The sequence below is a fragment of the Hevea brasiliensis genome, chromosome 3 (assembly GCF_030052815.1).
Source record: "Hevea brasiliensis isolate MT/VB/25A 57/8 chromosome 3, ASM3005281v1, whole genome shotgun sequence".
Taxonomy (NCBI): Eukaryota; Viridiplantae; Streptophyta; class Magnoliopsida; order Malpighiales; family Euphorbiaceae; genus Hevea; species Hevea brasiliensis.
In genome coordinates this window covers 97,689,120-97,761,208 of record NC_079495.1, presented here as the reverse complement: position 1 = coordinate 97,761,208, position 72,089 = coordinate 97,689,120, and the positions used below count along the sequence as shown (strand labels likewise).

The following is a 72,089-nucleotide window of genomic DNA, read 5'->3' as shown; positions in this document are numbered from 1 at the left end:
TTATGTGTTTGCATCTGTTCTAGCCTTGCTTTCATTTCTTTCATCTCTTCATCATGCTTAGTTTGGTTAGCAAGAATCTATTGTAACAAAGCTTCTATGGTAGAACCTTGCTCTTGCTGTTTTTGTGGAGGATTCATGTTTCTCTACTGAAAATTAGGCAATGGTTGCCTATTTTGCTAATATGGAATTCCTTATTGCTGTTGTGGTTGAAAATTCTGATTTGGAACTTGGTTTTGCTGATTTCCCCATGAAAAGTCAGGATGATTCCTCCAAGCTAGATTATATGTTTGAGAGTAAGGATTCCCCATCTGTTTGTTCCCATAAGTACCAACATATGCAGCTTGCTCTCCATAGTCTACTTCACAGCTAGTAGTTCCTTCTGCATAAGCAACTTGTTGTGAACTTCCAGATGATGATGATGAACTAACCAACATACTTAAATCTTCCATCTTCTTTACCAAAACATTTGTAAGTGCATCAAACTTTGCATTAATCATGTTGAATAGATCAAGGTCATACATTCCAGCAACTTGCCTCTTTTGAGTTGGAGATGGTCCTCTTGGACTACTCTAAAGATGAGTATTCTTTGCAATTTTCTCCAACAACTCAAAAGCTTCATCTTCTTGCTTCATAATAAATTCTCCTCTTATTTGAGCATCAATAATCCCTCTAATTGCAGGAGTAACATTGGTGTAAAAATTTTGATTTATCATCTATTTTGGAATGGCATGATGTGGGCATTGTTTCTCTAACTCTTTCCATCTCATCCATGATTCATAGAGAGTTTCATCTTCTCTTGGTCTGAAAGCTGTCATTTGATTCCTCAATTCTTGAGTTTTTCCAGGTGGAAAATATTGTGCAAGAAATGCATCAGTAAGTTGCTCCCAATTTATAATAGAATTGTGAGGTAGAGAATCAAGCCAATCTAATGCTCTATCCTTCAAAGAGAATGGGAATAGCTTCAATCTTGCTGTATCATTAGATACTTCAAGTTATTTTTGCATATCACAAATCGTAGCAAACTTCTTAAGATGTGTGTGTGGATTTTCTGAAGGATGTCCTCCAAATTGGGAATTTTGAATCATTTAAAGAATCCCAAAATCCATCTCATAGCTATTTACATCTATCCTTAGTCTTGCAATCCTCTCTCCCAAGTCATCAAAATGAGGGAATGCATGATCCATCATACTTCCCCTAGGCACATTAGTATTTACAACTTCTCCACCATGGGCTGCATTTTCATTATTCTGATTGTTTCCACAATTGCCACCACCAATTCTAATTCTCTCATCAACCATTTCTGTTTCAATTTTAGCTGCTCTCAAGGCTTCTTTCCTTTTTCTGATTTCTTTCTTGTTGGCTCTACAAAACTTCTCAATTTCAGGATTAAACAATAAGGATGTGTCACTTGTGCTTCTAGCTCTTCTCATAAAAGATTAAGAGTACCTAAAAAGAATAAACAAACACAAAATGAAAAGATAAAAAAAAAAAAACTATAAACAACTAAAATAATCAAGAATTCAATATTAAACAAACAACTGCCCGGCAACAGCGCCAAAAACTTGATGTGGCCCAACTGCAAGCGCATGAGTCGTACAAGTAATATAGTAAAGATATCGTTTCCACGAAGAGTTGTGTTAATGATTTCATTTTTTATATAAAAATTGACTGATTCAAGCAAAATTTGAAGTTCAAGTGATAGATTGGTAGAATTTGAGGTGAAAAAGTCTATATATGTAAAATTAACAATCTAATTACTAATATAAATATTCAACTAAATTTACAGTAAATTAAAATAAGCAAATTGAAATATAGCAAGAATTAAAGTGACAAGCAATTAAATTCAATTAGAAATTAATAATGATAAAAGGGCGATTCCGAAGTTTGGGAATTCATATTCAAGCTATTTTGGGATTTTTAAATTGGTTATCCAATCTTATGGAAATTATGGGTTTTAAGGAGATTAATTCTTAAATCCTTTTAATACTCTTTCGAGTGAGACAAAAAAGTGCCTTAATTAACCTAATTCTACTTTCGTGAAGTAAAAATTAATCAAGGACCATTAGGTTCCTTAATTAATCTGTAAATCCTCTTAATCCTTAGTCTATTTCTAGATCAAAGTTAATTAAGTTCAATTTCTTGATTATCTATCTTAGGGTTTTCTCCTTTTGGTGCTTCAACCATGGATTAAGAACAATACTTAATGGGATCCTACACTAAGTATGTCATTAAGCACACAAGAAATGAATAAAACCTCATTAAAACCACAAAATATGGATTACCAAATCAAAATCCACAAAATATCTCAAAATTTACATCTCAACTTCAGAATCTATGAAAAACTACTCACTATCCATAATAATTACAAGAAATTCTAAGTAAATATGGAAATAAAACTTAAAACTATGTTAAGAACTAAGAAACCCAATACAAGAAAGGTAGAAAATAGTGAAGAAAAGAGGAAGAATCCAAATCTGATGAAAAGGAAAGTGACGCCCCTCTTGCTCTGTTTATTTTTTTTACGTTTCCTCTGCTTTTCCTCTTTTTTTTCCTTCCTTTTCTTCTTTTTTCTCCTCCTTTTTCTCAAAATGAGATAAGGATATATTTATATTCTTCTGACAAGTAGCCCTAAAATGGTGTGTTTGAGATGAAGTTCATGTGAGAGAATCTTTCTGCTAGCTCATTATGAAGAGTTGCACAAGTTGTGCAAGCTTCTTATGCAGGTTCTATGTAAAATCAGTGGTCCCAAGTGCTTCCCGTGATGTTGCATAAGTGATGCAGGTTGGTTGTGCAGGTTTTTCAAGCTTTGGACTCCTTTGTGAAGCTGTATAAGTGGACTACATAAGTTATGTAGGTTCTTATGCAGATTTTGACAGGTTTGGGAGCTCTTTCCGTGAAGCTGTGTAAGTGAGGAGTGGAACTGCATAAGTTATACAGCAAGTCATGTAGGATTCCGTGAAGCTGCATAAGTAAGGAGTGAATCTGCATAAGTAATGCAATAACTTATGCAAGTTTCAGCCAAAGTAATTGTCTCCTCTGTGAAGCTGCATAAGCAGGGCATGAACCTGCATAAGTCATGCAGATTTTGACAGGTTTAAGAATTTACTTCTTCTCCCTGTGTAGAACTGCACAACTTATGCAGTAGGTTATGCACATTAACTATTTTACCTATAATCTTCAACTTGTGCAGTGGAATCACTTCTCACTGGCATAATTTCTTTTTAGTCCCTCAAAAACACTATTTTACCTATAAAATAAAGCAAAAATATAAATTAACCCAAAAATTAAAAATTGTGAAAAACTATTTAAATAACTAATAAAATTAGCTAAAAGTTACTGACAAATAAATAAAATGATCATGAAATTTAACCTAAATGACTATGCAAAATGCATGTATCATTTAAAGCAAGCTTTAAAGAGTTGCAATATACGTTTTGATGAAGCCATTAAATCTTTTGATTTTATAAAAAATGATGATGAACCATGTGTGTAGAAGAAGGTTAGTGGGAGCGTAACCACTTTTCCAGTCTTGTATATGGATGACATATTATTAATAGGAAATAATATAGGTATGCTAATAACTGTAAAAATCTGGTTACCTAGTACTTTCTTTATGAAAGACTTATGAGAAGTAACCTATATTCTGAGAATTCGCATCTATAAAAATAGATTGAAAAGAATGATAGGCCCATCCCAAAGTCTATACTTGGAAAAGGTATTTAAAATGTACAACATACTTGATTCCAATAAAGGATTTTTGCCTGTAACGCACGATATCAATCTTTCCAAAGAAATGCCTTCAAAGACACATGAGGAAAGAGAATAGATGGCAAAAATTCCATATGCTTTAGCAATTGGAAGTCTAATGTATACTATGTTATGTATAAGGCCAGATATCACTTATATTGTTAGTTTAACTAGCAAATTTTAATCCAATCTAGGTTTAAAACACTGGACTGCAATTAAGAGTATCTTTAAGTACTAGAGTAGAACTAAGGATTTAATCTTGATTTATGGAGGAGGTGATTTACAACTTAATGAATTTACAGACTCTGATTTCCAATAAAATGTGGATGATAGAATTCTGTCTCAAGTTTTGTGTTTACTTGTAGTGGAGGTGCAGTTAGCTGAAAAAGTTTCAAGCAGACAACGACGGTAAATTCCACTATAGAGGTCGAGTATATTGTCGCATCTGATATTGCAAAAGAAACGATTTGGATAAAGAAGTTTACCACATAACATGGAGTGGTTCCTTCGATTGTGTCACCAATTCCTCTCTACTGTGACAACAATGGTGCTATTGCTAAAGCAAAGGAACTTAGGTCTCACTAGAAATCCAAACAAATAGAAAGGTGCTATCATATTATCAGAGAGATAGTTGGAAAAGGTGATGTAGCCATGCATAAAATAGTTTTAGTTAAGAATCTAGTTGATCCACTTACTAAAGCCACGGCATAAAACTAGTTAGATCAACATCTTGAGAAGATGGGTCTTAGATTTTGTAATAATTGGCTCTAGTGCAAGTGGAAGATTATTAGTAGCATGCCCTAAAGTATATCAAATAATTAATATCTTATAAACATTAATTCCTCTTTAATGGCAAATATCTTTTCATTTAATTTAAATTATTTAAATTTAATTAAAAATATCTTTTAACAACTTGTTAGATGTTCCATTCTTAAAATGTTAAGAATATGAGTCGTGAAACAATCTAGTACAAGTGTTATAAATTTTAGTTTACGGTCAAGGATACATCATTGGGTAAGATTTATCCATGCAAACTGTTACCTCTGTTTGTTTATATGGATTAATATGAGATATTAATAAGATGGAATGGTAAGTCTCATGTAATATGACAAACATAGTGGGCACTTATAAGATAAATAGGCTAAACCAATAACATTAAGATTATGTGTACATGGAGTTTACTCTTATCAATATATTATCATCTAGATCACAATAGTGTATATAATTTCTTGACCTGAGATGACACGGTTATCTTGTATATAGGTAGTTTGAGTTTGATACCACTTACATACTTGTACTGAATATGAGTGTAAGAGCGTATGTTGGCTCCGACTAGTTATATATGGAGGTAGGTGTTAAGTCAAGAAGGAATTCATTGCCCTAAGTAAATAGGGATAAAATCCTATGTCTATCTCAATTGTTCTTGATAAATAAAGTTCTTAATTATGACAGATAGACTTATTCAGATAGGTATTTCTGATTGTAAAGTCTTATTAATTGAGAATTGGAATTAATATGAGGATATATGATTCTAAGTAATTAGGGTTTGACATAAACCATAACCCTAGCTAGAATTGAGATTTTATAATAGAGAGATTTTAGTACATGGTATATATGATCAAGGTTTATGAATAAATAAATTAATTCATCATTAGCTAGGTAGTTATGATACACTGTGCTAGGTATCAATTATGATTTATGAGAACTAAGAGTGATAAGGGAATTTCACTATAAGTATGGAACAGTTCCAATAATATTAAAGAGTTAATATTATTCTTATTGCCAATTAGTGATGAACCTAGAAAGTCACACACAATAAGAATAATTTGATTACAGTATAATTAATTTGATTAATTAATTAAATGGTTTAATTAATTGATTAAATTAATATTTTTAGTTTGTCTCTAACATAACTTGAAACTAAATTTATCAATAGAAGTATTCAAGTTTATGTTTAAAGTGTTTAAATATAAACTTGATTAATTAATTATAAGGTAAGAGACTTTAATTTGATTAATTAATTAAGGTTTTAATTTTCTAAATTAACTTAACTTGACAAGTGGTCAAATTAAAATGAGAAAACACATCTATTTAAAGAAATTAAATGTGGACACTTGTAAAGGTGATAATAATTAGCAGTCAACTATTAATTAATCTTATGGGAATTAAATATCTCTAAGTGTTAGAAATAAGAAGATAACTTCAATAAAGGTGTTAATCTTCTTCTTCTTCTCCACTTTTCTCTCAAGCCAAGTTCTCTACCCATCTTCATCTTCTTTGTGATTAATTCAAGAGAAATTTAAAGTTGTTATTTTTAAATTAATGATAGATAAATTGTTTCTCTATACTTCCATTAACTTAAAATCAAGAAAAACCCTAAATTTCATCTTTGTGTAAACTTAGTCAAGGCAAGGAGAGGAAGCACAAAGAAGTTTCGATTGAGTCTTGGTACTTTGATCATCTTGTTAGTGTGGACGGAATAGAGGATCAACCTTTGGCGATGTAAGCACCCTCAATAAGGTGTTGAATGTGATTCTGCAACTGAACGAGTAAACTCCTTAATTTTCTCTTAATGATTTTAAGTTTTGAAGTTTCTAATGACAAATAAGTTTTTTTAGCAATTGAGTTACAGGTATTATAACTAAAATATGTATTTTTACAATAAAATAAAATATTTACATGTTACATAGCACATTAGGGTTTAAAAATTTTAAATTGCTAATTTTATATCCTTAGTGTTAATTTTCTTTCAATTGTTACATGTAATTATATTACTATGTCATGATAAAATTTATCTAGTAGGTGCATGATTCTGTTGTAGCGACACTCAAAACAGAAAAAGTGCCTTGTGTATATTATGAGAATTTTAGCATTTTCCCTTAAAAATACAAAATAGCTTTTCATCTGAAAAAACAAAGCACTATTTTTTGGTCACGCACGAGCATCTGAATAGGAAGTCAATTGTTCACGAATCTATGTCAATGAAATATATTATTTTTTTATTAAAAATAATTTATTTTCATATATTTATATATTTAAATATTATAATTTTAGTAAATATATATATATTATTAAAATTTTATTTAAAATCTATATTTCTAACTTATAATTTATTTTTTAATAAATAATTTATATAATATAATGATAAATTAAAATAAAAAATAAAAAGAAATTTTTTTGCGAGAAACCCGCCCTGATCTTGATCTCTTATGGTGCAAGGCAAGACAGGGGAGCAATCCCCATCCCTGATCTGCCTTGGGCTATTTTTAGAAAAGTGAGTTAGATTGTTAGCACATAATTGCTTGAAAGTTGCAACTGAACTATCAATATTACAAAATTTATGAGAATAAAGGATCATACTATAGGACGACTTAAAATTTATTGTCTTAAAAACATTTATCTTAAATAATAGAAGACGATTATTTATTTTAAGGGAACAATAAAAAAAAGTACCCTTTAAAAATTTTATCCCCAATACTATAAATCTTATATTCAAAGGGAATATGTGTATTTGTTGTCCTTAAGTTAATTATAAGGGATATTTTTTATTATCTCCTTATTAAATATATTATTAAATATATTAAGGGACAAAAATATATTTTCTTTATTTCTACATAACTAAGAAATATGGACCAAGTTGATACTTTAAAAGGATGTATAATATTTAATAAATGAGTAAATAAAATTATTATGATACCCAATGTTATAATGTTAACTAATTAATTTTTTTAACTTGCGAAAGTTATTTGCACTTGTTATATATATTTGTGATTTATTTTTTTTATATATAATTTTTATATTAATTTTTTTTTATAATATAGCATTACTATAATGTATTGATTTTCAATTGAGGGTTAAATTTAGTCATTTATTATTGTAATACTAAAATAGCATGACTGCATAATTATCTTAGTCAATTAAAATATTATAAATATATACAAGAATACAAATATTTTGATTTTATAAATTAAAAGTTATTATTTAATAAAATTTATTGTAAAAACTATTTAATTTTTTTATAAAAGTTATTACAATCCGTTTTAGAGTATAGATTGTAAAGTAAAAAAAGTATTTTATTGCTTAACTTTATCATAATGTAATAAGAATTTAAAAACAATTAATTTTTTACTTTTATTTTATATAAAATGTATTAATTTAGATAATTAAATTTAGTCATTCATTATTATTGTACAAATAATCATGTCATTTTTTGTTTACCACTTCTCTCTCTCTCTCTCTCTCTCTCTCTCTCTCTCTCTCTCTCTCTATATATATATATATATATATTTTGCTGAAAATTGCACTTGTATCTTATTACTTTTAATATCTATTCATATAATTTTTATCAAAATTTTTAAAAATTGTAACTTTTGTTAAAATATTATTGTAGTTAAATTAACTATTTTATTTTTTCATGTGCAACATAAGTGATTTATATATAATTTATAATTCAATATAATTATAATGTTAACATTTTTGAAAAAAATTAGTTAGTAAATAAATAAAAATTAATATTATAAAAGCATAATTTTTAATTATTTTAATTCTACACATGTATATATATGTAAAAAAGTAGGAAAAAAAATTCTATAAACACTTTGTGGATAATGCTATAAATACTTTCTTTTTTAAATACTTATTGCATGTAAATTTATTAATCTAAAGATAATAATAATGTATTTGGTTTTGATTATGCCCTAATTAATTTTAAAATTTTATTTTTTTGTTAATTTTTGATACAAATAAATTAATAAATATAGTAATAACTTAGGATATGTTATCTTATGAATAATTTAATATGTACAATTTTAGAAAGTTAAAATAGATTTTAGAAAAAGACTAATACTTTGTTTGTTTTGTGCTAAATAGATGGAAAAGAAAATAAAAATTAATATTTCTCTAATTGGACAACAATTAAAGATATGAAAAAAGGGAAAGTAATGGAAATCAAAATTTTCAATTTCTCTCCAAAATTTTCAAAAATTTCTCTTTATTTTGTAGTGAAAAGGAGAAAAACAAAAAATAAAAAATTTAAAAAAATGAAATTATAACTATATCTTTACACTATACAAATAATAAAAAATTATATAATGAGAATTTAATAATAAAAATAACTTTTATAAATTTATTTTTTGCATTTACTTTCTCATATAAAATAATCAAAACTTTCTCTTTTTTTTACCAAAGAAAGGCCAATTATATATGCAACTCTTTTATATTGTTATCAAATTTATAAATTTGTGATTTTTTTTAGTAATGTCCATTCCTATGAAAAGAGGGATGAGAGCCGAATTAGATTTTTCAAACTGCTAAATTAAAAAGAGTGTTTAGGGAAACAGTTTATTATAATTGAAAAATTAAATTGAATTGATTTAATTAAATTTTAATTTAATAATTTAATTTGATTAATATTTTTTAAAAATTTTGATTTTTTATCCAATCTATTATTAGGCTCATATTTCATTCACAAATTTTAACTCTAATTTATTTTCAGCCTATAGTGGACAAGACTTTTAGTCATTATTGAATGACTATTATAGATCAGCAATATTAGCTATTCTAATAGCTGTTGGTTATTTTACTAATTGTTATTTATTAGTGATTAGCTATTCACAAAATTGTTAAGATCGACAATATTAATTATTCTAATAGCTATTAACTATTTTACTAATTGTTAGCTGTTAGTGATTAACTATTCATAAATCTGTTAAAGTAAAAATGTTCGGTAAAAATAGCTATTGGATTAGCTGTTAAATGTAAAAATAGTGATAAAATGTTATTAACTCTAGTCAAAATACTCCCTCAATAGGAGTAGCTTTTCATGAACTATTCTCTTAATATTTAAACACTAGTATAAATACTATGTCACTAAACAATATAAACAAGATAAGTAGGGTTTTGACTCTGATCAAAACACTAAACGCTACCTTAAAAGCTTTTATCAGGACCTAAATATAAGAGTTGTTTATAATTTTATAATAATTTTAAAAAGTTAAAAAATCTAATAAACTATTAAAAAATTAATAAAATAATACTCCTATGTTTTACAAAAATATATTAATAATATTTTTACATATTATGTTTTTATAAATATTTAGTTAAAAATTAAACTTTCATTGTTATGTATATTTATAGTTGTTTTCATTTTTCAGAATATTTAAAAAAAGTGTTTTTTTTTATCTCTTTACAAAATTTATAAACAAGTATACATGAAAATTTAATAAATAAAATAATAATTATAAAACTCTGAGAAATTCTTTATAAACTGACTTAATATAAATAATATAGAGTGTCAATAATTGTTTTAAAAATCTCTACAATAAAAAAGGATATTATAATTGATATTTTAAAAATAATATTAAACTTGCAAAAAAAATTGAAATATTAATATTATCAAAAAAAATTAATAGAAAATAAAAATGAAAGCTCATTTCAATAAAAATGGATCTTTTGTCATCGGTCTCTCAAGGGTGTTGCATGAAGAGGGTTTATTCTTCAACGCCATCGGTACTCACTTGGGTGGGTCATGAGACAAGCAAATACGGTGGCTGATCATTAGCCAAAATTGGTTAGGAAATTTTGATTGAATTTCTGAAAAAGTACGAAAATTTAATTAGTTTGGTTAGTATTTTATTTCAGTTTCTTATAGAGTCAAAGAAGTCACTGCCTTCTTCACTTTTTGATAAGTAACGTTCTTACCTCATGAGTAGGGATGGAGGAAAGGAGTCTAGTGGGGCCATGGCCCTCTCAACTCCTCTAAAAATTTCTTATATATTTATGTATATTATATAAAAGTTTTATTTCATTTTAATTATTTGCCCTTCACCAATTTTTATTGTTCCATTATAATAAAAATAATGTAAAATATTTAAATTCTTTTTTATTTTTATCATACATTTAATAGATTTTTATAATATTAGTTAGTATCCATAAATTTTTGTTGTTATATTATGATATTTTTTTAAATATATAACATTGATTCCTTTAAAATATATAAATAATAAGTATAATTAATTATTTTAAATTAATTTTATATTTAACATCATCTCAGTGCCGGAATTTAAATTTTTTTTAGTGAAATTATTTATCTAATTTGTCAATTTTAAGTATATGTAAATAATTGTGTGTGTGTGTATATATATTAATTTTTTAATAATTAAAATTTGAAATAATTACAAATAAAAATTAATTTCAAAAAATAAATTTTAATAATAAAGACATTTTATAATATTTTAATACACTAAAATATTAAAATGATATTGTAAATTAAGAAAATTTTTCTTTTTATCTATGCTACCTTATAGAATTTTTAAACATAAAATATTTTTATGTACATCTCAATTTTTTTTTTTTATAATTGGATCTGATTGAAATTTGAACTTGAGATTTAATAATCTTGGAGATCACTCCAGTATCACTAAGTTTGTAACACTCTTAATTTTTAAATAATTATTTTATATGTAAATATAAATATTTTAGTCAACCCCTAGTATTGTGGGCTTCGCGTAGGCACTTTCATTTTCGTGGCAATTCGACCGTCGTCCGAATCTGCAATTTTGAGCCGAGCAGATAAGCTGCCGGAATCATTTCGAAACTGGGTCAAAGTTATAGGCTACCTCACAATTTCAGACACCTCGGATGCGTTCCAAGCGTTAGAATTGGCATAGGTAAATCCGAACTCCGAGTTTCTTTAATTTTATAGTGCTGAGTTTAGAATAAAATTTCATAAAATATTCGTGAATAGCTAGAAAATTATAATTCCTTTTGCATTAGCTCTATAATATTGTTAAGGACCATGGAACAAAATTTAGAATTTTTAAAGTTAGCTAGAATGACTTTTGCAAAATATCCGTTTTAAGCCTTATAATTGAATTGTTAGATTGTATGAGATTTGCCTGAGTTAGAGGGGCCATATGTTATTGATGAGTTGTGATTGCGGGAAATTTAGAAATTAGAAGTGTTATTTGAACCTTTTTGCAGGAGGGGTAGGTCCTAGGTATAGGGAAAACTCTGCTGAATTTTCGGCAAAATCTTAGGGTTGTCTTTTGATTCTCTACAGCTTTGTTTCAAGTTGTTTATTAATAAATTTTGATATATTGTTTAGGTGAGCGGGGACAGCCTTATTCGTACGCCCAGCAACCGCAATAGCTTGTAAAAGTGTTGTGAGTAGATATTTATTTTATTTACAATTTCAATATTATTATATTTCTGGCATGCTCATGCATCACTTGTACTTATATTTATGTAGTTGAATATTAGACATGCCCTGTTTTGCATTTATACTTGATGATATTACTTTGGTTATCGTGTTTTGATAGTCTGGAGCTGTGTGTGTGAGTTGGTGTGTATGTGGAGTATATGGATATAGATAGGACAGGTAGACGCGGCTGGAGCTTGACTGGCTGGGACCCGATCCTTATTATGGATAAGTCGGGATAGGCACGGCTTTGAGTTGATCTTGCTGGCCTTCGCATATGGATTATTAAGTGAAAGTCTGGCTAGAGTTGATCTCGCTGTCAGATCTTGGATTAAGAGAGCTGGGTAGGGGGATCAGCTCCCCATATATGTATACGTGAGTATGAATATGACTTGGGTGCATGAGTGCTCCAGATTATCTTTGATGTGACCTGACTTGTTTGCAGGACTTGTATGAAGATAATGCATTTCATTTCTAAGGATGCATTAGAATTAGATAGTTATAGAAATTGTAGATAAAATAAATATTTACACTCTGAGTTGAACGCTCACTCCTGTTCACTATTTTTTCAGGATACAGGAGAGCCTTATTGTAAATGACCTGTTCCCTTCCTCATAGGTCCACTTATGTTCATTTTGTATATTTATGTAATCAAGAGAAGTTTTAGAACTCCGCATGTGTAGGGGTTATTTAATTTGATTTGGGCTGTAAAAGATTATGCCTATTTTCTTTTGAATATTTGTAAACTTCTTATAATGCATGTGATGTTGAATGGACTGGGTATATGGCTTGGTTTGAGGGAGCTGAGCTCCCCAATTGATTGGATTTTTGTGTTTATAGGTCGGGTGAGCTAGAAAACTCTCCGTTGGATAGTCCATATTATGGTCAAATTCTGTCCGGTTGTTTCCTTGAAATTGGGCCAAGTATGGGTTTATGTTTGGGTTGAAAGATAATTGGGCTTACTATGGGCTTTGAGGGCCTTATGCTGACCCAAGTTCTAGTGCCGGTCTGGTCCACGAGTTAGGGTCGTAACAATTATGGTATCAGAGTTTAGGCTTTAGATTCATGAAAAAGTGTGCACCTAGAGTTGTCACATTCGGAGTATAGGATTCTGTTTCGTCTTCTTCTGTAATTCCTTGCTTCTAGATTCTGCATTATTCCTCGGGTAGTATAAGAGTGCTTCAATTTAGCACCTCAGTTTTGTGAAGTACATGGTGGTGTGAAATAGATTTAGCAGACGTGTTGAAGTCTGCCATGGAAATACGTATTCCAAGAAATGTTATGTTTCTATCAGTATGTGTCCAAGTGGTGTGCCTATTTAGTCCAAGGCACGAGGACCTAAAGGTGATTTTTGGCAGTAAAGCTGCCCTAAATGGAAGTGAGGACATTGTTACGGGCAGTCATCAGTGAATAGCCAGTCAAAGTAAGTTCATGGTATCAGTGGAGTCAATATAGATAAAAGAGTAGGAAATCTAGTCTGTTGGGACGTACCATAGGAACTATGCAATGTTCTCGATATTTGTGCTGTAAGATGCAGATTACAGTACTGACATGGATTATTGTATAGAGTTGCGTGCTTCCCCGTGGTGCTGATGACGAGGATATTTACAGACAGTCTCTGTTTTGATGTAGTTATGCCAGAATAGAGTTCTATTTCTGCAAAATAGTTGAAACTCCTAGTTTGTGGTTTAAAACCTTTGAGCTAGAATATTAAAAGTTACAGTGGGCAGTAACTAAAGTCAATGACTCGATTACCTAACCTGGGTGAGAGTTACATCAGGAGTTATCGTAAGATTAGAGGTTTCAGTATAGTCATAAGTGATGGGTAGCACTTATAGAGTGAAATCATCTAGTCTCCGAGAAAGGGTTTTGAACAGAATTGGTATTATAATATAACGTTGTGCCTAAAGTTTAAGTAAAAATAACATCTTCTTTATGCGTTAAACAAGGTACAGAGTATGATTTTGCTTCCCTAAAAGGAGATTGGATGCTACAAATGATGTTTATAGTCTATGAAATGTGCTTTAAGGGGTTTGCAGTATGATAAGATAGCAGTAGCCTAACATGGTTGTGCAAAGTGGCAGATGCAGTACCTCGGCAGTAGTCAGTTGTTATATAAAGTATGATCTTATCCTTTCAAGAGAGACAGAAAGTTACTACTATTGATGGTGACCTACAGAATAGTGTCCCAAATGGGATTGTAAAGTATGGTAAAGAATTATTGGTTCAGGTATCCTAGAGAGGGTACAAGTTTCACTATAAGAACCATAAGTGATTGGATCATGGTGGATGAAAGTTTTGTGAATAGAAAGACCGGTGATGGTACCTAGTATCTTAAGTTTTAGCTAATTGAGTGGATATTGGGAAGTAGCATCCTTACAGATCTCCTCCTTGAGGTAGTGGGGATAGCATGTGGAGTAAGGACAGAAATGGAGATCACATAGTGAATGCATGGTTACTACTCCCTAAGTTTGTCCTTAACTTCTTATTGCATATGATAAAAGTATGCTTTGAGTAAAGGAAAGGATAAGGACAAAGGTTAGAATAGATAAATCATGAAATATGTAAATATATATAGAGAAAGTGCATAAAGGAAGGATAAAATAATTGGTTTAGATGTAACAAAGAAGTAAACTAATGCTAGTGAAAATGCTAATCAGAGTGGTCGAAAAACCAATTCTGAGTAGTACAAAGGTGAAGATGACCTAGCAGAAACACTAAAAGGTACAATTATCTAGTGTAGCTGTCAGGTCAAAAAGAAGAATGGAGCTAGGGAATAAGGTAATCAAGGCTCTATTTTCGGTAACATAAAAGAGATGAACTAAAGAGCAAATAGGACAAGATTAGGAAGATCAAAGTGAGATATAAAGTACATAAAGTGCTATAAAGTACAAAAAGTGCTATCTTGAGCAAGGTAAATAAGATGAACTGAAAAGCAATATTAGAAAGCCTAGAACGAGATTATATGAGTGAGGATAGTTACTAAGATATGAAATCTAGAAGTGTAGGACTTAGAGCAGGTCATAATTTGGGCAATATCAGGAGCTAAAACATGGAGTTCATAGTTACAGGATAGGGATCAAACTCTATCTATTTCTATTCCCAGAATGGAGTAGGTAGCAATGGGATAAAATCCATTTAAATTTCTAACAGTATGAGAAAAGTTAGTTAAGGAATGCAACCAAAATAAGTAAAAGTTATAGGATATGCAATGGTGTTTTGAACTTTCTTATTAGGCAAATGAGTGAATTAATAAGTAGTAAGTTAAATCAAAGTAAACCTAATGGTTCAAATAGGCATAACGAGTAAAAGGGATGGTGGAAAATGGCATATAGGCTTAGGTTACAGGTAGAGATGGTGAGATAGCAATTATAAGGTCTGTGATTAAGGGTTAGATGAACATTTTTAGTATGACTATGAGATAGGACAAAGGTTAAAGAATAAGTACAGTAGGTTGGAAAGATATCAACAATAGCAGAAACAGGAAAAAGGAAGTGGATAAGATCTAAATGATAGGAGAAAAGCTTGGTAGAGTTGGTTACAATGATGAGAATAAAAAGGAACAAGTATGCTAGGGACACACTAAGAGATATTTAAAACAAGTTATGGTGAGATGATAGACTAAACGAATAATAGAGCCTCGATTTAAGTACTAATGTGTCCAAAAGCATGTCAGATAGTAAGAAGTTTCAAGTAGAAGTCAAGAAACTCTCTTTTTAAAAAATGAGTAGGTTATGATAAGTAGTGTTGACTTGGTGGAACTCTACATAACTAATTACCTAAGATAGGTAGGAATTGTTACAAGGAACTCTTTAGTGACACAAAGTAAGTTAAAAGCTTACAATATCATGGAATTAGGAAGGTAAAAATGGTTTTAGTATGAAAGGATCTAGCTAAAGCTTCAATGGCCAATAGAATTGGCAATGATCATAGGTAAGGTGCATGCAAAAGTAGTTGTTTCAGAAGGGTGTTTCATGAGACGTTGTAAAACAGATAATATGAGTCACATTCTTACACCACAGAGATTGATAATAAAGGGGAACAAAGGCTAGTACTGCAGGATACCATATCAGAGTGCAGAAGAAGCATAGCTGGTGTAGGTACACTTAGCATTTCAATGGAACTCTACATGACTAGTTGCATAAGATGGACATGAGTTGGTCTAAGGACCTTAGTAATGACAAAAAGGAGATTGGAAATTCGAAATATCATGGGAGTGAGAAGATGCATGGGTATTGACCATTGAGGTCATAGAACAAGTAGAAATTTCAAATGAGATGCCTATGACAGGTGCTATAGTAAAGCATCTCATAGAATACTATAGGATAAGGAACATAAGTTATGTCATTGGGAAGTATAGATTATTGAAACAGAGAAATGGGGACTGAAGTCACTAAGAGATACGTTAAGACACAATGAAGGAGAGGTAAGCACCAAAGCTGATTGAAGTTATGAGATATCAAGTCAAGCGCAGTGGAGGTATAGTGAGTACTGAAGATGTCAGAAAAAAATTGAGGAGTGGTTTAAGGTATGAGTTTCGCTATGAAATGACGATGATAGCTAGGACACTACAGCAGACAAAAGAGCTATGCAGATCCTAGGCGAAAAGATTTAGAGTTTGCATTGGGCGATTATGTATTCCTGAAGGTCTCTCCGATGAAGGGAGTTATGAGATTTAGAAAAAAGGGCAAGCTCGCATCCCGATACATAGGGTCTTTTGAGATTACTGATAGAGTTGGAACAGAGGCCTATCGGTTGGAGTTACCACCAAGCTTTTCTCACGTCCACTCAGTGTTTCACATTTTCATGCTTAGGAAGTACATACGTGATCCTTCCCATGTGTTACAACTCAATACAGTGGAGTTGAAGGAAAACCTAACCTTCGAGGAGCAGCCAGTAGCCATAGTGGACATTCAGATAAGGCATCTATGGTCTAAATAGATTCCTATGGTTAAGGTTTTGTGGAGGAGCCAATTGGTAGAAGAGTGTACCTGGGAGTCAGAGCAGGACATGCACAATAAGTACCTGTACTTGTCCACTGTGTAATCTTGTAATTCTTTATTCGACCTTGTGTAAAATTCGAGGACGAATTTTCTATAGGGGGGGGGGGAATGTAACACCCTTAATTTTTAAATAATTATTTTATATATAAATATAAATATTTGAGTGTAACCCCTAGTATTGTGGGCTTTGCGTAGGCACTTTCATTTCGTGGCAATTCGACCGTCACTCGAATTTGCAATTTCGGACTGAGCAAATAAGATGCCGAAATCATTTCAGAACCGAGTCAAAGTTATAGGCTATCCCACCATTTTTAGACGCCCTGGATGAGTTCCAAGCATCAGAATTTACATAAGTAAACCTGAACTCCGAGTTTCTTTAATTTTATAGTGCTAGGTTTAGAATAAAATTTCATAAAAAATTTGCGAGTATCTAGAAAATTATAATTTCTTTTGCGTTAGCTCCATAATATTGCTAAGGACCACGGAACAAAATTTTAGAATTTTTAGAGCTAGCTTGAATGACTTTTGCAAAATATCTATTTTAAGCCTTATAATTGAATTGTTAGATTGTGTGAGATTTGCCTGAGTTGGAGGGGTCATATATTATTGATGAGTTGTGATTGCGGCAAATTTAGAAATTAGAAGTGTTATTTGAACCTTTTTGCAGGAGGGGTAGGTCCTAAGTATAGGAGGAACTCTGTCGGATTTTCTGTAAAATCTTAGAGTTATCTTTTGATTCTCTACAACTTTGTTTCTAGTTGTTTATTAATAAATTTTGATATATTGTTTAGGTGAGCCGGGACAGTCTTCTTCCTATGCCCAGCCACCACAGTAGCTTGTAAAAGTGTTGTGAGTAGATATTTATTTTATTTACAATTTTAATATTATTATATTTTTTGCATGTTAATGCATCACTTGTACTTATATTTATGTAGTTAAATATTAGGCATGCCCTGTTTTATATTTATACTTGATGATATTACTTTGGTTGCTGTGTTTTAATAGTCTAGAGCTGTGTGTGTGAGTTGGTATGTATGTGGAGTATATGGATATGGGTAGGATGGATAGACGTAGTTGAAGCTTGACTCGCGGAGACCTGATCCTTATTATGGATACGTCGGGGGAGACACAACTTTGAGTTGATCTTGCTGGCCCCCGCATATGGATTATTAAGCGAAAGTCTGGGTCGAGTTGATCTCGCTGGCAGGTCTTAGATTAAGAGAGTTGGGTGGGGGGATCAGCTTCTTATATATGTATGCGTGAGTATGAATATGACTTGGGTGCATGAGTGCTCCAGATTATCTTTGATGTGACCTGACTTGTTTGCATAACTTGTATGAAGATGATGCATTTTATTTCTAAGGATGCATTAGAATTAGATAGTTATAGAAATTATAGGTAAAATAAATATTTACTCTTTGAATCGAACGCTTACTCCTGTTCACTATTTTTCTAGGATACAGGAAAGCTTTATTGTAAATGACCTATTCCCTTCCTCACAGGTCCACTTATGTTCATTTTGTATATTTATGTAATCAAGGGAGTTTTAGAACTCCGCATGTGTAGGGGTTATTTAATTTGATTTGGGCTGTAAAAGATTATGTCTCTTTTCTTTTGAAAATTTGTAAACTTCTTATGATACATGTGATGTTGAATGGACTAAGTATATGGCTTGGTTTGAGGGAGCTGAGCTTCCATTTGATCTTATTGTGATTTGTGGATGATTGTGAGGATGAGCTGAGCTACCCAATGGATTATATTTTTGTGTTTACAGGTTGAGTGAGCTAAAAACTTCTTGTTGGATGGTTCATATTATGGCCGGACTCTGTCCGGTTGTTTCCTTGAAATTGGGCCAAGTATGAGTTTATATTTGGGTTGAAAGATAATTGGGCTGACTACGGGTTTTGGAGGCCTTTTACTGACCCAAGTCCTAGTGCCAGTCCGATCCGCGAGTTCGGATCGTGACAAAGTTAGTATCACTAAGTTGGAGTTCACTAGTTTTATCTTAAATTTTTACATATCATTTAAAATATTAAAAAAATGTAAATAAATTTTTAAAAATAAATTATATAGTTGCTTAACTCTTTTTACATATATTAATGAAAATATAAAATGATAATTTTAATGAAAATATATTGAAAATTATTAAAAAATATATTATATAATTTATTTCAAAATTTTTTTTATAAAGTTAAGGGGATAAATTAATCATACTAAAAAATATGTAACTCAGTCATTCAAGTAAAATTTTTTAACTTCCCACTGACCATAAAAGTAAATACTTTTTGAGAAATTCACTTTTCAAAGTTTGAACCAAATGAGACTGTATAGGCTAGTTCTTAGATTTGAGATGCTGTCCAAACTTTTGCAATGCTTTCCTGTTAGATAATCTTCTTTGAGTAATCACACTGTGTTTTTCTTTAAAAAATTTAATTTTTTTTATAATTTTATTAAGTAATTAAAACGGTCCACAACAAAAATTAATTTTAAAAAATTTATTCTTCTTTAAAGTTAAGTTTTTAAAATAGCTAAATCTCTATAAAAATATAAGCTTTGTTCAACAACAGTTTTTCGAGTAGCGTTTAGTATTTTGACCGGATCTAAATACTATCTCTTTTATTTATACTGTTCGATGATATAATGTTTACTAGTATTTAAAAATTGAGAGAATGATTCATAAAAAATTACCTCTCTTAACTTTTAAAAATTAAGGGAGCATTTTAATTAGAATCAATAAAATTATATTATTATTTTTATATTCAATTAATTTAATAATTATTTTTACCGAACATTCTGCTTTAACAATTATATAAACTATTAACTACTAATAATTAATATCTAATCACTGATAATTAGTAAAATAATTGAAATTTACATTAAAATAACTATTACAACGGCTAATATTACTGAATAGGGTTATAATATATGAAAATATCACAAAAAAATATAATATTTTCATATAATAAAAAATTAGTTGTAAAAATAATTAAATCAAATATAACAATAATCATAAGAGTATTATTTTATTTTATTTTTTACTTTTTTATCAGATTTTTTAACTTTTTAAAATTATTGCTAAAATATGATAGCTCTTATGATGAAAGTTCCGTCCGCATATGCCAGCCCACGGGCACTTCATAGCCTTGCCCTATTTCCATACATTTAGCAGTTAATACCACTGCCAACAGCGAAGAGAGGGAAATAAAAAAAAAAGCTAGTATTCCTATATTTCCCTTCCAATTTTCTCGAGAAAATTACCGAAACAACACACTCATGGCTCGATGATTACGAGCAGGAAGTTGCAAGGTTGTAGAGTCTCTCCTCCGCCCTCAAACAAGCTAAGGAAAAGAAGCTAAGTCTTCAGCAAAAGCTCCACTCTTTTATTCAAGTTGGATTATGAAATTGGTATGTTTATTTTCTCAGTAAAGCCACGCCCTCAAAGAAGCTAAGGAAAAGAAGCTTAGTTTTGAACTTTGATTGTTCTTTTAATTTTCATGAATCATGAATTTTGATTATTTATTGTAACTTTGAAACTTTTGGATGAGTTTATTTCTAGATGTTATTTGTGATTTATGTTAAAAAAAGAGAGGAGATGAATAATTGGGCATTAAGTCTTCTACTTGTGATTTTGAGGCCTGTGTTGCTGTGAGGCATTGGCTTGTATTGCTTCTGCATTTTTTAATAGCAAAACTGATGAACGCACTGAGCCGAACTGAAAATCAGTTCGATTCAGTTTTATCTATACTTTGGTTCGGTCCTTGTAATTTTATATTTCTGTTTTTCAGTTAATTCAGTTCGGTTTGAAACTGAACCTACGGATTGCACACCCCTAGAAGAGATGCAAACGATTGTTGGTGAGAGAAGGAGAGCAGGGGACTGAGAGAGAGGGAGAGAGAGTAAGAAGGGTGAGAGAGGAGAGAAGGAGAAAGGGAGAGGTGGAGAGACTGAGAGAGAGCAGAATCCGTTGTTTGTAAAAGATTTTTTTTTTTTTGGGCGAAGAGTCTGTTGTTTATAATGAGTCAGCTTATTTAGGCATTCAATTGAGGCTATGTTTTATGCTAGAATGCGGAATTCCAAGTTAAGAGGTTTCCTTGTGGGATGCGCCAAGTCTGTCTCCAGCAAAAGCATAATTCACTCATCAAGCTGCCATCCCCCCGCCAATTTGTTTGCTTTGGTTTTGTCTCTCCCTCGTTCTTCCATTTTGACTCACCCTTTCTCCGGCTATGCTGTTGAGCAGTTCTCCGATGATGAGTATGAGTGCGATTTTGAGACCCATAAGGTTTTCTTTCTTTTATTTCCAAAAACTGCTCTTCAATTTGCCATTTTGTTAATATATGTTGGTGGGTTATACTTGTAAGATTGGCTTGTTAATTTCAGGCATCTTCGGTGGCCAATGTTGATGAGTGGAAATGGAAGCTCAGCTTGCTATTGCGCAGTGAAACTGACCAAGAGATTGTGTCTAAAGATAGAAAGGACAGAAGGGACTATGAGCAGATTTCGAACCTTGCCACAAGGATGGGACTATACAGGTACTTCTAGCAAAATTTTATTTATTTATTTTTTGGATTCTTGTCATTGATATCATTGTTCTAGTGAAATGTATGGAAAAGTGGTGGTTGCAAGCAAGGTTCCTCTTCCTAACTACAGGCCAGATTTGGATGACAAGCGGCCCCAAAGGGAGGTAATATTTGGTGAAACTTTTCAGATGCGTTCATATCTTTGTAGTAATTTCAAATGCATTGTTGTTTCTATCACTATTATTATTATTATTATTATTATTATTATTATTATTATTATTATTGTTTTGGTTAAGGTGGTAATCCCGCTAAGCTTACAAAGGAGGGTAGAGAGTTTACTACAGGAACATCTTGATAGAACTCGGCTAATTTCGGGAGAAGCTGGTGACCGTGCAGATGATGCTAAGTCTATTGACCAGGTTGAAGATTTTAGTCTGGATGAAAATCCAGATTCTTTTCTGGATGGGTCTGTTATGGAAAAGGTTCTTCAGAGAAGGAGTTTGCGAATGCGTAATATGCAAAGAGCTTGGCAGGTACATTTTATTTATTTATTTATTTTTAATTTTTAAATGAATCTACCATACGTTCACTAAGGAAGGCATCTGGAGCTTTTTAAGCTTGCAATAAGTTATTGATATTTAGTTCTGTCCTGCACAGCAGGCAATTATCAAGATAAAATCTCTAAGGTCGGCCCGAAATATATGTTGTGTGCTAATGGGGAAAATTGGACTCTGGGCTCCTCTGAATAATATTTTCCCGAGTTTAAGAAATCGATAGACCAGCTCTTTGGGTTTTCTGTTTACAACTTTTAATATATTGTCCAATATATGCAAAAAACTTTAACCACTCCTTTCTTCTGCCTCTTCTATTTTAAGTGTTTTCCTGAGGCTAAACTGAAAACTTCCAGGTGCTATTTAAGCTATAGTTTATTTCCTCATTTCTGTATATTTTGATTTTCCTTATAAAATTTCTTGCCATATGATTTCACGTGCCTAATAATTTCTGTTGACCTCTTCTTACCGAAAATATTTTTCCTCAATACATTTTATTTCCATTGGCAGGTACATTTTATTTATTTATTTATTTATAATTTTTAAATGAATTTATCATACATTCACTTAGTGAGGTTTGCTCGCAATAAATTCTTGATATTTAGTTAAGATGTCCTGCACAGCAGGCAATTATGAAGATAAAATCTCTATGGTCAGCCCCAAGTGTATAGTGTGTGCTAATGGGGAAAATTGAACTCTGGGCGCCTCTGAATAATATTTTCCTGAGTTTAAGGAATTGATAGACCAACCCTTTGTGATTGCTGTTTACAAGTTTTAATACGTTGTCCAATGTATGCAAAAAACTTTAGCCACTCTTTTCTTCTGCCTCTTCTATTTTTAGTGTTTTCCTGAGGCTAGACTGAAAACTTCTAGGTGCTCTGTAAATTGTAGTCATAGTTCAGTTCCTCATTTCTGTATATTTTAATTTTCCTTATAACATTTCTTGCCATATGATTTCATGTGCCTAGTAATTTCCGCTGATCTCTTCTTACCAAAAATATTTTTCCTCACTAGCTTCAATTAATCTTTTCTTTGCATGATAAAATTCAAGTAATCACTTTGTTATAATGTGCTTTGGAGGTTAATGATGGAAATGAGATTAAAAGGCTAACCTCCATGTATCTCATTTATCCTCCATTCATGCAATTTCATTTATAAAAGATCAGTTTCTATTGATTCCTTTTGATTATTCTCAAGGTATAGTTGAAATTATTTTGCAATTCTAAAATTCAATTTTTATTTTATTGGAAATCATTTCCTGTGTAAAACAGGATATGGTTTGGCTTTGGTGCTAAGATGCATGTGCTTGTATGTCTGATTCTTATACTGAGCTGAAAAGAATGGCATGTGTGTTGGAACTTGTATTTATAGATCTGCTGGTTTTTAATGTCTTAAGTTGGAAATTTTGTCTCTTGTGATAATGTAATTACAATGTTTACCTGGTTCTCTGTCTGAATTTTAAACTCCCTAGGGTAAGTTTCCTTTTGATACTCTTTTTGTGAAATAGATAATAAAAAATTGCAATATCTTGATTCTTGATTGGGAAACAAAAACAATGCGTAATAGTTTTGTCTCTTTTCTAAATGCATTGCATCTGTTTTATAGGAATCACCTGAAGGCAAGAAGATGATGGAATTCCGGAAATCTCTACCTGCATTCAAAGAAAAAGAAAAACTGCTCCAAGCGATAGCAAGGAATCAGGTTTGACTATGAAACTGATAGGGATAGGCTCATTTTCAAGCTAAGCTGCTTTTAATACCATGTAGGTTGAAGAAGATACCTGTTTCTTCATTTTAATTTTGGAGAACTTTTGCTTGTGCCTCTTTTTATCATGGTCCTCTTAATAGATTTTAAACATTTATAAATTTTGTTTAGGATTTTGGTCTTAAATAGTAGTTCAGTTGGGATTAACTTGAGGGTTGAGCTCTTGATACCATTATTGGCAAATTTTTATAGTGTTAGGTGATAAATACAAGATTATATGTAGTGAATTTATCAATGTTAACAGATTTATACTGTTCTAAGTAATGAAACCTTCAAGTTTATGCTGAGTGACATTTCATCAATTCAAAAATAATTTTATGTAAGCATCCTTCACTTCTAAAGTAGTATTGACTAAGAATTTTTGAAGGAATTATTGTACAAGAAAATATTCTATTAAGAAAGTACCCATGTAGTTTTCATATTACTGTACCTATTATAGCATATAGCTTGTTAGATAGATTTGTTTAAAATGTATATGTTTTTATTTAAGTTTCATATTATGTTGACTTTTTTAATGGTTGTGTAGTACTTAAAACTCAACTTAACTCAACTTAGCCTTAATTCTAAACCAGATGTGGACAGCCATATGAATTTGTTACAATCTCTTGGAGAAGTAGTAGTAGTTTGCTGGTTCTAAACCTCTTGCTTTCTTATTTCCTACAACTTTAATGTGCTCAACCTTTCATCTAATGCTTTTCTTGGTCTACAATGCACATGTGCATGCCATCTCACTCTCCTTCTCCCAACTTTTTATCAATAGTTCTCACTTGCACCTTATTAGTCTTACAAATTCATTTATTTATTACTAATTCGGTCCATCCTTCTATTACTGCAAATTCATCTTATCTTTCTCGTTTTGCCAAGTTGATCTTGTGAACATTTTGTTTGTTTACTGCCTAAAACTTTGCTATACATCATAATTGGTTGAATTGACTTTGCCATACATCATAGTTGGTTGAATTGTATTCCTGTAAAACTTCCCTTTAAACTTAGTGCTTTGCAATCTCATAAGGTTCCTTTTTAAGCAAAAATTAAGAAGTTGACTAACTAAAAATTAACCAAACATATTTTCACTGTGTTAACATAATCTTTTCTCATTGAGCGTAGGAGTCTGTTATGGATAAAGGATTCAGGATAACTGTATCCCTTATTTACATTTTCTTCGATATCATAATCTTATTAACCACAACTTTCTATCTCTTCAAAAACTTCTGAATTTCAATAGGGATTCCATCAGGTCCACACTCTTTACTCATCTTCATCATCTTGTTTCTTAACCTTTAATGTCAGAATCCTCTGAGCATAATAACATTCCTTTATTCCATTGGTAATATAAGATCCTCAAGGTTTTCCATGTGATAACCATTGAAGAATCTGTCGAAATGACTTATCCGTCTTTCTTTGATGAATTCTTCTTTACTAAATCTTCTTGTCATCATCTCTTATGTATCTAACTTGGTTTAAATATTGACATTTCTTTTCCCTTATCTGCGTCAATTTGTAGATATCTTCTCCCCTTCTCATTTATCAAGCTTTTCATAAATTTTCTTTAATGGCTTTGCTCTAGCCTCACTTACTAGCTTCTTTGCTTTTTTTTTAGCTAGCTCATATGGATGTAGTTCATCATCATCTGCATTCTCCCATTTACTCAACCTCTTTTAGGCTTTAGCATTCCCTTTTGTCTTGGTTTCCATTTGCGCTTCTTCATTTCACCACCAAATATATTTGAAGCTGGTCACTCTTCTAGGACTTCTACTGTCATCTTCCTCACGTTAGTTTTCATCTCCAGCCATATGGTTTTTGCCTCTGTTAAGTTTTACGTTTCAAGGAACTCGCTCATGAATGTTGCTTGTTTTCTTTCCTTAAATTCCACTAATTTATGTTTGAATAGTGAGTGCCTCTCCAGATATACTGTTGCAATTACATAAAGCTCTTTTAGCATTACCTTTTTGTCTTGGTTTCCATTTCCATTTGTCTATTTAACTCCTAGCTATTGACATGACAAATTGCTTGCAGGGAATGCCTACACCCTTGCTGCTTCTTTTTTTTTTTTTATATAATTTTTTTTAATACTACACCTGGGCTCCAATGCAGTCTGTAGCTTGTAGGGAATGCCCCGACATTATAATCCTGCCATATTATAATATGTGACAAAGTTTTGCATTGCCGTCCATTGCAACCCTCTTCCTTTATCTAGGCTTGGACCAGCTATTTATGTTCCAAATCCAATTAAGGCTAAGCTCATGTATAGGCAGAGTTGTGGTATTTAGAACTAATGAAGGAAAATAGGAAAGGCATTGTTTCTTGAATGTGGATGATTTTTTATATGAATTCTTATTTTGGAATGAGGGCATGATTCCAGTGTATAAATTATGTAAGCCTTTGCTCAAAACAATAAACTGGTAATAGTTTAGTTTCTTTTATGCGTGTGGTCAAGAGTTCTCCAACCTTATTTTTGGGACCTTTCTAAAAATTGCCCATGTTATTTGTCAAAACCTGGACTGGATCAGCCAATTGGTTGAACTTTTTGCTTAGCTGGCTTTGACTTGGATTCACTCTTCAGAGTCATCTGGGTGTGATTCATGAAGGCTTCCTGATTTAATCGACTGATATAGTGTGGTCCATCAACTTTGAAAGTCACATGCCTATTTATTGAACTAAATGATCCATGAAGAAACAAAAGGAGACTTGCTACTGCATCATAATGTGTCCCAAGAGTGAAGTGGACAGATTGGAATAGTTTGTTATTTGTGCATTTATGGTAGAATATACATGTAAATTAGGAACATCAGTGAAAGGGTAAAATGTTATTTGTGGATGTACAGAGTAAGGAATTAAAAGAGAAATAAATTTGCCAAATGAGATGCGTTGCTGCTGGAAATTAATGCAGTGAATTTAAAGAAAAAAAGAGATAACTAAAGAGAGTGTGCTATAGAGAAAAAGAAGAAAAGGAAAATAGCGAATGCAACATGCAACATATGCATGCTTTTAAAGGCTAGCCAACCAAAACATTGATGTTGCATTGTCAAAAGCCTTAGAAAGATATGAAGATTGATAGTTATTCACAAGGAGTGGACAGTTCTTTTAATATGAGCATTCTTAACAAGGCTTCTTTTTTTTTTTTTTTCCTCAGGTCATAGTTGTATCTGGGGAGACTGGATGTGGTAAAACAACTCAACTTCCTCAGTATATATTGGAGTCAGAAATTGAATCTGGGCGCGGAGCATTCTGCAGTATAATTTGCACACAGCCTCGAAGAATATCTGCTATGGCTGTTGCAGATAGAGTATCTGCAGAGAGAGGAGAGCCTCTTGGTGAAATGGTGAGCTTTCATTACCTCAAAGTAAAAAATACATGTGCACACAAAGACTATACACTCGTCTAATAAAATCGTCAATTTTCAATTTGAAAACTTGTTTATTCTTGCTTCTACACCACAACAGATAATTTTTTGTTAGGTTGGTTATAAAGTTCGACTAGAGGGCATGAAAGGAAAAAACACCCATCTGCTTTTTTGTACCAGTGGAATTTTACTTAGACGACTGCTAAGTGACAGAAACTTGGATGGAATAACCCATGTTTTCGTTGATGAAATTCATGAGCGTGGCATGAATGAAGGTAGACTTCCTTACAAGTTCAGTTTATCACACACACACACACACACACACACACACATATATATATATATATATATGAAGCTGCCTTGGTGCTAAATTATTTTCAATTCATTGGCTTCTTTATAACAGACTTCCTATTGATTGTGCTCAAGGATCTTCTTCCACGCCGTCAGGACTTAAGATTGATTTTAATGAGTGCCACTTTGAATGCGGAACTCTTCTCCAACTATTTTGGTGGAGCACCAAAAATTCATATTCCAGTAAGTTAAATGTTGATTTGTTATCATTGTATACTGACCGTTGGCATTTAATTTTTCCGTGTTGACAGAGTGGTGAGCTGTGAGAATCAGCCAATCGAATTATTGATTTTATTATCTGTTTCCATTGACTTTATTTTCACAACTTTAAGTTATTTGTGCATTTAGTTTTTAAGTGGCTTTTTGTTGGTTTGTTTGTCGTGGAGCTTGCTGCCATTAACTGACAGAAAAATTGCATAAGAGGAAATATGTAGCTCATGTTGAAAACTTCATGTGAAAAATGGCTCGCTTGTGTGCCCATAATTGTTTGACAAGCATATTGAACTTTCTATTGCTAGTAAATGCAAGAAAAGTTAGATTATTATATGTTGCATGTGCAGTATTCAAGTCAATTTTCTAAAAACTGCTTGGTGGTTCTCTCTCTCTCTCTCTCGCTTTTATAGGCTTGGTGGTTCTATCTTGATTAAATTCATGAGAAAACACAAACAAAACAGATCTTTTTAAGTCAATTTTCATTTCCTAGATGGTTCTACATTTTAATCCCTCTTCATTGTTAAATTTGAAATTTATGTCTCCAGATATCTTCTTGAATTATTGAATATTTGAATCTAGTTGCTCAGAGTGGAGATGTTTTTATGTACTTGAGATATTGTGTTGCACCACAAATGTGGTATTTAAAAGCATATTTCTATCTAATTCAGGGTTTTACATATCCTGTAAGTGTACACTTTTTAGAAGATGTACTGGAAATGACTGGATATAAGTTGACTTCTTTTAATCAAATTGATGACTATGGCCAAGAGAAAATGTGGAAAACACAAAGGCAACTTGCACCAAGAAAAAGGAAAAACCAGATTGCGGCTCTTGTTGAGGTATGACATCTGAAACTTGGGGAAAAATTTGACTTTTGGAATTTACCTAGTGTGGTAGGATTCTGGATGAGTCTTGTGTGATTAGAGTTGAATGTCTTGATTTTCTTTCTTCGATTAGGTTATGTTTCCTGCACTGTGGATTTTAAAACATGCTATAGAATAGGAAAGTCAACTGTTTTATGTTCCTTTTTTTTTTTGAAACATGTATGTTTCTATTTAGCTATTGTATATTCTTATTTAGTTAGCATAATTATAGGATTTATATTCCTATTTAGTTAGTATGATTATAGAATCAAGTGCATATAATTATAAATATGTATTCATTTGTTTTGAGAAATAAGAAGAATCAGAAACTTATACTGAACATATTGTGTTGATACTTTTATCGCTTAACATTTTTGGATTTGTTATTTCCATTGCAAAAGTATCACTTGATTGCCTTTTATTTGATTATTTCCTTACAAATTTGTGAACAATATCTCTGTAGTAACAAACATATTCTACAGGATGCTCTTAATAAATCGAGCTTTGAGAATTATAGCTCCAGGGTACGTGATTCTCTAGCAAGCTGGATGCCTGATTGCATAGGATTTAACTTTATTGAGGCAGTTTTGTGCCATATATGTCGGAAGGAAGGACCTGGTGCTGTCTTGGTATTCATGACTGGCTGGGAGGATATTAGCTGTTTAAGGGATCAACTTAAAGCTCATCCTCTTTTGGGTGATCCTAACAGGGTTTTGCTTTTAACATGCCATGGTTCTATGGCAACCTCTGAACAGGTAAGGTTGTTTCTGTTGGATCTAATGGTTTGTGTTATCATTTCACTTTTCTTAAGTTTCAGGATTTCATTTCTGCGTGAAGATTATGTGAAAAACATCTGTCAGGATGACTCTATGTGGTTGTTAGGTATTTAACTGATTTGAAAGGACCCAGCAGACTGGTTAAGGATTAGCTTACCATTTTTAATATTAAAATGATTGTATTAAGTAGCATGGAAAGTAAATTCACGTTTTATTTGGTGGTCAGAGTAATATTTCCATTTTCTTAAAAAATTCTTGTCATTCAGTTGTGCCTTGAGTCAACAATTTTAACTGGCTTTTATCTGCTTGGAAAATAGGGTCAAACACCACCTTCATCACTGAACCTGAATTGACTTGAGAATTTTAAGGGCCAACCCGAGCAACCCAGATAACCCAAAATAATTTATTTTAAATTGAAAAAGTTGAAACTAATTTCCCAAATTTAAAATTGAAAAACCCAAATAATTTCAAAAATGGCAAAGGTGACCCCTATAACCTGAGATTAATTCCCAAAAGTAAACCTGTTGGTGGTGTGAATGCTTAACAACTTGAACCTAAATTGACCAAACCCAAACATGCTCAACCCAACCTGGTTAACCCTTCTTTTGGCAGTGCCAACTATTTGTTGGTTTTATATTTTCCATAAGGTCAGTTTGTGCGAGAGTTATTGTAGGATCAAGTCAATGTCAGTACTTGATAAGAGTATGTGTCTGGGTGGTGTTGTGGCCTATTTTACATAATTTCATAAAATTTTCCACAATCCTGATGTTTGAAAGTGTCATACTTGTGTCCAAATATCTTATGTGACAAAGGCTCTTTAGTACAAAGTGTACAAGGTAACTATGATACAGAACCATGTTTCAGTCAAAATTCACAAAGCTATCCTGGGGAAGAAATCAACAGGGAATATGAGCAATCATGTACTATGGTTAACTGCAACATGCAAACATGGTCAAGGAAGAGACTAAAAAATCCTGGTTAAACCTACGTTGATACTATTTGATGTAGAATCAAGTAGAGAGGGGGAAAGGTATGTAGTTGTCTGAAAAATTCAGTTTATTTGTCGATCAAATCAATAATAATCTAATGCCAAAAAGTCAGAAAGGATAATTGCATAGAAAACCCAAAAAAAACCTGAAAAATTTTTCTAGATTTCTTCATAAAACTAGTTCTAAATTCCATAAATTTTAGTCCTGCATAAAATATTCACCTGTTGTGCTGACTAGCGACTTCTGTCCTCTTGCAAGTCTACTGCAATTATTCATGTATCTAGCTAACCCTAACCCTAGTTAGAGTAGGTGGGAATATTGAAAGCAGAGAACAAAGAGATCAAAAGATCAAGCAAGGAGGCTGATTTTCTGGTCACCCAACTAGGAAAAATAACTACCGGTGACTGGTTTTGTCATCGCAGAATTCTACCTCTAAAACGGGTTATTAAAGTCCTATGTATAGCATAAAATTCAACTAGAATCCTATATTCCTTCTAGAATAAGGTCTTGTTGAGTCCTCTAAATAAAGTCTAACATAATGAAAGGATAAATGATTCAGTCCTTTGTCTTGGCTTCTACCGACTTCCACTGAGTATTTGTTTTGGATGTAGCGGAGCTTCATTTAGTGAAATAATTATGAAATAATTTCCATATAAATTCCTCGAAAAAGGTGGGCATTGCCCTCCTGATACGCTTTGCTCTTTAACCCCCTTGAAAATGAATGAATGTGAATTTTCTTATATTTATCCATCCTATATTTGGACATGGTAAACAAGAATGTCCTAAATTTGTCTCATCTTTCTTTCAGTATGAAGTGTCCAACAGATTATTATTTGTAATAGGTTCACTGCAATCAACAGCTTACTTTATGGTAAAATATTAATGGAATTATATGTGACCTGCTATGTGTATCATTTGTAGTTAATGATTTCATGCATACTATTCACCTTTCTGTAATTGCTTTCTGCAGAAACTTATATTTGAGAGACCTTCTCCTGATGTACGTAAAATAGTTCTTGCAACTAATATGGCAGAGGCGAGTATTACAATCAATGACGTAGTTTTTGTGGTGGATTGCGGAAAAGCTAAAGAGACCACATATGATGCTTTGAACAATACACCTTGTCTGCTGCCCTCATGGATATCACAAGCTTCAGCGCGGCAAGTAAGTATCCTTGTAACATATTGATGTAGAACAAAACAAGGACCAATCCTTGGGAAAGAGAACTAATTCTCAAAATATTATTGATCTCATAAAATTTTCATAACAAAACTTGTCTAATAACAATAGAAACCCTAGGTCTTATTTATAGAATTAGGAATCCCAATCACATCGGGATTTTAGAACCTTAATTCATTCCTAATTAGTAATACTAAATTAAACTAAAATAAATTAAAAAATAATAAAATTCCTAAATAATAGTCCTAATAAGAATAAAATTCCTAAAGAATAAAACTTTTAAATTTCCTAATTTTACATGGAATATAATTCCTAAATTGTATGAGGAATATCATCTTTCTATTCTGCATTATTCTCCCCCGGTTGAAAAAAAATCATCCTCGAGTTCTGAAGTGTTGAAGGATCAAGAATCAAATAAGGAGAATACACAGTACGCTTTTGTTGGATGGTAGCAACATGAATGAGTTGAAGAAGTTTGCACTCTTTTTTATATTCCTGGAAACATCTGGGCAAAAAAAATCAATTAGAACAACAGTTGAGACTTGAATGACTTTTTGCTCTAAAATAGGCTCTTTAACAGTTGAATGCACAACAACCACAACTTTGAATTTTTCAATTTCCATTATCCACTCTGTAGCTTGATCGTCTTCAATTTCAAGTTGCTCTTCTTCAATTTCATCTTCAACTTGCTGTTTTTGTTCTTCAATTTCAAGTTGCTTTTCTTACTTTTCTTGTAGTTTCCTTGCATTTTCAAGACTTCATGCTTTTATATTTTCAATACCTTTTCTTGTATCCAACTGCTCTCTCAATTGAAACATATGCGCTTCTTTCCATGCTTCAAACTCTTTAAGTTCTTTATCTTTAACTTGTTGATGAGTTTGATGAACAAGATATTCATTCTACATTCTTCAAGTATTTTCTCTCTATATTGTAAGATTGTTTTGTGTATTGTGATACTCATCAAATAAACCACAAGGAGCATAATTGGGACCACCATATAAATCTTTCAAATAAGATATTTCGTCAAGCTATTCATAATATCCATCAATCTTTGTTTATATTCCTTGAATCGTATCCCATAACTCATTAATGAGTTGTACCGATGAATTATTAAAGTCATTTTGTTGTCCATTATCAAACCACATTATGATTTCAATTTAAAAAAGCATACCTCATTGAAGAAAACTAAAATTTCAGCAATTTAGGAGTCATTTTCATCCAAAAAAAAAAAAAATCCAGCAGATTCCTTGACCTGACTCAACAGATATTTGCAGCTGGGATGTCGGACAACAGTTCTGACAATATAGATGGGCAGATCAGCGATTGGAGAAGGGTTGGGGAGGGTCAGATGCTAGATAAATTTGGAAAATTTATAGGCCTAGATTCGAGTCAATGTCTAATCCGATCAGATCTTCTTTTCCAAGAAGTTGCAGGTGATTGGAAAGGCGCCAAAAGGTCACCCGGATGTCGCCAGTGGATTGGCAATGGCGATGCTTGGGTTTAATGGCCGGATGATGGTGTATGGTGAGGGGTGGGAGTGCGCCGCTGGGTTGCGCTATTTATCAAAGCTTAAACAGTAAACAAAGCAAAAAAATTTTGTCAAAGAGTAGAGAGAAAATTTGAGGCCACAGTGGAAAGACTGAAAGTTTGCGGAAGCTTATGGAAATTAGGATTGAATTTAAGCTCTGATACCAAAATTGATGTAGAACAAACATAACAAAGAACACAAGTTTGAAGGCTTGAAAGTTTGCAGAAGCTAAAGAAATTTGGATCGATTTTGGACTCTGATATCAAAATTGATGTAGAACAAAAACAAGTACCAATTCTTGGGAAAGAGAACTTATTCTCAAAATATTATGATATCATAAAATTGTCATAACAAAACTTATTTAATAAAAATAGAAACCCTAGGTCTTATTTATAGAATTAGGAATCCTAAGCACATTAGGATTTTATAACCCCAATTCATTCCTAATTAGGAATATTAAATTAAACTAAAATAAACTAGAAATAATAAAATTCCTAAATAATAGTCCTAATAAGGATAAAACTCCTAAAGAATAAAATTCTTAAATGTCCTAATTTTACATGAAATATAATTCCTAAATTGTATTAGGAATATCATCTTCCTATTCTGCATTTCATATGCTACCTTCACTTGGACTTCTTAAGGAATCTCTGAATTGAGTTCATTTGATCATAATTGGGAACCCTTTTTTATTTGCATCTTTTATCATATAATTTCTGACTTAAAGTATTTCTGGTTAGCATGTGTAGATGGATAACCTATTTCTTGATTTGCTTATCCTATTCACGCTTATTTGTTCATGGACATCCTTGTTTATGCTTTGCTGTCATTGTTTGCATGGTAGCAATGCAGTGGGCCATGCTTGGGGGCTTTTGTCACCTGAGATAGTTTTGAACTGGTTTAGGTGTTTCTTTATAGATTGGGATAGATAAAAGAGTTAAAAGTTATAAATTGCACTACACAGTGGTTTACCTTATATGAAATGTTAGATTTAAATGGCATCTAACAACATTTTGTATTTCCTCTTCATATATCCTTTTTCTTTTGGTCTGAATTCACATGTAATATTTTTATTACTGGGTTACACTTGGTTTGCAGAGAAGAGGCAGGGCTGGCCGCGTGCAGCCAGGTGAATGCTATCACCTCTACCCCAAATGTGTCTATGAAGCTTTTGCTGAATATCAACTTCCTGAACTTCTGAGAACTCCCTTAAACTCTCTTTGCTTGCAAATAAAAAGTTTGCAGGTTGGAAGTATAGCAGAATTTTTGTCAGCAGCACTCCAGCCTCCAGAACCATTGGCTGTAAGTTATCGTGGAACTTTTTCTTGATGTCAATGGTAAACTGTGAATGCTGATATATTTTATGTCTGAACTTTCTAAATCCAATCTAGTGTCAAAGATGAATCTCTCTCTCGATCTTCGATTTCTCATTGTTAAATATGTTTCAGCTGCCTTCCTTTCTGTTGATGTTTTTAATGTGTCAAGCTACATTAGCAGATAAGTTACATGAACTTATGCTACTTCTGCATTTGCTATACCATTAATTATATTTAGCACCCTTTGAAAATTATTGTTCGACTATTCCATACAATAAATATTCAATATGATTTTAACAAAAAACCAAATAATAGGGAAAAATGTGTAAATTGTATTTTAACTATTATTTTTTTTGGAAGACCACATTTTCTCTTGTGTTTGTTGATGATTGCTTATTTTGTTGCTAAGAGTAGAAACAAAATTACAAGTGAAGTGGCTAACCGAGGAGACCTTGCACTACATGATTATTTCACTATATGATGCCGTTGCGCATAAGTTCTAGAAAAAGGATCATTAGACTCTGCTTTACATAATTTACTTGCAATATCCTATTTAAGATGATTTTGTCCACGGAGAAGCTTTTTGTCCCTGAAAATTTTCTTGTTTGCAATTATTTGTGTATTTAGGGCGGCTGATCTTATAATCGTTGTTCCATTCTGTAATTGTTGCCTGTCTACAGGTACCTTATTGTAAATGTTGAGTCAATGGATGTGTACATTTGGAAGTTTGATGTATGAAATAAAAAATGGAAAGCCTTATCTTATTGGCTCAGTCATGATTTTATGTTCATAAATAAATTAATGCACATTGCAAATGATCATCTGATTTTTGGGCATTCTCTTTTTCTCTTTTAGTTACTTTGTAGGTTTTAACATAACTTGCTACCTTGCTTCTCAATCAATGACATAAATTGACATATTGATGGGTTACAGGTCCAAAATGCCATTGATTTTCTGAAGATGATCGGTGCATTAAATGAGAAGGAGATTCTGACTAATCTTGGTTAGTTTGCTAATTTTTGCTGGGAAGAAGAGATCTACTGTAATAAGTTCTACTTATTAATATTATTATTATTATGAATTTTATGTAGTTATTATAATCTCTTTTCCATGTTCATTCAGGGAAGTACTTGTCAATGCTTCCAGTAGATCCCAAGCTTGGGAAAATGCTAATCATGGGTGCTATCTTTCGTTGCTTTGACCCTGTATTAACGATAGTATCCGGTCTTAGTGTTAGGGATCCTTTCCTTCTTCCTCAAGACAAAAAAGATGTAAGTATGGTGTATTACAGTATTTTATTTGGGTCCACCAAGTTTTGTTATTGACTAAGTTATCTCTGAAACTTTATAGAGAAGTATTCCCGCATCGTTTCATTTATGTTCTTGGTTGTATGATTTCCTGTATCTTTCAAAAGACGCTATCCTAAAGAAGAGAAGAAGGAAGAGGGAAAAAAGGAAGAGCAGGAGGGGTTGGGGTGGGGGGGGAGTGGTAACTCTCAAGTCTCAAACTTAGATGCCAATTACACTATGTTTGAGAGTTTTTGTTGAATATGAAAGGAAAGTATAATGTTTAATAGAAAAATAAAAGAAATGAGAGGTTAAGTAATTTAGCATGTTTGGAAGTTGCAAGGGATAGGAAAGGATTTTAAGTATTAAGGGTAGAATAGTCATATTTAAAAATATTTTTCATGTTGAGGAAGAGATAACTCTTATTCCCTCAAATTTGATGTGAGAGCAAAGTGGGGTTTGAATGGATAACTAATCCCTCATCATTTTTTTTTCCAACTTCATTAGACTAACAAACAAGGGGTTACTCTTATCTCTTGACCTTTTCCTTTTGCATCCCTCTCTGTCCTTCCATCAAAAACTAAGTGTTAATGAAAAAAAGAAAACAAGCAATGAGATTGAGTACCTTCAGTTTTCTAAGCTGAAGGATCCTGACTATCACTGCAATATTCTTATGGTCCTTGCAAGCATTGATGCTAGATTTCTGTATCGTGTTTTCATCTGGAGAGTCTGAATCAGTCAACATTTTGGTTGGATAGGGGTTGAGAATTTCCAGATCCTTGATGAGATTTCTACTGGACTTCTCTTTTATGTTTCTTTTGTTTTTGAGTAAAAACAGTTGACCACGGGTAGAAAACTAATTGAACATCTGAATAGTCTGCCCTTTATCTCATTATTGTGCGTGAATGTGAGGGCATGTTTGGTCGTTTGTCACCTGTTAGTAATAGCTTGATAACTGATAAATATGTAAACTGTTTGGAAAACTACTGATAGCTATTGATGTTAGTATGCTAAATGACCACTTGATATATTTTTTCAAATGTGATTTGTTACATCTTATTAGTTTTTCTTTAATATATCATATCAAAAAAGAGGAAAAAAATAAATGATTAAAATTTATAATTAATTTTCTTTATGTTTCTAATAAATAGTTAAGTTCGTTTGCCAATAAATATGAATTTTGTAGTTGACCAAGCATTATTTTTGACAATCTTTAACAATTTTACCATATAGTAAATGTATTTAAAAAAATAATTGTCTTTGATAAATTTTTTTTATGGACTATTTGTTCTGAAAGTTCAGAAGTTACCAACTATAGGAAAAAGCTCCAAAATTGAACGTTTAGAATCAATAGTGGTTGGGTGCTCAAAGAGCTAAGAGCTGCTAATTTCTGCATGTTACCAAACACGTTGACACAATAGTTGAGGTCAAACAGCTATAAGTGATCCAAATAATTTCTGCATGTCACCTAAAACCTAAAACAGACGCCCAAAGTATATTGATCAAAGACTATAGAATGTAGAGCATGTCTCTGAGTTTATATGCATAAGAGAACTAGTAGGAACCTTCTCTTGAAATGGAGTGGAGTATTTTAATTTGAAGGATAAAGCAAATAGCAGTTATCCTTGTTATTTTTGTTCATACAATGGCCGAGTCCTTGTGGTTGGTAGTAACTATCATTTAGAACCAGTGTTATCAAGGCGAAAGGCGAAACTAAGGCAACAGGGGGCCTTATGGCCTTAGGCGAGAGGCGAGAGGTGAGGCGAGACCTTTTTGAAGCAAGGCGCCATAGTCTAAATTACCTAAATTATATATGTGTGTGTGTGTGTGTGTGTGTGTGCTTCTAACAATTTAACAAATTAAACAATAAATTAAATAACTAATTAACAAGAATGTCAAGTTAAAGTAATAAGAATAACAATAAATTAACAATACTTATAAAAGTTAAACAACTAATTAACAAGAATATCAAATTAAATTAACAAAAATAAGAACAAATTAACAAAGTGAAAGTAAACAAATTAACAACACCCATATAAATTAAACAACTAATCAATAAGAATATCAAGTTAAAGTAACAAGAATAATAACAAGTTAATAAATTAACAAAGTTAAAGTAAAAAAATTAACAAATTAACATTACTCGTTTAATTTAAATAACTAATTACCAACTAATTAACAAATTTACAACAAAATATTAAGAATAAAAAGAAAAAAAAGTAAACAAATTAACAATTAAAATAAAAAATAAAAAAAAACTGAACAAAATAGAAAATTAACAAGACTACTGCATACCTAATACCCATACAGCAAAATTATATAAGGAGAGGAAAAGGAATAAAAAAAAAGGTACACAAAACATACTGCAGCACAGAATAGGGAAGAAGAAGAATGATGCCCATACAGCAACATTAGAGGAGGAGGAGAGAAAAAGGGAAAAAAAAAAAAAGGTTTCCCAGGTCGTAGCAATAGCAAGGAATAGGGGAAGAAGAAGAAGAAGAAAAAGAAGAAGATGAAAGAGTGATCGAGAGAGAGAGAGAGAGAGAGAGAGAGACCTGAAAGTGTTGCTGAATGCCACAGTTGAGACTTGAGAGTGCCGATCTTCCTTTCTCGTGAGGACTGAGGCAGGTGGCTTAGGGATTTTTCTTTTATTTGGCTTTAAATAATTAAAAAAAATGTCATTGCATTACAGAGGCGTCGCCTCAAGAGGCCTCTCGCCTCTTTGCTTCGGGGAACTCGCCTCTGTGAAGGGAACCCAAGTGGTGCCAGGCAAGGCGTGAGAGTGGCGCCTCGCCTCGCCTCGCCTCGCCTCTCCTGGCGCCTCGAGCGCCTTTAACAACACTGTTTAGAACACTGACCACCTTTATATGCGTGCACGTATCTTGTATCCCTAAGAAAAAATGACGGATATGTTATCTGTTCTAGTCTAGAGAGGTTTAGGTGTAAAGGGACTTACTGGAAATCAAAGGTCTTCAAGATTCTGCAGCAAAACTATTGCTTTGTTCTACTGTTGATGTGGGTCAGTTGTCTTAAACACATTGTATTTTCTTTATTTTTTTCCCCATATATTGTCTTGTTACTTTATTTTTGGTTTGGCAACAAATAGAATGTACTATTTTCTAGAGATATATAAGTGCAAATGATTTTGCTTGGCATAAGGTTATTAGGAAGAATAAGGGGTATCTGTAACTAAACACACAGTGATGTTGAAGAGACTATCTGTCGGTGGTTAAAGCAACATTTTTAGTTATTAATTTGGTAGATTATAGAGTAGAAGGGACCCAGATCATAGTTACCTGGAATGCGGTACGCAGCGGGTCGCGGTACGGAAATGGAACGCGATACGCCACTTAGTTAATTTTTAGGTACTTTAGGGGTAGGCTTAGTCGGTTCGCTCTTTCGGGATGTTGTACGTTTGAATAATACTTTGGGTTCGATGAGCGTAAAATAATTATCATTTTGAACTTTTTGTCATTACCAATCTTATATCTTGTGCAATTTTTTATTTAGTTTTTTTAGTTTTAGAAATTCAATAGCTATCATATTAATATTGAAATAATATAAAGAAAAACTGTTAATATTATTTATATGGGCATCAAGTTTCCATTGATTTCTGCTAATATGTAGATTTGTAATTTTTTTTTTCATCTGTAAAATGGTAGTACTTGTTACTAAAGTTTTCTCATAATATGTTTTTAAGAATTAATTTTTTTAATATTATAAATACTGTAAAAAGAGTTCAACTTATTTTAAAATTAAGTTTATAATTATTTATTCAATTAAAATAGAGTATTAATTTTAATATTTAATAAATTTATTATAAAAAAATATTTTTATTTATAAATCATTAAAATTTAAGTGATATTAAAATTTAATATTGTAAATATTATAAAAAAAAATAAAAATGTATTATTTAGTTCAAAGTTTACCAATCATAGATGTAATAATTTATTTATTTTTAAATAAATTAATTAATACTTTTATTTTTTATAATATTTTTAAAAAATAATAATAATAATTTATTGTATGAATTTAGTTATTCATCTTAGAAATGATAGTGGCAATGTAAGACCATGTTTACTTTTTTTTTTTTTTGAGAAAACAAAATACAACATGTTAACTGATATTTAATAATATTGGCCTGGAGCCACTAGCCCGACTAAACAAAAGTTTTTTTTTTTTTTTAAATTAATTGCTAGATAGAGCCTAGAAGCTTATTGCTGACTTGCTCAGAGGTGTGTTGATATTATAGAGAGAGTTTATCTCCTATTCAACTTCATCTTCATCAACATTGATTATTTCTCTGCTTTTCATCCCTTCTTTTGCTTTTCAGTTATCAACAATTCAAGAGTTCAAATTGTTTCCTTCCTATATATTCTTGGTTGAAAGTCGAAACTCCTTCTATCCTTCATGCCTTTTTTCCCTTTTTAAATGGTGATTTGTTGAGATTTTCACAATCACAGTTGCATGGTAATCCTGTTGCTGATGATTCTGTGTTCGTCGCAAGCTCCCAAGTCCCAACAACAGAAGAGGCAGATTCTTCAACAATGGTGATTTTGTTGGTTATGATTTGAGGCAGAAGCATGGTACCCACCGTTGAAAAGAAAAACAGAGAAAAAATCAATATTTGAATTACAATTCTTCAAATTCTTTGTATTTCTTCTCCTTCGATTTTCCCCTTTGATTTTGTGTTCATAGTGATTTTTAATGTTGAGTGAATGGATTCGCTAGATTTGGCATTTCAGAACATGTCCCGTAACGTTTTGAGACGCAAATGTCCCGTGATCTGGGACTCGTGATCTGGAGCGCGGAACCCAGGTGAAGGTGATGAATCTGATAACTATGACCCAGATATTAAACTTTTGAAGATTATGCTTCTGCAGTTTGGGCAAAACTTATTTGACTTGTACACGTAGGGTTTTCAGAGTTGAACATGATCCAGATGTGAAAAACTTATTTTCTTGGCTGAACACCATTTATGTGACAGATGGGTGTTCTTTTAACTCTAGCTGAACCATTACTTTTAATGCATTTGTCCAGCTGAACCATTCTTTTAATTTTTACCCTCATCTTTATCTCAAACTAGCTTTTGAATCGATGTTAAGTATAATAAACACCTACTGAAGCTCTAGATTAAGTCAATCAACACTAATAAAGCTTTTGGAAGAGTCAGGTGAACTTTATGAGGTATAGTGTCATACGCGATGTGTTTTCACTTGGCACCAAGGTTTTAAATATTGACTCTTATGTATAGGAATTTTAGCCTCTGCGATATTGAGAATTTGAAATCACACTGAAAGAAAGCTTTACATCTATAACATCTTTAATGACCATGTTGCACTGATGCAAGGACAGCAATGGTCGTAAAGGCTGGGCAAAGGTGGAGGAGAAGAAAGAAAAAGCGGAAGGGGAGGGGAGAGAGAGAGAAAGAGGGGGGGGGGGGGGTGTGTGCATACTTGGATAGAGGGGAGGCACCAGCTGGATTCCATTTTCTTTTTATCCATTTGAAGCCTTGAAAAGAGTGTTAATTTCGTTTACAGTCACTAATCACTAGATCACTTAAAGTCATTAAATTTCAATTTCTTAGAAGTCACAAAACTTTGATTTTTGTGACAATAAAATCACAAAAACCAAATTTCAACCATATTGATTTTTTTAAATATATTTTGATTGCTTATAAAGAGTAGAACTAAGAAGAGAGGGGGGACATCACATTTTTTTTTTCCATTTCACATATTTTGTTAGTGGGAAAAGGAGAAGAAAGAGTGGGAGGTGTGAGGAGAATGCAAAATATATTTAAAAATTTTTAATAAGGGGCTTATATCATATTTCCAACTTACCACATTTGGTTATAGTCATTTTATAGTTGCAAAAATTAAGTTCAGTAATTTTTATGTGAGAAGTTGAAATGTAGCGACTTTTATGAGATTCATTAAGTATTTCAATGACAATAGGTGAAATTTATGGTTAAAAGAAATGAGAAGGAGCATCCTGGTTGTGCTAGTGGTTGCTGGAGACTTTTATGATTCTTTAACGTATGTAACCCTTGTGTCTAATGGGGTTTTTCTTTTAAGTATTTAGTTGATTTGGTAACGAGAGGCTGCTGGTGATTTATATACAATAATTTTTATTTTCCTCCAAACAATGATTTTTGTTTTAATTAATTTTAAAATTAATTTCTCAAGTAGGCACGTTTTACTATTCAATAAAATCTTTCTTTAGATGTTTATTGAATTGGTATATTGCATAATTAGTTTAATTTTTGGTTTTTAGTTTATTCGAGTCATTTTGTGAATTGTTTGAAAAAACTCATGGTATCAATGGCCAGTTCAGTCTGATTTGGTCCGCATCTGCAACAATCTTCTCATTCCAATTCTGTTATTTAAATTAAAACCCTGCTTGGCACTTTATTTATGCTAAATTATGGTTAACATTCAAGTGGTAGCTCACCCTACGATCATGGCTTATTCATTGTCATGTTGTTCTTAAGTTATTGTTACTTATTAGGATGAATGGCTGTCAGGTTTCCTTTTTCGACACTTAAATAATAAATTTTTCTCTGTGGTTTAGTTAGCTGGGACAGCAAAATCTAGATTTTCAGCAAAAGACTATAGTGATCACATGGCTCTTGTACGTGCATATGAAGGATGGAAAGATGCAGAACGAGAAGGGTCAGCATATGAGTATTGCTGGAGAAATTTCCTCTCTGCACAAACTCTACAAGCCATTCATTCTCTGAGGAAGCAGTTCAGCTTCATTTTAAAAGACGCTGAGTTAATAGATGCCGATGCAGGAACCAACAACAGATTAAGTCACAACCAGTCATTGGTTCGAGCAATCGTATGCTCTGGCCTCTATCCTGGCATAGCATCAGTAGTGGTAGGCTATATCTACTCGTAAATTTTCTTCCATTTTTATTCTCCTGAATTTTGTTAGATGATGTTTTGCTGTTTTCTCTTAATGTGCAGCACAGAGAAACATCCATGTCTTTCAAGACGATGGATGATGGCCAAGTTCTATTATATGCAGTAAGTGTAAAACTTAAACCAATGAACCATATGTATAATGTTGCTTGCTTATGGCTTATACTATGCATATGCTTGTAAATCTAGAAAGTTTGAGTTTCAATAAGGATCGTATGTGTACTCACCTTCATTGGGATCTGCTGCAACTTTAATATGATGCTGGAATTCATATTACACACATGTAATATTATATTGCCTCACATTCAAATTTAATTTATATATATCTTTTTGACTGACCAGCCAACACAAGACATTTTAAATCTCTTTCTATTGCTTCTAGCTTCCATGGTTTGCTTTTCTTTGTTTTCTCATTCCATGGTTTGTGATAGAGTAAGGACTGAATATCAAAAGAAAAACAACAGAACAGAGACAGAGAATGGAGTGATTGTATTAATGGAAAGCAATCTTAATACAAGAAAGACTTTCCCCAGCAAAGAATTCTGCCCACCAAGCTATATAGTTGGCCAAAAGATAATAACAACTCAACATGCCTTTTTCTTATTCTACTACCCTATATATAGATTTTCCCTGCCCTTACACGCTTGATACACCCTTTTCATATTTTCCCACAATGTCCTCATTCTGTTAAGCATTCTGTTTTGCAGTAGCTGTCATTCCCTTTTCTTGATCTTGATCCTTATAGAGTATGCCTGCCATTCCCTTTTTGTCCTTCCTTTTCCCTCCACCACCTGAGAATACGTATCATTTCTGCCTCCTGCTGAAACAGCCTCGTCCTCAAGGCTAAATTCTGGAAACTGACCCTTAAAATCACTTTCATCAACCCAAGTAGCTTCTTCCTTTGGACAGCCACACCACTGCACCAGCACCTGCGGATTTGACACCCCATCACAAAGAAATTGACGGCAATATAGAATGGATTTAGGTAGAGTAGGCAAAGGATCATCAATAATCCTTTCAGAAGGAAGGTCTGTTATCAAAGGATGATCATCAACCACTGGTTTCAATTGTGGAACATGGAAAATAGGATGGATCTTAGCTGAACTAGTAATTGGAGCCTATATGCAACGGGACCAATGCGTGCTATGATGTGAAAAAGGCCATAGAATAAGTAGAAAGAGATGATTCTCCTTGATTTCAATTAATCTGTACATGGGTATATATATACAATTGATTCCTATAATTGTGTTCTACTAATTAGAAAGAAATCCTAAATAAGAAATTCTAAATAGGAATACAGAATACAGAATATACAAAGAAATAATATAGTGATTGACTTTCCATAACACTCCCCCTCAAGTTGGAGCATAGATGTTAATTATGCCCAACTTGTTACAAATGTAGTCAATCCTCGCTCCATTCAGAGCTTTTGTAAAAATATCTCCTAACTGCTCTCCAGTTTTGATGTGTCCTATTGAGATGATCTATTGTTGAATCTTTTCACGAACAAAGTGATAATCAATCTCAATATGTTTGGTCCGCCCATGAAACACCGGATTAGAAGCAATATGGAGAGCAGCTTGATTATCACATCACAATTTCGCAGGCAGGGAGGTTTTAAAACCTGTCTCATCTAGTAATTGAAGTATTCACATTACCTCACATACTGATTGTGCCATAGCTCTATATTCCGATTCAGTACTAGATCGAGAAATTACACTCTGCTTCTTGCTTCTCCAAGACACCAAATTTCCTACCAACAAAAACGCAATATCCAGTAGTTGACCTCCTGTCAACCTTAGATCCAGTCCAGTCGGCATCTGAAAAACATTCAACATTCAAATGCCCATGATTACCATATAACAAACCTCTTCCTGGAGCGCCCTTCAGATAACACAAGAATTGTCCCAAAGCTTCCCAATGAGCAACAGTTGGGGAAGACATAAATTGACTTACCACACTAACGGCATAAGCAATGTCAAGACGAGTGACTGTAAGGTAGTTTAATTTTCCTACCAATCTCCTGTATCTCTCTGGATCTTCAAATAACTCACTATCCCCTGCTAACAGTTGTAAATTTAGAGTCATTGGTGTACTGCAAGGCTTAGCACCTAATTTTTCTGTCTCTGTCAATAGATCGGGGACATATTTTCTTTGAGATAAGAAAATACCCTTCTTACTTCTCATAACTTCAATACCCAAGAAATACTTTAACAATCCCAAGTCTTTGATCTGAAACTGGGTTTGGAGGAAGGTTTTAAGAGATGAAATACCTGCAGAGTCACTCCCAATGATGACAATGTCATCTACATAGACTATCAGGAGAATTAGACCAGCTTCAGATTGCCTATAAAATACTAAGTGATCACACTTACTCTTTTGCATACCAAATTCCTGTACTGCTTCGCTGAATCTCCCAATCCAGGTACAAGGACTTTGTTTCAAGCTATAAAGAGACTTTCGAAGCCTACAAACTTTACCCAACTCTCCCTGAGCAACAAACTTAGGTGGTTGCTCCATATACACCTCCTTCTGAAGATCACCATGAAGGAAAGTATTCTTGATATCCAATTGGTGCGGGGGCCAATCATATGTAGCTGCTAAAGAGATAAACAAGCGAACAAAAGTAAGTTTAGCTACAGGAAAAAAAGTGTCAGAGTAATAAACTCCATATGTTTGAGCATATCCTTTTACCACAAGGCGTACTTTTAACCTAGCCATAGAACCATCAGAATTTACCTTTACTGTAAATACCCATTTGCAATCAATAGCTTTCTTACCAGTGGGTAAAGGCAACAGTTTTCATGTACTATTAGCATCTAAAGCCTCCATTTCCTCTTTCATAGCAGCACACCAGCTAGGATGAGACAGTGCCTCACCAACAGTATTAGAGATAGGAACAGAGTATAAAGAAGTAACAAAATACCGAGAACAAGAAGACAATTGATTATAAGAAACAAAAGAAGAGATAGGGTAAGTGCATGAACGCTTACCTTTACGAAGAGCAATGGGTAAGTCTAGGTCAGAATCATGATCAGTATGAGGTACAGGATCTCCCAACGAAGTAGCTGGTGGAGAATCTGAGTCAGGAATCTCCAATCTTCTTGAATAAATATGAACAACGGGAGGTCGAGTAGGTCTAGAGACAGAAGGAACAGGCTTTGGGAGAGGACTAGACATTGGTTAGACAGTATATATTAAGAGATCATCCTCCTCCTCCTGACTCTCATACACAGATGATTGAGGAAAGAATGGAGTGGACTAAAAAAATGTGACATCTGTAGAAACAAGATAACGATTAAGAGTAGGAGAGAAATAGCGGTACCCTTTTTGGAGCCGAGAGTATCCAAGGAAGATGCATTTGAGAGACTTTGAATTCAATTTAGTAACCTGTGGACGAACATCACGCACAAAACAAGTACAACAAAAAATATGGGGTTCAACAGGGAATAAAGATTTTGTATGAAACAAAGCAGTATAAGGAATATCCCCATTAAGGACAGAAGACGGCATACGATTGATCAAAAAACATGTCGTAGAAACTGCATTCGCCCAAAAGTGTTCTGGAACTTTCATATAAAAAAGAAGAGCACGAATTGCCTCAAGAAGATGCTGATTTTTTTTTTCGGCCACGCCATTTTGGGATGGGGTATCAACACAGGAAGACTGATGAAGAATGCCATTTTGTGTCATATAAAACTAAAATTGTGCTGAAAAATATTTTTTGGCATTGTCACTTCTTAATATACGTACAGAAATATTAAATTGAGTTTTAATTTCATTACAAAAAGCACAAAAGATAGAAAACAACTCAGAACGATTCTTCATTAAATATAACCAGGTAACACGAGAGTAATCATCAACAAAAGTAACAAAATAACGAAATTCAGTTTTAGAAGTAACAGAACAAGGACTCCAAACATCAGAATGTACTAACTCAAAAGGTGATGAAGCCCGTTTATTGACTCTAGACATAGAAGGCAAACGATGATATTTTGCAAACTGACACGACTCACATTCTAGTACTGATAAAGACTGAAACTAAAGACACAGCTTCTTCATGGTAGACAAAGAAAGATTGCCCAATCTACAATGAGCTTCAAGAGGTGTTAAGGTACTGGAGCAAACAAGCGACTGCGGTACATGATTTTCCAGAATATAGAGACCACCTGACTCACGTCCTCTACAAATAATCTGCTTCGTCGTAAGATCCTGAAACAAACACTGGTCAGGAAAAAAGGAAACAGAACAATTTAAGGTACGAGTAAGTTTACTAACAGAAAGTAGATTAAAAGAGAATTTTGGTAGACAGAAAACAGATGATAAAGAAATTGACGAAGTTAGGTTCGCAGTTCCAGAACCCATGATACAAGAAATAGAACCATCAGCTAAACTAACAGTAGAGGAAGTGAGATTAGACTGAAAAGTAGATAGAAGACTAGAATTACCTGTTATGTGATCTATTGCACCAGAATCAATAATCTATTTGGATGAGGAAGACACAAGGCATGTAGTGAATTTACCTGACTCAGCGATCGCAGTGACAGGGGAACTGGTAGGCTTTAGAGATGCCTGATACTGGGAAAACTGTGCAAAATCCTCTGCAGATGCCAAAACAGTTTTCTCAGAGGAAGATACTGTAGAATCCTCTGCTGTCATATTTGCCACCTGTGATCGCTGATTTTTCCTCTGAAGTTGCGGACAATTATATTTTGTATGGACAAGCTCATGGCAATAATAACAAATGATTCCTCTTGAGTCCTGATTAGAACTAGCCTCCCCATTACGTTGATTACCTCTGTTGCCTGTAATTTCTCCTCTACTTCTTCTTTTGTTACCCTGTTGTCCATTTGGATTACGACTAATATGAGCACTATTGGCAGGCTGTGAAGATTGAGTACTCTCTGTACGAAGGACCCGTGTGAACGTTTCATGCAAAGAAGAAATCTCAGAACTGGAGAGAATCTGAGATTTAACAGTCTCATACTCTGAAGGAAGGCCTGCAAGAAAACTCATAACAGCCAGTTGCTTCCGTTGGGCCTGCTGAACTTTCACATCAGAACTAAAAGGCAACAATACATTAAGTTCCTCATATACCCGTTTAAAATCCATAAAATAAGCCGTAAGAGACTTATCATCTTTCTCAGCACGGTAGAATGCCTTGCAAACATCATAAATACGAGAGATATTCTCTTTACCAGAATACGGAAAATCTAAGTAATCCATCAATTCCTTAACAAACTCACAGTGATTAATTAAACTAATTACCTCCCTGTGAATCGAGTTCCGAAGCTGCAAAAATAACCGAGCATCCTCCCTTAGCCAAATTTGCCGTGTATCATCATTAGGTGGGTCTTTAGTAAGGTAATTATCCTTATCAATGCTACGCAAATAGATCCTAACAGTCTTACTCCACTCCAGGTAATTCGAACCATTAAGTTTGTTTTTCGTGATCTTAGTCATCACAGGAATCATATCAAAAATACCATTCTTATTGTCTGCCATTTGTTGAGACAAAGAAAACTAACCAAAACGCTAATCCAAAGTGCTTACGGCCGCAAAATAACCCAAACTCATAAATCAAGCAAATACCGAAATAGGATCTGAGAGCCAAATCTCAGAAGTCCTTTAATGGTGTACTGGATTAGGCAACAGCACACGGTGGAATGAGAGGGTTGAGACAACGCCTGCGATGCTGATCGGAATCGAAACAGCCGGCGGATGCGCCTCAACGCGACGGCGAGTGAAGAAACTGCAAGAACCTGAGTTAGGCGCGTGAGCCTCACGTGCTTGGATTTCGGCCACTGGATCAGAGAAGACGGCCAGTCGGCGGCCAAGGTCTCTCCTGAGTTGGGTGGTGAGAACAAATAGTCACCCTATATAGATGACCTGCTTTGATACCAAGTAGAAAGAGATGATTCTCCTTGATTTCAATTAATCTGTACATTGTTATATATACAGTTGATTCCTATAATTGTGTTCTACTAATTAGGAAGAAATCCTAAATAAGAAATCCTGAATAGGAATACCGAATACAGAATATACAGAGAAATAATATAGTGATTGACTTTCCATAACAGAATTTAACAGCTTAACTTCAGATTGATGCGAGAATGGATGTTATGTTGCCTATATGGCCATAGCTTGAGGAAAACCTTGTCACCGGTTTGAAATTTGAAGTCTCGCCTTTTCTTTTTGGCTTGCTGGACCATGGCATTCTGGGCTTGTTGCAAATTATACTTGAGCTGCTTAAGGATCTCATTTCGATCAAATAGAGCATTTCTATGGCTTCCACCCTTGTTTCACTGGGCAAGTACAGTATGATTGAAGGCAGAGGCCTGCCATAGACAATCTGAAAGGGACTGCATTTAGCTGCACCATGAAAACTGGTGTTATACCACTGCTCAGCCCAATGCAACCATTTAGTCCAACTCTTTGGCTGCTTATTGCTCCACACTTCGATTTAACACTTCAGTTTGACCATCCGTTTGAGGATGGTATGCAGAACTCATCTGTAATTGAGTACCCATTAACCTGAGAATCTCAATCCAAAAATGGCTAATAAAAATAGGATCACGATCACTCACAGTAGAGTTAGGAATACCATGTAACTTAATAATTTCACGGACAGAGATCAGCCACGCTTTGAGCAGTAAAAGGTGGCGTAGAGGAAGGAAATGGCCATATTTTGAAAGGCGATCCGCAACTACTAATATGCAATCAACACCATGATTTTTAGGCAGCCTAGTAATGAAATCCAAAGAAAGATCTTCCCAAACCTGATGTGGTATAGGCAAAGGTTGAAGAAGCCCTGCTGGGGAAAGTGTCTCATATCGGCATATACCAGGCAAGAAGCAACAAATTGTTGAACAAAGCGCATCATATCACGCCAATAAAGGCCTACGATAAGCCTCCTATATGTTCGAAATGCACCGGAATGTCCCCAGCGGGAGTAGAATGAAATTCAGAGATGAGATGCTGCACCCATGGTGATTGAGCTGGAATAACTAGGCGGCCTTTGTAAAAAAGGTACTGCTGTATTAAAGAATATATGGAGGCCGAGAGTTTGCATCTTGGCATAAAGCGTCTAAAATGGAATGAAGATCAGGATCTTGTTGGACAGCAGCTGATAATTCCTTCAAATCAATCCAAGTAGGTTGGCTAAGAGCAGCGAATTGTAACTCGGCTTCATCTTCCTGACAAGACAAAGCATCGGCAGCAGAATTGGTTCTTTTGGGCTTATATTGAACTTCAAAATGGTAACGTAACAGCTTGGAATTCCAGCATTGTTGCGTTTGAGTGACTATATACTGGTCAAGAATGTGCTTCAAGCTGTGTTGGTTGGTTTTCACAAGAAACTTGTGGCCCACTAAATATGGTCTCCAATGGTGAATTTCCAAAACTAAAGCCATTAATTCTTTTTCATATGCGGAAGATGATAGCGTACAAGGGGAGAGAGAGCCTGGCTGAAATAAGCAATTATTGTATTAGAGTTGCTCCAATGTTGTTCCCTGAAGCATCACACTCAATTTCAAATTGTTGTTGGAAGTTGGGCATCACTAAAAGAGGTGCTGAAATAATAATTGTTTTCAATTGTTCAAAAGCAATATGTGCTAGTTTGTTCCAACAAAAATCAAATTGAGCGTCTTTGTTAGTAGGGTTGTTAATGGCTGGGCAATCTTGCCCATAACCTTTAATGAACCGGCGATAATAGCTCGTTAAATCAAGAGATCCCTGAACACCTTTAATAGTTTGTGGAATAGGCCATTGAACCATCGCTGAGATTTTACGCAGATCCATTGAAACACCATCCCGGGAAATTATATGACCCAGATACTTAATAGATTGATGACCGAAATAGCACTTTTTCTTGTTGGCATGGAATAGTTGTCGTTGGAGGGTTTGGAGGACAACTTCTAGATGCTATAAAGGGTCAGAACAAGTGCTGCTGTATACTAGAATGTCATCGAAGAAAATCAAGACAAAGCATCTTAGAAAAGACCAAAAAAGATCATTTATGGTGACTTGAAAAGTAGCTGGAGCATTAGTTAGGCCGAACGGTATGACAATGAATTCATAATGTCCGTAGTGGTGTGAAAAGCTGTTTTAAGAATATCATGATCCTAACCCGAATTTGGTGATACCCTGAACGAAGGTCAATCTTTGAGAAATAGGTTGCTCCATGTAACTCATCCAACAGCTCTTGAGTGACTAGAATAGGATAGTTGTTGGGAACCGTTGCTTTATTTAATTGGCGGTAATCCACACAGAACCACCAACTGCCATCCTTTTTGTGAACCAAGAGCACTGGGCTAATGAAGGAATTGATGCTTGGCCTAATAAGTCCAGCAACCAACATTTCAAATACCAACCGCTCAATCTCATCTTTCTGGTGGTGGCCATATTGATATGGCTTAACCAAAATAGGACTTGTTCTGGCTGTCAAAGGAATGCCATGATCAGTTGCACGAGACGGAGGCAATGAGACAGGTTCTGAAAACACAGAAGAATAATTTGCCAATAACCCATGAAGTTGAGTAGATTGAATTGAAGAAAGACACAAGGAAGAATCCATCGAATCTGATCGCAGAGAAGCACAATCCAAAAGCAGAACCCCATAATCCAAATCCGCCATTTTCACCAAAGAATTCAAAGTGACCAAAGAATGAACTAGGGAAGGGTCACCAGTAATAGTGATCAAATGTCCCTCGTGAGAAAAGGACATGGATAATTTTTGCCAATTTACACATACCTCGCCCAACGTTTCCAAGCAAGAAATTCCCAAAATAATATCAACCCCTCCAAGAGAAAACACATAACAATCGGGAGAAATAGAAAAATTGCCCAAATCAATGGAGAGGGTACAACACAGACCTAAGGAAGATTCACAGCGGTTGTCTCCCAGTCAGACCAGAAAAAGAGTGGTAGCAATTGGTTGAAGGTTGAGAGTGTTAACCAAAATTTCAGAGACAAAGCAATGACTAACTCCACTATCCACCATCAGAATGACAGGATGATTGGCCATAGTATCCTTTAACTTAGTAGTTTTGGGGTGGCTGATTCCCCCAATTGAGAATAAAGGTAAATACATCTGGCCAAAATGGCTGTCAATGACTTCCAGTGAAGTAGGAGGAGGGTGAGAGACTTCTGCAACATTTAATTCAATTTTATCCCCAAGTTCCTCATCTTCCCCTACAATAATTAGTCGAAAAGACTTGTTAGGGCACTGGTGCAAAGGAGAATAGGGAAGGTTACATCTGAAGCAAAGACCCTTAGCATGGAGGTCCTGCAACTCCTAGTTAGAGTATTGATGGAAGCTGCGAGTCTTGCTAGGAGTAGTTGTCATTGGAGACGAAGAAGACGCTGAAGAGGAAGAAGATGGTCGAAGCATGGGTTTTGGAGGTTTGTCTTTAGGTCTTGGCTGAGTAGTGGGGTGGGCCGAGGAAGATGAAGCTAGATAACTCTTAGATGAGTTTGAATAATTTTTAGACACGAACCCAATAGACTCAGAGAGCTTCCTAGTAGGAGGGAAACCCATGGAGACCCAGACAACAGCTATAACTCACTCTCCACTTCGCGAGCTAACGTCATAGTTCGAGATAGGTCATTGATTTCGTGACTCCTCAGATGAACACGAAGATCCTCACGAAGACCATTCAAAAAACATACCCCAAGTAATGTGGATCAGAGAGTTGAGGAACTTGCGCTGCCTGAGCAACAAAATCATCAATATATTCAGCCATAGAGCTAGTTTGTTTGATGGCTGCTAAGCGCTCAAAAGGGCTGGTAATGGCATCGGAACCATACCGATTTAGCAACTCCGTAGAAAATTGTTCCCAAGTGAGCGTAGCAGTGCGTTGGCGTAACCAATGTAGCGCATTACCTCCGATACAGATGATGGCAAGGTTAATCTTTTGCTCCTGGCGAGTCCCATTTAACTCAAAAAATTGCTCAGCCCGAGTGAGCCAACCCAACGGATCAATGCCATAATGAAGGGTTGGTTGAGAGATGGAACGTCCGTAGGACGACAGGTTGAAGCTTCTACAGATGATTCCGGTGCTGGCGTGGTGGGGTTAGTAGCATCCCCACTAGTGAACACTGTTTTCCTGCGAGCGATAGGTCCTCAATGGCAGAGAGTTTAGAGTGAAGTTGCTCATTATCAGTATGAAGTTTGACAAAACCATCCTCCAAAGTAGAGACAATCCTCTCTATTGTGTCAAATTTGATATCCATCCCGGTAGGTATCCATCCTGGTATTGGGCATTCTAACGGCAGTTTGGACCAAAAATGAGAGCAAGGACTGAATATCAAAAGAAAAACAAAAGAACTGAGACAGAGAATGGAGTGATTGTATTAATGGAAATAATCTTAATACAAGAAAGACTTTCCCCAGCAGAGAATTCTGCCCACCAAGCTATACCAAAAGATAATAACAACTCAACATGCCTTTTTCTTATTCTACTACTACCCTATATATAGATTTTCCCTGCCCTTACATGCTTGATACACCCTTTTCATATTTTCCCCACAATGCCCTCATTCTGTTAAGCATTCTGTTTTGCAGTAGTTGTCATTCCCTTTTCTTGATCTTCCTTGATCCTTCTAGAGTGTACCTGCCATTCCCTTTTTGTCCTTCCTTTTCCCTCCACCACCTGAGAATACGTACCAGTTTGAGCTTTCTTACTTGTCCAACCAAAAGTCTCAAACATTATGATATAATTGGACTCTATGGGAAAAGAATAGCAACTGATTTCATTCCAAATAAATTTAGTGGTGCTGTTGAAAAAAAACATATTATATTGTCATCCTTACCAACCACTGCCAACAAAGGAAAGAATCAAGTCCATGGAATGGAACCAAACAATTAATGCTCTTTATGACCCTTCAAAACTTAGGTTGAGTTTCTCCAATGGAAGAGATTGATAGAACAATCCAAGATGTAGAATTTTTCATATTTGAGAATTATTTGAATATCTAATATTTGAATTTCTTATTGAGTATTCCTATTAATTAGGATATATTTTCAGAGATGTTTTTATTTGTATTTTTTTTTAATTTAGGGATTAATATGTTACTTTATCTTGGTGTTGTACATGGGTCAATATTTTTGGGGAAGACTTCTGCTTTGTTGTGGATAATTGAGAGTATTATTTGCGATCTCTTCTGATTCTTTTCTTCTCCTCTTTTTTTCAATTTGCTTTCCCTAGGTATATTTTCCTTCTTTCTTTGGCTTTTCCTTCTCTTCTTGTTTTTCTCTCTTTTCCCGCATCAAATTGTTTTGGACTATGTCATTGGTTGTTTCAAATAGTTTACTCCTTCCCTTATTTCCAAGAAACAATTTGAAGTTTCTCTGTTGCAAAATTTTATGCTGCTCGACTCACATGAAAGAGAATAAATCCTATTTCGTGAAGAAATGGTATGGATGATATTTATTGCATAAATGCATCCATCCATCCGCCATGTGTATGTATGCTTGTGTGTGTGTGTGTGTGTGTGTGTGTGTGTGTGTGTTATCCAATATTTTTGGCTTATTATCATTACTTATGAGCAATTCCATGTGATGCTAATATAGTTTGGTACTGACCATGATTCTGCCTCAGAATTCTGTGAATGCGCGCTATCAGACTATTCCTTACCCATGGCTGGTCTTTGGTGAAAAAGTTAAGGTCAATACAGTTTTCATTCGCGATTCCACTGGTGTATCTGATTCAATATTGATCCTTTTTGGTGGTGCTCTTAGTTGTGGTGTGCAGGTGATTACTATATTGACAAATATTTATGATGGTTTTAATTCTTTTGAATTTAATGGATTAAAAATCATTAAATTTTGCCATTTGCAGGCTGGCCATCTGAAAATGTTAGATGGGTATATTGATTTCTTCATGGATCCTAGTTTGGCAGAGTGCTATTTGAAGCTTAAGGAAGAATTTGATAAGCTGATTCAAGAGAAGGTGAGTTAGAAAAGATGTTTTCTTAACAGGGAAGTTTATATATGTGCTTTCGGGAAAGTGGCTATACTTATGCAGTTTGTGATGAAGGGAACTCACGCTAATGAGAGAAGTAAATGGAAGCGTTGAAAGCAAAGATTTTCTTAATATATTTCATTTCATTTCTGATTCATTTTTTCATGAGTTCTTGTTCACAAGCTATGAGGGTCATTATACAAATAGTACAAATAGCTTGAAAATATCAAACTTTTCGTATGAAATTAGATCTTATCATAATGGGTGTGTTCTATGGTTACTTGGTTTAAAATAAAGTAAAATTACTTTGTTACAAAAAATAAGGTGATTTAATGAAATTTTACAATTCATTTCATTAAATTTTTGTAGAATGATGGTTTTTTCTGTAAATTAGTTAATTATAAAAAATTTATTAACTTAATGGAAAAAATAAAATTTCTTCACGTAAAAGAATATATATATATAATATTTTTTTAATAATGTTAAAAAATATTATAAATAAAATTAAATAAGGTATACTTATCTAGCATTTTACATTTAACATTTATTATTTTAATTAAAATTTAAGATGATGTGAAAAAATATGATGATTTAAGATGTTGAAGAAATTTTATTTTTTTTGTTAAGTTAATAAATTTTTCATAATTGACCACTTCACGGAAAAAAAAATCATTTTACAAAAATTTAATTAGATAAATTATAAAATTCTGTTAAATCGCCTCATTTTCTGTAACAAAGTAATTCTACTTTGTTTTAAACCAAGTAACCATAGAATAAACTATTGTTATGACAATTAGATAGCTGAAAGAACATGAAAATTGTGTCTACTCGTGTGTGATACTATGATCCTTGTAGGGGAAGTGTCCATATATATATATATATATATATATATATATATTGTTTATTTCCCCAGCTTTTAGAATTGGGCTAAAATCAAAAGCCTAGCCAAGATCTACTTAGATAATGACCTCACACTGATTTAAAGATCTGATTTCTACTGGTATTTCTTGACTAAATACTTGACTGATTGTTGAGTTCTTGTATTTTCATTTCCATTGCATGATTTTTCTGTTCAACAGGTCCATTGTTTGGTATATTGGTTTAGTATGTCTGTAAAGTTTGAGGTTTTTTTCCTATTTTATTAAATATCTGTTCCATTGTGTGATGGGGCCTTGGAATGATGCAGCTTCAAGATCCTACCCTCGACATTCACAAGGAAGGGAAATACCTCTTGCTTTCTGTTCAAGAGCTGGTTTCAGGAGATCAATGTGAAGGAAGGTTCGTCTTTGGACGTGAAAGCAAGAAGCCTAAGGAGTCTAGGGAAAACAGTGGATTTACGAAAGATGGAACAAATCCTAAAAGCTTGCTACAAACTCTTTTGATGAGAGCTGGGCACTCCCCTCCAAAATACAAAACAAAACACCTCAAGACAAATGAGTTTAGGGCACTGGTTGAATTCAAGGGAATGCAATTTGTGGGTAAACCAAAGAAAAACAAACAACTGGCAGAGAGGGATGCTGCTATAGAAGCACTGGCCTGGTTGACTCACACCTCTGAGAACAATCAAGATGAGCACGACAATTCCCCACCCGATGTCACAGACAATATGTTAAAACTTCTGGGGAAACGCCGGAGATCAAAGCGTCGCTCTGGTTGACGATTAGTTCTGCTGTGCGCTACTTTCTCGATGGCTACATGGCAACCGATAAGAAAATACATAATTCTTGGGACAGATTTCTGCCATTTGGTGTTAAAATTTCACTGTTTGTGCACTACAGGCCAGCGATATTGGTTATAGGGTAAGCATTCTCATTAGATTACTAAGTTATTCATGGATGCTATGGTTTTCTGCCAAGGCATCAGTGATACAGGGCCAGTGCAAGAAGTATACATCAGGAAAGAGAAAAAAATTTTTGTTTACTTGTTCCCATTGGGTTCAAACTCCGAACCTCACTGCTATAGATATTACTCCAGTAAAGGCTGTAAAATTTTAAGGATATTAGCAAGTTTTGATATTGAGAGGCAGTTGATAGCAAAATTTGGATGAACAAGTGGGTTCTAAGTAATTTAATTGGTAGTTGATTCAATAATGTTTCCATACATTAGACCTTGTCCTTGAACGGTATGCGTTTGAATAAAAGAAAATTCAATTGTTGTTTTCATGTATTAAAAAAATTAATTTTTATTGATTTTATTTAATTTTTCTATAAGAAAATTGGAAAACAGTCTTTGATTATCAAAATAATAAAGAAAATAAACAACCTAATAAATTAAAAATTAATTGGGATTTTTTTTAGCAACTATATTACAAATAGTAATTTTACTGAAAGTAAATGATCAAACAGAATGACTAAATAAATTTAACTCAAAATATTTTCGTTGTGGAGAAACAATCGCAAACTCTATCAACTCTTTCTTCTGGACAGTTCCCTTTTTTTTCCTCTCTAATTCTGTAGTTGTATACTTGTCGTAGGAGATTGATATTAAGGGGATTATTTTGTAAGAATAAGGTGAAGATACAAGACAAGTCGTTTGGTGCCCTCGACAGATGATTTTATTTTATTTATTATATTTTTTTTTTTTTACAATTCTCGATGATGACAAAAGAGATTGGTAAGGCATTGTTTAGTTCAAAATGACTTATTTTCAAGAAATTTTTTGAGAAATAAACTTTAAAAAAGTTATGTCCTAATAAATATGTTTTGAATTTATTTAGTTGGTATATTAAATTAATGAGAATTAAAAGTGTATTAATGGAATGTGACAATAAAAATGACATAAATATCTATACTTCAAATATATGTATAATATTTGAAATGTTTCATTCAATAGAGTATATTTCATTTGCCAATTAACTCACATAATAGTAAACAAAATATAATAAAAAAAAATTTATAAAAAATATAATGAAAATTCTTGAATTTAATTTAATTACTTTTTTTCTTTATGTGAATGCATATAAAAAGAAAAATAATATCATTTTATTTTTTTATAAATCCAAACACATTGCAATAGAGAAAAAGCAAGAGGAGGGTAAAGTTGGAGGAAAGAATTTTTATCTTTTAACTTCCTTAGGTTAATTTCAGGAAGTTGCTTCCTGTGGGAAAAGGAAATTGGCTCCTCAACTTTCTGAGAAGTTATAAAAATTATGGTAATCAAATAAGCTAGATTTTCACTTCCTGGAAACTTGAAGTTAATGCATTATTAATCATCAATCTCTTTTCACTAGCTTCAACATTTTCAAATGCTTAGTTGAGTTTATCGGTTGCCTCATCAATTTTCATGCCAAAAATATTTGTTGACTCTTTAATCACTTTAGGTAAACTTGTGGCATTTTCACACTTTATAAAACTTTAGCATATATCAAAGAAATTGATTTCAAAATTCAACACAAGAACTATAAAAAAAAAATAATAATAATAAAATAACATTAAGACAAAAAAAAATATTTTATCAAAGATACATACCCTCAAATATTCTTTACACTGCATTTTTAATTACAACATATTTTCTATTACGATCCCAACCAAATAAATTACAATTAATATCAACTCGCATGTTATGCACAATATCAAAATTAGTGATACAGTACTATTTCAAAATTATTAGGGATTATAAATCCCACTTTAATTGAATTTCTCCAAAATAGAAATCCTATCTCAAATACCAAGTCCTATTCCAAATAAAAGTCTTCTCAATACATAAAAAAAAAAATCAATTTTTTTCTGAAGAACCATCCCATCACCAGCTAGAAACTATGTGGAGTATACAATAACCATTCCATCCAGTGGCAATGCACTGCTGTAAGTAGGGTCAATTGACCTTATTTTTTAAAAGTTATTTTCATGTATTTATGTGTTTTTATATATTTACCTATCTTAAATTTAAGTATTAAACCTCTCTTTTTTAATGAAAAATATATTTTTATAATAAAAAATTAATTGAACTCTATTTTTATTTTAAAAAAATTGATATCTTTATTTATTATATCTTTATTTGTTAAATTGACTATTAATAAATTTAATTATTACATTTTTTTAATAAAGTTAAAAATTATATGTTGACCTCTTTTTAGAGTATTAGATCTCGTGGAGCACAATTATAAAAATATCTTTTTATAATATTTATATTATTAACCTAGAAAAAAAATTTTAATTCACCATTAATTTCATCACTACCACCACTACCACCATAACCATCCTCACCCCACCACTACCTTTATTATCAAAGTATCATAGTCATTTCATCAATAAAGGGAAGTATAAGAACAAATGAGAACAAAATTTTAATGAACAAATCTACAGAATATGTCTCCCATTTCAAATTAAATGTTTTCAAGGTTAATTTAACTTTATTATAGTGTTTTACAAACAATTAAATTACAGAAATTTTTTTCATTTGTGCATAAATTAGAATTTATAATAGGAATTTGACGTTATATCAATATTTAATTTTTCTTTAAAAATATAAAATTTCTTCATTTTAACCTATCTAGATGGACTCTTATGCGCTTTCTAGCAACCAAAAACAACAGATTAAGGGTACATGGAAAAGCTTTATTGTGACAATTGAAAATGGTTGGCAAATTATAAATATTTCTCTCCAAGGTTCTCATAAGCATTCAAAGAAGATATTATAGGTCCAATGGGCCTGTGCCCAGCATCTACCTAATTATTGGGCTTTTTATTAACCCTTTCGGACAGCAATTATTATGTGCCAATTGTAGGTACTCTCACCCATTATAAGAAACTTATAATCTACATGTGATAATCTTAGATACCTTAAGTACTACAAATTTCATATTTGTAAGGGTTTGTCCAGCAATAGTTTTTAAAAGATGTTGACAACTATTCGAACAACTAATAATTACTGGAACAATTAGTATTGCTAAACAGACCCTAAATGTTTCTTATTTTAATCATTGATATAACTCGCTTCAAAATCCGATTTACTTAGATCGGATGATCGATAGACTGACATGAGTTAGAATCACAAATTTTAGCTCGACCAATCCAATGTCAGCTTCGGTGAAGATAGATTGCACATGAAGACTATTCGCTCGTATAATTCAGGCACAGGTGACTTGAGAAGAGAGATCCACAACTGAAATCATGGAGTAATCTCAAGGGAGCGAGACCGCTTAGATCTATTGCCAATTACCCCAAATACCATTAACAGCTATAACGAGGCAATATAAGAAGGTAAAGACAGCTGGACAAGGTATACTTGAAACCTGCCAATAAATCTATATTTTACTATTCTGAATCTTTGAATTCTATCGCTCTTTAATTTGAGCGTCAAAGTAGCTCATTAAGTTACCAATTTCACTATTTTCTTGCATGCAGATTGCAGACTATCGACAGCATCAACCATAAAAAAAATTAAATAACAAAACTTTTTTAAATTATTTTTTAATAATATTTAAAATAATTCAATATTAAACAAAGCCTTGGAGATAAACACTAGAAAAAAAGGAACCAACAATTATTGTCTATATAAGTAGCTAGTACCCATTATTGTTAATTAGTAGTACATGAGCAGTTGAATGACGGTACATCAAGTTGTAATCTTGTTGGTTTATCTGGAGTGATTTCATCCTTTAATTTTGTTAGTTGAAGATTGCTATGTTTGTTTTGGCTTCATTACCAAAAAAGTCTTCCATAATTTGTACTTTTCTTGCTGTATGTTTGTGTCATTCTGATTTCATGTCTTCAAAACATTGAAATTTTATGATTTTCTTCATCTTTAAGTGACCACCAACACATGCATCTCTCATTAATATAATTTATTACACTAATTTTCTTCCCACTCTAATTATTTAGGTTGTAATTAATTATGAAGCTTCTGCTTTATAGAACATTCTACAGTAACAAACTTTGAATGATCATTGTTGTTATTTCAAGGTATGCAAGTCCACTATATAATCATTATGTACCCAAAGAAAAATTAAAATAAATATCATTAGCCAAGGGTAGTAAATAAGACACTCCATTTCCCTCTATTAAGGCTTTTACAAGATACGTACAAATTTTTTTTTTATTGTATTAATCCTATATAAAGACTACAACAATAAATGAGTCTTTACAAGATAATTATAAGTATGATAAGATTTGTGGTTTTATCCCATCTAATCTTTATACAAGGGATGTTGCCTGAGGTATCTCAATAGTCTGGATCTGCAAAACAATCAACAACACTGAGTGGTTAGTTTGAACAATTTCTTCAATACTTAAGTCAGTGATGTGAATTGGAGAAGGAAAATACAAAATGAATGAGAGAGAATGTTTATATTGTGCGTACCTAATAGCTCTTATGTATATAGGTATCGGTTACTCTTACTTGGATTAGGAGTTCGAATTAAGATAGAACTTGGTCTCTAATATTTATTATCAGAATCTCTCTTAAATTAAGAATCTTTCTTAGACTAGGATTTTAGTTTTATCAAGCGAATATTTCAAAATCCTGTTCGGGCAAATGAGAGTCTTCTTGTTTGTATGAGAGCTCAAGCGCTTATCCCGTGTTCGTACAAGTCGCCCAAGCCGGCGAGTAATTCTTGCTAGGATTTGGGCGACCAACCATTTTCAACGAGCAGCATCAACAAGCAAGACTTTTACTTCATCTAGATGAATTGACAAAGTAATCTTCAAGTATAAGTCTTGTAGATGTAGACTTCCATCGCATGCAGCCTTTTTACTTCATATGTCTTTGCACACCATTACATGTCAAGGTTGCATTAAAAGTCGGCAATTGGCCATAGGAAGGCTTTAGTCCAGTGAATCTGCCCGCAGCTTTACTACTTAGCCTTGAAGCTTGGGATTTATAGCACTAATCTGATCGCTCTGAACTGTAAATCCTTAGCATTGATAGCTAAGGATTTGTTGAATTATTGAAATTGACCTTTGTGAGATCGATCAATGTCTTTTAGAGTGCTTAATTTCTTATAAGCTTGAGTTGACTTATTAATAGTGAAATTGACTAAAAATCTCCTTGCTATTTATAGAATCCGCCAATGAGCTTTCAAGTGCCTCACCAACTAGTTCTATGCCACAAGCCATCCAAGAGCTAAGCTTCATATAGAAACTGGCTAAAGGGACATGCCACCTTTAGAGATTGATTAATCTTAGTGCACTGTAGCCAATATGTTAATACAATCCTCGCATTCACTCCTATGCTTTTGGCTTAATTTTTAGGCTAAGTGCCAATAAATGCATCCCAAGATTTTGCTAAAATTAACTGTGGCGAAGTCATGTTTCCCACAACTTGGTCTAGTGGGGCTCCATGAAATTGTGGCAAGGCTTCTTTGATGTCGGTGGAGCTGTGGCCTGATTTATGCGTATAATATTTTGATCACTACTTAATTATTCAAATTATTTTCCTTCATCTTTACTCAGAACTAATCACAGACTTAACTAGATAGTGAAGAATTCATAATCATTCTAGCTGATTTGAATGAAGCGACGTGTCCAAAATTATTTTTACTTCTTTAAAATCTTTCTTATGAAATTTTAAAAGTAGTTTTATACGTATCACAATCAAATTTATTTTAAAAGTCTTTATAATCCAACAATGAATTGAGCTAACGTTCACCTTCAAATTATAAGTTAATTTATTATTATTTTTTTAATAATTAAACATATAAAATATTTTAAAAAAATTTACTTTAAAGATAAACATATAAAATAATTTTTTTTTAATTTACCAAAATGTTTTCTTCAGAAACTTAATTAAGAGAGAAGTGAAATGATTTTCAGTTTCAATGAAATGAGAACTAAGACTTGGAAATAAGAGCTTTCCGCCATCTTTTTCTTTTCGTTTTTATATATACAAATCCCAACATAAAGTAGTTCCTGTCTTTTTCTTTTCATTGATTCACTCGTTAGGTTGACGAGGCATTATAAATTTCCCCAAAACATGTGGGGCTTTGATGTTGAGTTATATAAATTTCAAAAATCAAGTGAAGCGTAACACCCTAGAGATATTAAGTAAAATTTAAAATTCCAGGCTACTTCTTGTCCACCATGCCTAACACTCTGCTATGTTCATCATGTGGCCATTATGTAATGAACTTGAGATTAGCAAGTTCTAATACTCAGTTCAAACAAATTGATGTCAGCCAAGGCAGATATACCATAACTAAATTTGAGGAATAAATTAGTATTTGAAATTTTCTTTAAATATGATTTAGTACCCATTTAACATTAAAGTTGAAAGTTAAAAATATTTTTTTAAATAAAAATATTATTTTAGATACTGTTAAAATAAATAATTTTAAAAAATTATTTTATTATTTAAATAATTTTATTACTAAAACGTATCAAATTTAATTTTAAATTATTATTTTTATTAATATAATAATAATATATTATTATTTTTATTAATATATTAAATATTTAAATATTATATTTATTTTTAAAAAATTATATATTATTAAGATTGTATTTAAAACCTAAATTTTCATCTAAAAAAATTTTTTTTTATTAAATAAAATATTGTCAAATTATATATATAAATAAAATCTTCACAGAAAAATCCACCTCACCTCGATGGATCCTGATTTTCTACAAGGAGGAAAGTGGAAAAGCAATTAAGCTCAGGTATACAAGGACACATAATGCTGGGCCACGGTTGCTATTACTGGAAACTCAATTTCAAGTGAAAGCAACGCTATTTGGAAAAGTAGGTCACTGAGGAGCAGCTGGAGAAATTCTTCCGCCAAAAGGAAACACCATTTTCGCATTTCCTAAGGGAAATTCTGCTGTTAAATAAAATTATATTAGTTTGTTAGTGGAGTTTGAGATTGGCAAATGAAAAACAAGGTCCGATTTCAACAGAATGATCGATTTATTAATAAAATTTAAATTTAAGGATCAAATTATTACTTTAAAAAAAAATTATGTTATATTTTAAAGACTTAATTATAATTTACTCTTTTTTATTTACAATCGAAATGTAGAGTTAACTTTTACACGTCATCTAATTCTCAAGTCATCTTAAAGTGTATTTTCTCACGTCAACTTAATATATTTGAAATAAATAATCTTACAATACTATCTAAAAATGGTTAAACCCTAATCGATAATAAAAGTAACTTACATTCTTATGAAATGGATTAATCATGTTAAATGGTCCTTAACCTTTTGTATCATGAAATAAACATTTAATTATTACACTACTAACTTAATGAGTAATTTCAATTTAATTGAAATTAAAAGTAAAAAGTTATATAAAATGAAATGATTACCATTGTTATTTTTCCATTTGATTATTAATAGTTGTTTTAAAATTTTCACTTAGAACTTGCACTATTAGCCTATTATCCCAAAATGATACGAGGCAATAGAATAATTTTGGTCCAGGCGTAATGGGAATTTCCCAAAATTTTCATTCTTTATTTATCATTAATATTTTATCTTTAAATAAAAAAAAAATTTCTTTACTTTTTTTATACTTTAGCATTATTTTTTTAGGTTAATAAATTAATAATTTAGTATCTTTTTTTACAATATAAGATATTAATTTAAATATTAATATTTTTATTTTAAAATTTTCAACATAATAAAATAAGGTTAATTATATTAAAAATATTTTTATTTCTATTATTTTAAAATTAATAAATTTTATTTTATTCTACCAATTGTGAAAGTTAAAAATTTTTAAGGATTAACATAATTTAAAAAATAATAATTTAGGAATTAAATTATATATATAATTTAAAATGTCAAAAATTAAAGTTTAGTAAACAATTTTAAATTTTAAAATAAAAAATAAATTATTAATGTATTAATGAATCTGAGAAATAAAAAATAATAATTTGACCAATGAACTTAAATTTAATGATATTTATGATATTTTAAAATAAAATTCGGTCAAAGAAATAATTTTTCTTTGAAACATTAAGGGTTGAAATGTTTTTGAACGGAAATCATACGTTGGAATTTTTTATACTGAATTAAATATATATATATATATATATATATATAGCATAAAAAATAATTTAAAATTAAATTGGATAAATTTTAATTATAAGAATACTAAAACATCAAAACAGTTTTTTTCGAACTATTTTTCCAACAAAATTTAAAATGATTTTTTTTTTTTCTGAAATACAGTTTTGACCCTCCAACTTTAATATCAAATAGACACTAAGCTAGACTTGCCGCATATAGATTTGGGTTTGAAACTGATTAATAGTTATAACACCCTTACCGTAGGTAGTCCGTACATTCTACTGTTCCGACGACTAACATCTGTGCGGACAGCTAGAATATTTGAAACTACACTTAAATGATAGTGAGGAGACATAAAATAATGAAATACATGATAAGAAAATACAAGAAGAGTTCAGGAAAAATAAAAGACATGAAATACAATTAGGTTAAATGAGAACCGTAGCAATGGGTGACCGCACCGGGAAGTCACTGCGTAGACAGTTGAAGACCCCAGACCGCAAGGAACCCCGAGAAATAATTTTTGAGACATAATTAAAGGTCTACTGAGATACAAATGACATTGAAAATCTTAAAGAAAATTTAGTGAATCGGTACAGACGAAAACGAAAATTAAAGGAACCATCGGATTAGGAATTAAATCGGTATTACCAAAAAAGTTGGACTATAAACCGAAGAGGGGCATTTTGGTCATCTGACATCTAGAGTTAACTTTTGACCTAAATGTCAATTAAAAATGAGTAGTATTAAATTTTGAAATTTCATGAAAATAAGAAATTATATATAAAATGTAATTAAGGGAAAAATGAGGGATTAAGTGCAAATATGAAAACTTTGATTATAATATTAATTAACCAAAGTTAGTGGGGGTATAAAAGGGCCATAAGGTGACAAATCTCACCACTTCACATCTTCTTCTTCATTACATCCTCTCATGGCCGAAATTCATTCCCAAAAACCTCTATGGAAGTTCTTACATGCAAGCTCTAATATCACTCCATTTCTAACCTAAAAGCACAAGTCCCTTCACAAGAATTTATCCTCACACCATGGGAAGACTATAGGGAGCAACAAGAAGTGGAAATTTTGGAGTTTTCACAAGTTGAGAAATTCTTGAAAAAATGTTAGTGTATAATTTTTCTTCCTTGCTTTATTAAAAGTTGAATTAAGGTTTATTTGAGTTGATATGCTAAAAACTTGGAAGAATTTGATGAGTAATTGAAAACTCCCAATTCGACAGCCATGAAAGGTAAGAGAGTTTGATTATTTCTTTCATGTAAATGATGATTTGGGATGTTGATTAAGGTGATTATATGTACTAGAATTTAATTGTATGTGTATGTTGGAGATTGACAATTTAAATTAGGGATTGAACTAATTATTGAAGGCTTGTTTAATTGCCTTATTTTGGACAGCCTTAATTCCCTTGAGAATTGATGAATTCTTAACTAGAATGATGGTTATTAATGTTAGTTGATGCATCTAAATGCAATAGAAGTGATTTTACATGAATGTGTTTGAAAATTGGGAAACTTGAATTGTGAATTGATGATAAATTAAGGTTTTGTGAATATGTTTGAATTTGGCAAATTGAGATTGATTGATGAGGCTTTTGTAATTGCTGAATTTTTGGCAGCCTTGAGAAGCATGGGAGTGTGATTAATTCATACATCTCAATAGTGATTAGTAATGTTGATGGATAAGTAATTAAAGTTACATGTATTAGAAAAATTTATGGAATATGTAATGTTAACTTTGACCATTTGAATTAGGGCTGTGAATTGATTCTTGGAGACTTGTGTATTGCAAGAAATCTGATTGAATTGAGATGATTGATAATGTTAAAAGTGCCATGAATGCCAAAATTGGAGTTGGGGAGATGGAGGAATGAGAATTAGAAGTGTAATTTTTATGTAGGTTGAGTATTTGTTGAAAGCAGTGTATGTTTTGAGCCATAAGTGAAATTGTGTGATCCCAATTAGTATGAGGCCAATTAGAGGTAAAACTAGACCTAAAATGGTCCAATTTTCATGCAAAAACTATGTCCAAATTCTAGCTAAAAAATGACCTAAAATTTTCCCTAATTCGGATTACCATTTAGTGAGCATAGAAATTTTACTAAATAAATAGTGTTTATTCATTTAGTCATATCTCACTGTAGATAGGTCCAAATAACCTGAAATTTATACCATTGGAAAACGTAGACATAGGGCTATAACTTTTGTGAAGATAACAAAGCCCAGAAATGCCATGAACCAAGTCAAATTGCTTACTCAAATTAGGGTATCAAAACTGTCTAGTACCAAAACTGCCCAAATTTTGCTATACATATGCAACCTGACCAACTTTGGTAAAAAGACCATAACTTGGTCCATAGAACTCCAAATGATATAAAATTAGTGCTAAAATTTCAATAAGACATAGACCTAAAAAATTGATATTTGGACCAAAACTCAGAAATGAAAAGAAATAGGTCAATTGACTAGGTTAAGTTAGTGCACAAAATCTGGAAATTACATAAGTGACTATTGAGTCCAGAATACTCTTTTATTCATATCTCTCACTAGAGAACTTCAATTGAGATGAGCCATATAGTTCTAGAAAGCTAAAAAACAGAATTAAAAGGTTTTTTTAGACAACTTTATCAAATTATGAATGTGAGAAACTTAAATTATAGGTCAAATCTACTGACCTAATAGAGGATCATTTTAGTATTGGACATTTGAGTCGAGTCCAATAATATGGCTATAATTAATTCTACAAGACTTGAAAAGTTGTAATCAAAATTTCTAAGTGACCATAAGACATAGGGCAATAAATCCTATGAAGAACACTAGGCCTAAATATTACTATAAGCTATTCAAATAAATTGATAAAGACCAGAACCAAAACCGCCTAGTTAAAAGAACCAAAATTTAGAATTGACCTAGTTATGGTTATTTGACAATAACTTGAGTTATACAAATCCAAATGACATGATTCAAAAAGAAAAATAAAGACAATACATAAAGGAATAACTTCCATAAAGAAAGTAGGGCTAAACAATGGCCATAAATTACTCAATTTAATATGCAAAGTCAAGATAGTAAAACTGAACCTAAAGAAAGGTTCTTGAAACAAATTATTGACTTATCCCTAATAAGTCACTACATGCTAAATTACATGAAATAGCTATGTGGGACCTACTTTCCCACTATACATGGACATGAAAATTCTATTACATAATTAATAATGCTTAATTGCCTACAGTAAACCTAGGCTTATGCATATATATAGTTGGATCGATTGGTATACCAATTAGGGACTATAGATAGCAGCACTGCCTATATGAAAAATTATGGACTGACAATATATGTCTGATATGATTGTTCTACAGGCTATATACCTGTCCGTTAGTCATTATGCCTAATTTTATTTCTAGCTTTAAAAGCCTGCCCGCTGGCCTTGTGCCTGACATGACAGTTGTATACAGGATACTATATGTCTCTCCGCTGGCCTTGTGCCTGACATGACAGATATATACGGGGTAGACATATGGCTGTCTAACCCGTATACTCCCGTGTATCCAGTATTATAGTCTGTTATAGGTTACTTGGACATGAAATACACTGATATGACATGAAATACACTGATATGCTATGAAATACACTGATGTGCCATGAAATATACTGATATGACATGAAAGACATTGATGTGATTTTAAAGACTCTGATATGAGTTTAAAAAGACAGAAAATGAAATAAATACACAGAAAAGATACTGCTAATTAATTTATTCTCAAAGTGCAGTAAAATATGCAAGGGACCTAGAATTGCAAAAATTTACACAGAATTATTATTTATAATTATTTAGTTGAATTTCTTTAAAATTATGCACCACTAAGTTATTAGCTTAGCGCGTTGATTTTTCCATCGCGTAGGTACTAGAGACCAGACCCACCAGACATAGCAGTAGGCACTACAGTAGTGTGTTGACTACACGTTGACCAAATCTGCTACAGTTCAGTGTTCATCTTAGCAGTGTTTAATTTTGGTAGGGCCCATGTAATTAGGTTTTGTATTTTGGTTTATGTATAATGAAATGCATATTAATTTTGAACATTGTAATTAAATGAATTTATATTTTGGACTGTAAATAAAGCTTGTAATTTTTGTATATAAATTTTCATATGAATGAACTGAATTTCATTTTCTTGAAATAATATGATATGGTATATGAAAAAATGATACAGATATGAAATTGTTTTTAACAGATAACTATTGGAACCCACCAAGTGCCAATAAATCAGATGAGGCTCTGCCCGAGTTTTCATAGAAATAAATTGTGATAAAAAAAAATATTATCACATATTTTCTACAAAGTTTAAAAATTAACAATGGACACAACATGATAAGATAGGGTGCTCCAGTACCGAATGTGGCATACCTTGCTCGGCTACACTGTAGACAGGTGAGGGGTGTCATAATAGTTCCTCGAATCTAAATTGGATTGAAATTATTAGGATATTATTGATTTTTTTTAGATCTTAAATCAAATTATATTAAAATTAATAATTCATTTCAATTTAAATCATAAATTTTTTCAAAAGTTCAAATCAAAATTATCATTTTAGCATGCTTTCATTTTGGCACAACAAGTCAACAACGGTCATTTGATCCTTTGTTGAATGCAAAATTTCAATTTAGTTCTTAAACTTTTGGATTTGTTTTCTTCTTTAATATAGAAAATATGAAAAATGAGTGATTTTTGTTGGAAATATGGTTTACATCACCCATATGGATCAATCCGAATCCACTAAAATTAAAATTAGTACCAAGAACAATAGCAGGAGAAATTATGTATATTGCAAAAAAGATGTAACTGCATAAAAAGATACAACTCTTCTTAATAGTTGTATATATGAAGTGATGTAACTATTGGCCAAAAGGTGCCATGACTTTATAAATCACATGTAGAAGTGTGAAGTGTCTATACTGAGTGGTGGTCATTAGTTTTTTTTTTTGGCATCCTTAAAAAAACTCTCACTTGATTTATTTGTGAAGCATTGATTATTCTGTAAATAAGGTACACTTTTAGATTGTGAACTAATCTATATAGTTCATGTTATTCATGTGATTATATGGTAGACTAGTGAAATAAATATAGTAAAGATGTTAGAGCTATATGAACATGGGTTAGAATCCATATAGTTGAATCCATGTGTTGGTCCTTATTATTTTTTTTCATTAGCATCAAAGCCCTAAATTTTTATTTTCTAGTCTAATTAACATGTATATAGCATGTATTATTGTATTATTATTGTTGTTGTTATTATTGTTATTGTTGTTGTTGATTTGAGAATCAAATTTATGTAGATAAATATTTATGTTATTCCCATAAATATTTTCTCTGTCCAGAATTGTTCTAAAATTTACTACATGATTTCCATATAAGAGTTTTAATATTTTGAGATTTTGAATCTTGATGAATGTTTCAAATTTTAGAAAATTTAATTTTCCATTATAAAAAAAAGATTGAATCTTTAAGAAAATGAATCTAAAAATTTTGTTAATGAATAATTGTAAGCAAGGGACCATTTCAAACCCATCTATGTTGATAGTAGCTGTTGTATGTCGCGGATATATAGTCGACATTATTATGCTCTGTTGGCTGGGCTTGTCAACAATGTGGTACTGGGCTTGTCGGCGACATGGCACAACAAGTAAAATGGTTCCATCATCAAGTAGCACCGCATAATGGTGGATGTTCCAAATTTGCGCCAGTGGCCTGTGGTCTTGGACTACTGTTGGATGCTCGGCTGGTGGTGGCGCTGCATCTTGGATAGCCGAAATTTTTAATCTAGAAATTGTTTTCAGATCTACCATGTTGCGTGAAACATTGAGGAAGAAGCAGCGAAGATGTGAGAAGGCCGATTGCTTTGTGGTAGCCTGCAATAGCCGTTGTGACTGCCAACAGAAGATGCTGGCATTATCTGAATCCATGCTGGTGTTGTATGGGTGTCTTGCAAATCATGGTTCTTTAATGGAAGGAAGAGAAAGAAAACGGCATAGCTCATTGCCCAAGTTTTTCAAAGAAATTGCAAGTTATGCCATTAAAATAGTTGACGTTATTTTCAACATATTTACAGCTTTGTCACCTTCTCTTTTTGCCATAGATGTTAATGAAAATTACAAAAATGCAACTTTCAATGATTTACAATCAACGTCACTTGACTTTCCCTTTTGACTATTTAATTAAAAAATTACAGATTTAAAATTTAAGCATAATTCAATTAGGAAATGAGTTAATTTATTTAGTTCAATTAGAATTATAATTTTAAATCCTAATTGAATTAGAACTTAAATTAAATTATTAATTCAAGTAATTTTTAATTGTAGTCAAAATTGAGATTTAAATTAAAGTGTTTAATTTAAATTAATTCTAGAAATATTGTTTTCTGGAATTAATCAAAGGTGGCATGTAAATTATTTAGTATTAGAATTAAATTTTTTAATTTCATATTAATTTTAAAAATTAGTTTCTAAAATTAATTAAAGAGCAATTTGAGGAATAATTAATTGAATTAAATTGTTTAATTCAATATTAATTTTAGAAATTAGTTTCTAAAATTAATTGAGGGCAATTGAAAAATAAATTATTGAATTAAATTGTTTAATTCAATATTTAATTATAGAAAAATGTTTCTAAAATTAAAAAGGGCAAACAGTGGGACAAATAAATTAATTTGATGAAATCAATTAAAATTAATTTTAATTATTGTCATTAAAATGAATTGTAGTAATTTAAAAATTACTTTGGAATCATTGTTCCTATTATTAGGAAATAGAATTAAAAGTGTTTAATTCATTTATATTTTAGAAAAGGGGTTTTTAAAATTATATGGGGTAAACTAAAATTAATATTTTGATGAATTGAATTAAAATTAGTTTTAATTGACTTCATTCAACATTAATTTTATCTTCTAAATTTGTTTTAGAATTATATCTCTAATTGGATTAGAGATTGAAGTAAATTATTTGTTTGATGTGAACATATATATGATATGAATATGAAATTTTTTGTTGTTTTATTTCACTTGTGGTATTTCATATATATATATATATATATTAATATCTTTATAGCTATTTATATGTAAATAACTATGCATACAAGACAAGTGAATGTGTGTCTTATTAAACATTTCAATATTAGATATTGAATATATTGTTGCTTAATCTTGAATTTGCATAATTTCATATTATAGTTCCTTACATAATTAATTAAGTTAAACTTATTGCACATTAAAATTTTAGATGATGATTGGGAACATTGTGAACTTTCAATTCTAAGTCTAATGTGGAATAAGAGTTAGCATAATTAATTATGGTATGTATTTGAATTTAGGATTTGTTGCATATTGTCTCATATTAGTTTATTATATATCAATGCAAAATCTCATGTGTCCTGAAAGAGTAAGAGACTCTTAATTTTCCTATTACCTATTAGGGTTACTATTGCATTGGTCCTTAGCCATGTTCCATCTGAATTAGTTAGTGCAACTCCATATGTGTATGGACTCGTATAAAACCCGACTTAAGTGTTATTGAAACCTTAAAGGTGTGCTATTTATTCACTATCCTTCTCATAAACATA

The 72,089-nt window shown here is 32.4% G+C and overlaps 1 protein-coding gene and 1 non-coding gene across 3 annotated transcripts; both read left to right on the top strand.

Annotated features, from left to right (window-relative positions):
- Window positions 1-723: 723 nt before the first annotated feature.
- LOC131178833 (small nucleolar RNA R71) lies at window positions 724-830 on the top strand. Its single transcript, XR_009147841.1, has one exon. It is a non-coding gene; the product is annotated as a small nucleolar RNA R71 (small nucleolar RNA).
- Window positions 831-20,119: 19,289 nt separating this feature from the next.
- Window positions 20,120-56,672, top strand: LOC110672763 (DExH-box ATP-dependent RNA helicase DExH3). Of its 2 annotated transcripts, none has more exons than XM_058144110.1 (20): window positions 20,120-20,352; window positions 21,010-21,226; window positions 21,325-21,476; window positions 21,541-21,628; window positions 21,761-21,997; window positions 23,621-23,716; window positions 26,913-27,101; window positions 27,238-27,397; window positions 27,526-27,656; window positions 28,355-28,525; window positions 29,032-29,304; window positions 31,285-31,479; window positions 34,121-34,324; window positions 35,272-35,341; window positions 35,461-35,609; window positions 42,195-42,503; window positions 42,593-42,652; window positions 54,148-54,300; window positions 54,388-54,498; window positions 55,697-56,672. In XM_058144110.1, exons 2-20 carry the CDS (start codon window positions 21,011-21,013, stop codon window positions 56,165-56,167), a joined length of 3,435 nt encoding a protein of 1,144 aa, XP_058000093.1. In that variant the 5' UTR covers window positions 20,120-20,352; window position 21,010; the 3' UTR covers window positions 56,168-56,672. The 2 variants fall into 2 exon arrangements, with proteins under 2 accessions (XP_058000093.1, XP_058000092.1); XM_058144109.1 differs by having other exon boundaries at window positions 20,733-21,226.
- Window positions 56,673-72,089: the final 15,417 nt, after the last annotated feature.

What these genes read in the sequence shown, in the direction of transcription:
- LOC110672763 (XM_058144109.1), top strand. Translation starts at nt 20,996, where the DNA reads ATGTTTTATGCTAGAATGCGGAATTCCAAGTTAAGAGGTTTCCTTGTG. An exon ending in ACAAGCGGCCCCAAAGGGAG is followed by an intron (nt 21,629 to 21,760) that starts GTAATATTTGGT and finishes GTTTTGGTTAAG; the next exon opens with GTGGTAATCCCGCTAAGCTT. An exon ending in ATAAGCTGATTCAAGAGAAG is followed by an intron (nt 54,499 to 55,696) that starts GTGAGTTAGAAA and finishes GGAATGATGCAG; the next exon opens with CTTCAAGATCCTACCCTCGA.